The sequence below is a fragment of the Bos indicus x Bos taurus genome, chromosome 3, assembly GCF_003369695.1.
Source record: "Bos indicus x Bos taurus breed Angus x Brahman F1 hybrid chromosome 3, Bos_hybrid_MaternalHap_v2.0, whole genome shotgun sequence".
Classification (NCBI taxonomy): domain Eukaryota; kingdom Metazoa; phylum Chordata; class Mammalia; order Artiodactyla; family Bovidae; genus Bos; species Bos indicus x Bos taurus.
In genome coordinates, this window is record NC_040078.1 from 83606852 (window position 1) to 83669088 (window position 62237).

Below are 62237 nucleotides of genomic sequence, written 5' to 3' on the forward strand. Positions count from 1 at the left end.
CCATGGGATTTTCCAGGCAAGAGTACTGGAGTGGGGTGCCATTGCCTTCTCCAGATGATAGAGGAGGAGAGGCTAAAAAGTATTATAAGGATATTATCAGCTGTTTAGTTTTTAGTAAACATTCTTACCTCTCGCCAAGTCTTAGAGGAAAAACAAATTTACTAACTATCCCCAAGTTAATCTCACAGGACAAGGAGTCTTGAGTTTGTGTGGCTACGTCAATGTAAACATCCCTATTGGAGGATTCTGCACAAGGCTTGTCTCTCAATTTGGTTACTGCAACTAAATGTGTCAGCAGACTCTTATAGCTTGACCTCCACCAGTCCTTCTCCTCTTGTGTCTAGGCAGGAATTGGTAATTATTCTCAGGAATAATAGCACTGGCTCAGAAGCTGACATGAGTTCATGACCACTGTATTAAGTTTCCTGGTACCACAAACTAGATGGCTTAAAACAAAAACATTGTCTCCCAACTCTCCAGGGTAGGTATCTGAAATCAAGGTATAGGCAGGATCACGCTCCCCTTCAAAGGATCTAGGGAAGAATCCTTCTTTGTCTCTTTTAGCTTCTGGTGGTGCCAGAAATACGTGGGGTTTCTTGGAATGTAGATTCATCACTCCAACTTCTGCCTTCTCTTCACATTGCCTCCCCACTGTGTGTGTGCATGTGTCCTCTATTTCGTTTTCTTATAAAGACACCAGTCACTGGATTGGAGGACATTTTATAGAAAACAACCTGCATTACAGGGAGGAAACTGAAATACACATTACTAAGTGAAAGGAGCCAATCTGAAAAAGCTACATACTGTATGATTCCAGTACATGACATGCTTGAAAAGGCAAAGCTGTGGAGAGAGTGAAAGGATCAGTCCTTCAGAGGGACTGGGAAAGAGGGATGACTAGACAGAGCACAGAGGACTTTTAGGACAGTGAAATGATTCCATATGATACAATGGTGGATACAAGTCACACATTTGTCCAGACTCAGAAAGTACAACATGAAGAGTGAGCCCTAGTGTAAACTCTAGACATTGGGTGATAAGATGTATCATGTAAGTTCATGGGTTATAACAACTGTGATTCTGGTGTGGGATGATGAGGTGGAGAGTTTGCTTGTGTAAGGGCTTGGAGTGTGTGGGAATTCTCTGTACTTTTCACTCAACTGGTTGTAAACATAAACTGCTCAAAAAAAAGTTAACTCTTGATTTTTTAAGACTGAGCATAAGACATATTACCTTCGATGCTGAAGTCTAAAACATAGAACACTAGAGACTACAGTAAGTCCCCTACATATGAACCTTAAAGCTGTCAACTTTAAAAGATGCAAATGTGGGTTTGCATGTCCAATCACATGAGTTATTATAGTCCATGAGTCTGGCCTACATTTTCATGTATGTGCATCCCAGCATCTATATTTCAAGCTAGAACTGCAAGAGGGACACTTCATTGAACCCCTTGCTGTGCAACACAAGGAGCTTACTAATGAAGACTTGATGGAGTTGGAGGTGCAGAGAAAGGACGAAAAGAGACAAGAAGAAGAAGTAACTGAAGAACCAGAGATTTGGGATGCAGAAATGGAGAGAGGATTTTATTTCTTTGAGAAGGCACTGTTAGTTTTTGAGGTTGGGACCTGAATTTAGGATGGTATAGGAAGGTTGCAGGAGCTGTTCAGAATGCAAGCCAGCACTATTATAGCATCTATGATGAGAAAAACAGAGCTACTACCCAGATGTCACTGGACATATTTTAAGAAGGTAGATAGAATTGAATCCAGAAAAGAACCAGGACCTGAGACATCAGTTTCACGTGTGAGTGAAATTGCAGCTCTCCCTCAAACTTCTACTTCTCATGATCCTTCAGTGTTTGCTTCTCTCACCTCGTCTCCCTTCTCTAGTAAGTAATTCTGCCTTTTCACTTGATGCCAGTGCCTGTATGCCAGCTGTTGTACTATATACGACTATATTTCTCAAGGTATTGTACTGTAAGATTAAAAAAGTTTTATTTTTGTGTGTTTGCTTTTTTAAATATGTTATTTGTGTGAAAACTATTATAAACCTACTACAGTACAGTAAAAAGCATCTGCCTTCAATCCGGGAGATCCGGGTTTGATCCCTGGGTTGGGAAGATCCCCTGGAGAAAGAAATGGCAACCCACTCCAGTACTCTTGACTGGAAAATTTCATGGGCTGGTGGGAGCCTGGTGGGCTACGGTCCATGGGGTCACAAAGAGTCGGACACGACTGAGCAACTTCACTTTCACAGCTCAGTACTAGATAGCTAATTGTGTTTGTTGGGGATGTAGGCTTACGTTGGACTTTCACACAAACTGCACTTGGGAACTTGCTTTTAGAATAGAACACGTTCATATGGAGGGGACTTACTGTATTACAAAAAGATTGTGATGGGACTTCCCTGGTGGTGCAGTGGATAAGAATCCACCTGCCAGTGTTGGGGGCACGATTTGATCCCTGGTCTAGGAAGATTCCAAGTGCCATGCAGTAACTAAACCCCCATGCCATAATTACTGAGCCTGTGCTATAGAGGCCACAAGCCACAATAATCAAGTCTACACGCTGCAACTACTGAAGCCTATACCGCTGGAGCCTGTACTCTGCAACGAGAAGCCACTGCAATGAAAGCATACGTGCGGCAACAAAGGCCAACTGAAGCTGCAAATAAATAAAGAAACAAAATTATTTTTTAATGACTGTGATGTAAGATTCATATGAACATCTAACACAACATTAATGTCAATGTTAAGGAAAGAATTATACTTAGAATCAAGAAGTTCAAAATTTTCCATTACATATAAACTAAACCAAGAAAAATTAAGATGGCATAAAATTAAAAGATAATGATGTCTATGTTTGGCATTTAAATACTAAACCATATTTATTTAAATTCTAAAAACACTCATCAGCCAAAACCTAAGGGAAAATTGAAAATATTAGATATTAATAATAATAACTGCATCTTGTAAAAGTGGAGAATTGAGGGAAATTTACAGACTTAAAATATTAGAAAATTAGAATAGGTAAAGATTGAGATAAATTGCAAGATAAACAAAATGGACCCAGAAAGTTGACAACATTGAAACTTTTGCTTACATGGACTTACCTGGAAGAAAAGGTACAAATAACAGAGTGAATAGAAAGAGAGTACAGTCACAGATAAATAAAAGGGAATATTATTGAACTTTCCCAATTAAATTTGAAAATTGAGACACAACTTTTATTTTGGTATACCTAGACTCTTCTATAGAACAGAAAAAAGGAAGTATTTCAATATGCTCCAGGAGGCTATTCAATAACAAAGCAGAGGATAATAAGAATAAAAGACATTTCCTCAAACTCCTAAATACATAGAGATGGCACAATCTTAAAGAAAAAAGCAACAAATCAAATTCAAGTTATTTAAACAGATACACCAATATCAACTTGATTTATTCAAGAGCGCAATGAAAGTCACTGTGAAAAAGAAGGGAATGTCCTCAAAAAATTAATTATAGAATTACCATGTGGTCCAGCAATTCCACTTCTGGGTACATACACACAAGGACTAAAAACAGGGATAAAAGTTATTTATTTGTGCAATCATATTCAAAGCAGCATTATTCACAGTCATCAAAAAATGGAACCAATCAAGTGTCCTTCAAAGGATGAGTGGATAAAAAATATGAGAGAGAGATATATACACAAGAGATTATTCAGCTTTGTGCTCAGTTGCTCATTCAAGTCTAACTCTTTGTGGTCCCAAGGACTGTAGTCCACTGAGCTCCTATGTCCAAAAAGTTTTCCAGGCAAGAATACTGGAGTGGGGTGCCATTTCCTACTCCAGGATTCAGCCTTAAAAAGGAAGGAAAATATGATACATGTTACCACATGGATGAACCTCGAAGATATCATTGTAAATGAAATAAGCCAGTCACAAAAAGACCAATATTGTGTGAATCCACTTATATGAGGTACCTAAAATAGTCAAATTCAGAGAGAAACAAAGCAGACAGGTATTGCCAAGGGCTGGGGTAGGGAAGGGAAAGGGAGGGGAATAGAGAAATAGTGTTTAATGAGTAGAGTTTGTGTTTTGAAAGATGGAAAAAATTTGTTGTACTTGAAGCTATCAAGATGACTATGAAGGAGTAACGAGAAATATCCACCAGGTAGGACCTTCAATGGAATTCCAATACTTTAATAACTTTGGGAATAAAGTGCTTTTCTAGGTTAGCAGAGTGAGATACTTATGTGCCCCTAATTTAGATTCTGGCTTAAATGAATCAACTGAAGAAGAGCGGGAAATTTTCAATATAGACTGAGTACTCAATATTATGGAATATGAAATTTATTAGCTGGGACAATCATATTGTGGTTATTTAATAAAACACTCATATTTTAAGATAGATACTGAAGTTTCTAAGGGTGAAATGGCATGGTGTCTGTGATTTGCTTGAAAATATTTCAACAAAAAGAATAACAGTTTAGACAAATGAGGAATACAGTTCTTCTTGAATCTGGGTGATGGATATGAGTTTATACTTTTGTGTGCTTGAAAGTGCTCCTAACATTCAATAAACTGATAAGTCATTAAGAAAAACCACTGAGCTCTGCTAATCAAAACACAGGTTGTTACTGAACCAAAATTGAGTTTGTTTACCCAAATAAGCAAAATCAATCTACTGACAAGGTTGTGGTGAAAGAAAGTACAGCATTTATTTGCAGGGTGCCAAGCAAGAAGAATGGGCAAGTAAATGTTTAAAGGATCTGAACTCCCCAGTGACTTTCAGACAGGAGATTTTTAGATTAAAAATAAGGGTAAGGAGCTTAAGTGTGTGATTATCTCATGGATTCTTCTGATTGATGGGGTTTTAATCAACAAAGTGATATCTGGCATCTTGATCATCATTCTTCCGGTTCCAACTTGTTTGTAACTGCCATACACTGCCAGTGGATTTCATCATGAGATCCTGGTTTCTGGAAAACAACTCAAAGATAGGTTGCATCAGTTTATTATCTATATCCCTTGAAAAGGATCTAGGAATCCTGTGACTCTGTTTTATGGCTAAACATTTATTGCTTGATTGCTTTTCCTTTGTTCCTGCATTTCCTCAATTCTGTAATCATTAACTGCTTGAGTCTGCTCTTTGGAACTCTGCGAAGACCTAAAAAATCTCAACTTTTTTCTACAAACAAGAAGTGGGGACAATAGGAGATTGTATCCAGGAAGACCCTGCAGGGTCCTGCTCAATTTCAGGTCCCTCTGCTCTTTGATACTCCTCATCCTGAGGGGAACAGGGCGACGACCGCTCTGGCTACTTCCTGCTGAACAGGGGCGATGTTAATTCTTCAGAATTAGAGGAGCAAAAGTCTTGGATCCTCTTTGCAAAGAATTCTCGAGTCCCAAGTCTAGCATCGTACTTTGAATTATGAAAACATGATTTCTCTCTTTGACCACTTTGTCATAGCATCTGAACAAATAATTGAAAATTAAGAAACACATTAGAAAGAAGATGATAATCAAATGGAGCCTTGTAAAAGTACCCCAAAAACCCCCTATTTCAGATGTGTTCTGAAATAAGTCCTGATGTGCATCCTTTTTATGTACATCCTATAACCAGGTAGCCTTTTGAAGTATTTTGTTTACTCGGGTTTCAACTTCTCCAGAGGTATTGATGTATACACAGCATGTGGTATTAGCCATTATACACACTCCTCCTTGTTTTGCTAATAAGAAATCATGGACTATTCTATTGCCCGGGAACACTCGAGTCAATGAATTCAAAGGTGTGTGTTGGGCTGCAATACTTTTAGCTGTGTCCTCAGCAATTTGTCCAATTGTGGCAGAGAGGTTATGAATCGTATCTCTATTGACATAAAATCTGGCAGTTGGTGTGAGGTTGCCAAAAGAGCTTTGTCCTATATTGTCTTCATACACTGCCAATATCATTCTTTTATCATGGGAAGGCATCTTTATATATCCCAGTAGGCATGACCCTTCTATTTGCCAGCTGTCTAAGCAGCGATATGCCGTCCCTTCCCTTCTTGGGGTATTCCCTGTGCCACAGACAAAGTAATATCCTGGAGGGGCACAAGTTATACCTCCCAGGGTAGTGAAATCGATACTTTCTTTTTGGGGGAGCACAGACAGTATGTTCTCTAGCCAGGGATCACTACCATTGCAAGCCCTCCATATTCCTGTTACATTATATTGAACTTTTCTGACTCTCTGGCATGAATCAGTGTCATTTTTAGCCCTTTCACATTTGTCACTCGTACATATCAGGGGGTTTTGTTCATCACATTTTTTCAGGAGAAAGTCAAGAGACCGCGGTGGACCAGTCTTAGCTCTTGATCCAGTGAAAACTTCCTCAGACAAGGTGAAACAAGGGGTGTGGGCACTCTTAGGGACTTCGATTAGCCTAACTTTGAATATGAGTCTTGGAGGAGGACAATGATAGTAGGTCGTGGGGTTCGGCACAGTACCAAAATCAGCTACGGGGACTATAAGTGGGATATAGTTTTTTTGGATGTCTTCAGATACCAAATGGCATAACCAACAATTACTTAAGTTCTTACCTGTGGCTATACTCTGAGATAACATAATTAGAGAATTTTCCCTCCAGGAAGCAGCAGACACCAGTGGGATGAGGCAGTAAAGCAAAGCAAGAGCCATCATTATAGCTGGGGCCAAGCTCTTATGTGGGAAAACAGCAATGGCCCTAAACTTTGGTACTAACTGTATTATCACAAGGTTTAAATTAAAATAGAGCAAAAGTTAAATATCTCTTATTATCAATATCACAGCAAATGATAGGCTTGATTGTCTACAATATAATCACAGGTAAAATGATTAGATGAATCCAGAAGCAAAGAAAAAAAGGATAAGCAAATAATAAAACAGAAAAATGCTCCAGCCAATTATAAATGTTATGATAAATGGTCACAAGTCATTCACAACTTATAAAAGATACTTTCTTTGATTTAACTGAAGTCCCACTGTGGACTTGTAGGAAGGCAGACTGTTCAGCTAGCTCTGTGGTTGTCTTTTCTGTAACTGCTGAGGACTGTAGATTTGTAGTTGAGTCAGAAGCAAGCTTCATCCACGTGTATCAGATCCACAACTTGACTTCTATCAATTGAAAAGAAGAGCTAGTTAGCAGTAGAACATAGTAAGGCTTCACCCTCCAAGGCTGGAGTTGGTTCTCTGGTGTATATTCTTCTTCATTATTAGGAGCACTCAGTCTCCAGTTCAAAAACACTGGAAGAGGACATCTATGGGAAACATTATTTATTAGTACCAAATTTAGAAATAGTATTTCACACTTACCCCAGTGTTTACACATATCTTACAGTGTCTAATTTTTTTACCTTTCAATCACATGTCTGACCACTTACCTGCTCAGAATAGAGGAAGACTCTCTCACACAACAAGGCCTCAATTGGAGTCTACTTCTAGGACACATTCTAATTCTAAGCGATGCAACTGGCAACTTAATGCAGGTTAAGTCAGTTTCTTGACAGATTTTAGCCATTGTCTTTTTTAATGTGTGGTTCTGGTTGATCACAGGCTCTAAGATGCATGCAAACTCTTTTATTCCACATATTTTAGATTCTTCCTGAATCATATTAGCAATAAAGACACCTCCAGTATCGCTCTGAATTGAGCTGGGTAGCTCAATTCAGACCGTTACTACTTCTGAAGTGTTTTCAATCCAGCAAGGAAATGTTTCTAAGCAGCCTGTTAAGGTCAGCCATCACTAGTAGGTGGCTATAGTAGTAATTCATGTATAGTAGATATACATGAATTAAAACACTCCTTGATCATTTTCCACTTGCTTCTAGATATATAAGACTTAATACTTATTCTCATGACCTTTCAAGGTTCTCAGTATGTCAGGTTAAATTGGGTCAGGTTTATACTTAGAATCCATGCTGTAACTAAAGGTGTTTTTTGCTGACTGTCTTGGGCAATGCACAACTCCCACCTCCTTTGGCTTGAACACTGTGTCTAGCAGTTTCAAAACTTCCTGGGGGCATGTTTGATTTCCTTTTCTTCAGAAGTGAGCAATCTATCTTTCCAAATTGCCCCGTATGCATTCACAACTGAAAAGGCATATTTCGAGTCAGTATAGATGTTAACTATCTTAACCTCACAGACACAGAAAAGTCAAGTGAGAACAAGAATTTAACATTTTGGGCCAAGCATGTGATGGCAAAGCTTCCATTCCTATGATCTCCTGCAAGGTTATCACTGTGTATCTGCTCTTTCAGTTTCTATGGTCCATGAAACTACTTCCATCTGAGAAGTTCTCAACGTCTACATTTCCCAAGGAATCATTAGTCAGGCCCAAACAGCTGCTCAATAATCGGCAAACAATAATGCATGACCCTGGGCCCAGGGGTCACCCAAAGGGGTGGGGAGCAATGAGACCAGATTCGCAAAGGACACAGGCTTTGGGGTCACATTAGGATTATCAAATAAAATTGACTGATATCCTCTCAAGTGGTCGGAAGTGAGCCAATATCCACCCTTTAGTTCCAACAGCAGCAACACATAGTCGGATGTAAACACCACGGTTGGCTGTTCTGGAGTGAATTCTGCTGCTTGCCACAAATCCAGAGCAGCAGCTATGACACTCAGATACATTGACCAACCCTGGATTATACTATCCAAAGCCTTTGTGAAATAGGATACTGGGCATTTTGTGCTCTCAGATTGTAGGTCAATACCTCCAGTCTCACTACCTGTCTTTTATGTTTAAAGGGATCAAATGACTTTTTCAAATGTGGCAAACCCAGAACAGAGGCGGTCAGTAGTTTTCCCTTCATTGACTGGAAGATTTTTTTCACATTCTCTGCTCCCCCTGAGGGCTTATTGTCAGACTTGTTTTAGGGCCTCATGTAACTGTTTAACTATTAGCTTAAGTCGGGGACTCATGCGCAGCAGAATCTTGCCATTCCAGGAACCGAGGCTACTGTCTTTGATGTTGGACACTGTTACTCTGGCTACTGTCTCCAGACAGTCATGGAGCAATTCCTCTGGCCTTTGGTCAGTTTGATTCCTAGATATTTCACTGAGAGTCGTGAAATCGGGCCTTTTTCCGAGAGAGTTTAGAGCTTCATTTGGCCAGAGAGTTGAGATTGTTGATTGTTTTGATTTTCAGATCTTCCTTACAAATGCAAATAACTCTTGGGATTCAAGACTCAAAGTTATCTAGAAAAAGACCTCTGTTAAGTCTAACAGTAATCTTCAGGTTAAGATAGTTTGAATATAGGTATTGGGGACTACAGTTTGGATGTCTTTCACTATCTGATTTATGGTTCTTATGTCCTGAATGAATCAGTGCTCTTCAATGCGTGGCTTTATAAAGTCAGGATGTGAGTATTATACGGTGAAGGCATGCATGCATGCTGAGTTGCTTTTAGTCATGTCCAGCTCTTTGTGACCTTGTGGACTATAGCCCACCAGGCTCCTCTGTCCATGGGATTCTCTAAGCAAGTATACTCAAGTGGGTTGCTGTGCCCAACACCTGGGGATCTTCCCAACACAGGATTGAACCCATGTCTCTTACATCACCCGCATTGGCAGGCAGATTCTAACCACTACTGACACATAGTGAAGTCACTCAGTCATGTCCGACACTTTGCGACCCCACGGACAGTAGCCAAGCAAGCTCCTCCATCCATGGGATTTTCCAGGCAAGAATACTGGAGTGGGTTGCCATTTCCTTCTCCAGGGGATCTTCCCGACCCAGAGATTGAACCCGGGTCTCCCGCATTGGAGGCAGACGCTTTACCATCTGAGCCACCAGGGAAGGCCCTACTGACACATGGCAAGCCCATAAGTTGACTGAGGGAGGAAAATAAGCAAGTATTTTTAAAATCCAGTTTATCAAAGTCTGCATCCCTGTTTTGCTTGCTCCTTTAAAAGGTATTGCCTTAAGCTCAGAGCCTGAGTGTCCGGTTTCAGTTTCACCTTCACTGCTATGGCCTTCCTTGCTGTACCTGCCCCCTAATCAGCCTATGCTCTCAGGCTTCCCTGGTTCAGGATGTCCTGTCAGGGATGCTAGTGGCTCCATCCCTTGACAGGATGGCTGCCTGCAAGGCGCAAGCTTGTTCTGGTATTCCCTCTATATTCAGTCTTCCAGGAGTGAAAGTCATTTTAGCATAATAAATCTCACCTCAACAATGAGACTGGGCTCTCTGGCATGTATATAAAAGTGTGTTTTAAGTTAAGCACATCAATCTAGGGGCTGCAAAGCAGTTTTGGGAGAGGCATTCTGTAGACTCTGCTTGACATGGCTCTTTTTTGGGGGGTTAACTCGGGTTCAAAACTGAGCTAGTGGCTCCAGTACCAATCAGAAAGTCAGTTGTCTGTTTCCCAAAAAAGGGTTACCTGGCACTCCTGGTGGGAGGTGGGATGGGGCCTTTCTCCTCGAGTGAACTCCCTGGCTTTCCTCACTCTCTCTTGTCTCCAGCATGAAGAATGATTTCTCCTCCTCTTCTGGTTTCTGTTTTTAAGTTGGGACAGATTTTTTTTCCAGTGGCTTTCTTGGCTTTCAATAAGCACTGCTGGGGATGTACTTTAACATGTCCCCTTTAGGGGTCTCTTCTCTGAGGGCTACCCTTCACTCTCTTGGGTCCCTGGAACCTTATCCTCTGCTCAGATTTCTTGTCTCCCCGTTTCTCTGCCCAGTGAGTATCGCTGCCGAAATGGACATCTGCTGCTTCATTTAAAGGGTCTCCTTTTGTTCTTGTATGCCCTCCCGACTGTGAGAAACTGAAAGCAGTTTCTATTACACCAAAAGAGGTATCAGAAGCAGAAAAAGACCTTCTACCTTTTGCACAATTTCTAGATATCTGGGGCACTCTGAGCCACAGGGTCTGGTTAATTCACTTAAAATTCTCCAGATTATTTAGATTCACATCTGTATATTGGTGATATGCCCTGTCCATTCTCTCCCCAAACTCAGGGTTTTTACTGTGGCTGTTTGCACATTCCTTGCACCTTATGAAAACTCCTGTGTTGGTTCTCCTTTTTGGAGCCCTACCATGATGCACTCCTAGTAATGCTCAATGCCAGCTTTATGTTCTAGGTCATTCTCCTCCCAGTCTGGATCTGTGGTGGGAATTGCTTTTGCTGCTGGTGCTGGGAGGAGATTGCCAGAGATAGCAACATGCATTCTACCTGCCTCTTCTCTAGCATTTTCTATTACCATCCTTATCTCTTCCTCAGCCAATGGGGTAGTTAGGAAGCTCTGACCCAGTTTGGACTGTGGGTGGCAAAGATGGAGGAGAATGCATTTTCCATCCTGGTATGGTCATCACAATAGGTTTGTATATTAATGTTCCAATTAAACAAGTCTGAATTTGAAAAGGGAGAGTATATCCGCATGAATCCTGCTGGCTGATCTTGGGCATTTATTCCTCCAGTGAGAATCTGCCTCAGTGTGAATGCCTGGCCTGAACATAAGTGGTTCTCTGACCAATATGGGCGCTCTGTCGGATATAAGAGGGAGACAATTCCTCCTTCCTCAGCTTCTACCTGAGCAGGTGAAGGTGAATTTGTGGCTATGGGATCCACGGCCCCTGCCCCTGCTTCCCCATTCTGCCCACCATACAGAGACAAGTGAGATGGACATCTAGGAGCATTTATTTGTTGAATTAATTCTCCTTCTCTTGATTCCTGAGAATACGGTTAAATTTTTTAAATAGAACTTTTAGTATCTCCCTATTTGAGGACATTTCTTTCTCTGTCATACTTTATGCATGTTACATTTTTCTCTGAACAGGTTTGCTTGATAAAATAATATCAAAGGGTGCACTTAAGAAGCGTCATTCCATTTCTTCCCATTTAACAAAACAGTTCTGGTTGAAAGATCGTGTTATTTAGAGACATACTAGGGGGCAATGTAATCCAGGTCCTAGACTACTGAGGCCAAGCTGTGTTGCAATAGAACACCATTTTTTTTTCTTTTTTCAGAGGTGCTTAAATATTTACCAATTTTGCAAAATATACTCTCAGGGTCTACAACATGGAACAGACCTTTGATTATCCATTTTGAATTGTTCACAGAGAGTGCTGTCAAATGTTAAAGAAGGAAGCAAGTCCACAAACAGAAGGCATCTCTCAGGGTTACAGATTCTTTAGTCCAATACAGAAAACCCTCAAAATCAATGCCCAATCATGGACACAGCCAAGTGGCTAAAAGAAAGAATACCTTTGTGCCATCACCCTTGAGCTCTGCTATTTCACAGAGATGTCACAAGCTAGTGCATTGTTCCATCACCTCGATGTACCAAGGGCCATTGTAATCCAGTTGGTGGCAGAGGCTCGGGGTTGTCCTTGAGACAAAGGTGCTCAGGAGTCTGCGGGACAGACTCTTAGAGCCACTTCTTGCAAGGGGCCAATGTGCCCCAAAGTCATCCAGCTTGGGTGGTGGTCCACAAAAACAGTTGCTCACTTGAACTCATGTTTACTTGCAGCAAAGTCAATCTATTGATTGCAGGTTGTGGTGAAGGCAAAGTACAGTGTTAATTTGCAGGTCATCAAGCAAGGAGTTCAGGCCCTCTGAGCATTCACTGCCTATTCTCCTTGCTTGGTGCCCTGCCCGTAAATGCTGTACTTTCCTTTATCATGACCCACTGTCAGTAGATTGACTGCTGGGCATCAGGTGAATGAACCCAAGTTCAGGTGAGTAACAAAACTGCCCTACATGTCCCACAAATACTATTAAAGCAAATATCAAGGAAAACTGAAAATAAGGACAAAGTTGTACATATAAATGCTTACAAAATTAAAGCACTGACTAATATAGCAGAATCCAAGTCAAAATAAAGAGATGAAACAAAGAAACATTTTCAGTGACTGCAATCCAGAAGTATAAAATATTTTGTGTTCCAAAAAACATGGCTAAGACAAAACCAAGAAAAGACAAAATGCTGAGTTAAAAGTAGAAATTTAAGAGAAAACTGTAACAATAAACAGAGAAGGCAATGGCACCCCACTCCAGTGTTCTTGCCTGGAGAATCCCAGGGACCGGGGAGCCTGGTGGGCTGCCATCCATTGGGTCGCACAGAGTCGGACACGACTGAAGTGACTTAGCAGCATAAGAATAAAAGCAAAACCGAGTAAGAATTTTCCTTAAAGAGAAAAAAATAACCATGTGCAAAATTAAGCATAAAAAGTGAGCCAAGTATAACATCATATAAGAAATGAGTCACCAGTCCAGGTTCAATACAGGATGCTTGGGGCTGGTGCACTGGGATGACCCAGAGGGATGGTACGGGGAGGGGGGTTCAGGATGGGGAACACATGTACGCCCGTGGCAGATTCATGTGGATGTGTGGCAGACCCAATACAATATTGTAAAGTAATTAGCCTCCAATTAAAATAAATAAATTTAAATTTTTTAAAAAAGTGAGACAGTGTGAGGATTTTAAAAGATACATCAGCAAATGTATGGTAATAAAGAAAAAATCCAGATGGAACACATGATATCCTAGCAAGACTTTGCACTTAACTTACTTGCGGTTTTCAGCTTCCCCAGAAATGTAACCTTAGCCAGCTGGATCGGAATTTTCTGATTGGCACTGAAGAGGTTATCTGTTCTATGGGCCCTCTCCATAGCCTGTCCCCAGAGCAAGAAGCTGTCTACATGATGAAGCTGCCATTCTTTTCCCTCAAAAGATGTCCTGGCCGAAAAATAATCTCTTCTTTCCCTAAGGGCTAGTGGAGATACTCCCCAGTTTGACCTTCAAATTGACTGAGTTTTGTTTACACCTCTGCTCACCTTCGGAAGTCCTTGTTCTGGAAGAAGGATGAGTTCTCTGCAGAGCAGGACTTGGTCTCCTGTGCAGCTGTGACTCGGGGCTAGAATTCAAGGAAAGCCATTGATACAGAATTTTAGTATGCAGAGAAGTGGAGAAGGCAATGGCAACCCACTCCAGTACTCTTGCTTGGAAAATCCCATGGGCGGAGGAGCCTTGTAGGCTGCAGTCCATGGGATCGTGAAGAGTTGGACACAACTGAGCGACTTCACTTTCACTTTTCACTTTCCACTTTCATGCATTGGAGAAGGAAATGGCAACCCACTCCAGTGTTCTTGCCTGGAGAATCCCAGGGACAGAGGAACCTGGATGGGCTGCCATATATGGGGTTGCACAGAGTCGGACACGACTGAAGTGACTTAGCAGCAGCAGCAGCAGCAACATGCAGATAAGTACCTCCATTTTGTACTCAGAAAATAAAAATGGTATTTTTCTAGATACGCATTTGCTTAAATTTATATGACTGTAATAGGAAACATGTTTTTCCTTTCGTTTTTAGAAAAAGAGCTCAATTTTCTAATAATGAAGGAAATGTAGAAAGAGTTACTACTTCCAACTCTATCCCCAGTCAGAAAAAAATCTGAAGATATAGGCTGGAGATAAACTTCAGGCCTCATGTCTAGGGAATGGAGGAGAAAGAATCAAAGTCTGGGTTCCCTAAGTTCTGAAGCTCTCGCTTGTACCATTGCCTCCAAAGACACTGTTAATTTCACCTCCTAACCATGTTTTTAAAGCAAATACTTTAGTCCTTCCTCATTTCCTCCTGGTCTTCATTTTCTTCTCTCATGGCACTACTATTTTCATATTCCCAATTTCTTAATAAGAGACACCTAGGAAGATGCCTTTCTCATGGTCCAGTGAGAGACAGAGCAGATATAAAGCTAGAGGAGCCCAGGACAGCATCTGCCCCATGCTCCATAGTTCTGTCAGCCTTACCTGGAGAGGGGTTCCAGCTCTAGGACTCAACCTGGAGCAGAGTGAGGAAAGAGGCTAGAGGGCTGATCCAGCCGACCAGCTGATCCAGGCTGATCTTATATTGTCTCCTCCATCCCCTTGCAGAGTTTTCAAGTCTCTAGGCCCAACCCCTTTTAAATCCCACCCCTTCCCTACCTTATCTCCTGACATCTCATGAACCATGAAGCCACTGCTGACTTCCAATCTTGACTTTCTATCCATAACCACCGAGCTCCACCTTCAGGTCCAATTCTTGGGCATTTCTGGTTCTCCCCCACTCCACAACTGCCAGGATTCCAGGCTTTCAAGAAAAAAAAAAAAAAAAAACGGAAACTGTCCATCTCTTAGTTGTGTCTGATGCTTTATGACCTCATGGACTACACAGCCCACCAGGCTTCTCTGTCCATGGAATTCGGGCAAGAACACTGGAGTGGCTATCCATTCCCTTCTCCTAGGGAATCTTCCTGACCCTAGGATTGAACCTGGGTTTCCTGCATTGCCGCTGGATTCTTTACTGTCTGAGCCACCAGGGAAGACCCCTCAAGGCAATAAAGTCAACACTGATTACCAAATTATTCAGCTACAACCCCAAGAGTCAACCTTGACTTCTCTCTTTTCTTCAATCCCCACATTTAATCATGCTCAAACCCTTGGATTTGTCCACTTCTTTCTCTCTCCATGGTTCTGTTACATGTGACTCTATGCAGCCTTCCTGGGCAGAGTCCTCCTACTATGTATTCTGTTTTAACTCTTCTCTGAGGTCCACAGAAAACAATATGTGATGCATATTTCCAGAACTGTTGTACAGATGCTAAAATCCCCACATAATGGAAGTTATTGACTTTAAAAAATGGACGTGAAAGTTGTGAGTTAAGCTTTATGGGGAGCAAAATGAGGGCTGTAGTCTGGGAGACAGCACCTTAGATAGCTCTGATAAACTGCTCCACAGAGGTAGTGGGGAAGGTCAGCACAGATGTGATTTTGGTAAAAGGGGAGTCCATGCAATCAAGTGCATCATTTTTGTAGAAGTTTTCTGCTAGTCTCGTGAAAGCTTCTAGATATGAGGAGATGCAAGAATTGTGCTCATAAGGCCATCTTCTGAAAATATCTGTCTAAAAACCTGTCAGTTTTTTCCAGAGCACAGAGTGCCTCATTCAGCTCTCCACCCAGAACTCCTTTAATGGAGTGTTGAAAGCCAACAGCTGCAGCAGCACATGATTTAACCCTTGTAGAGGTAGATGGCAAGTATCAATTTGTAGCTGCCAAAATTAACTACTTGAAGACCATGAACACACAACACCCCAGACCTACTGGAGCCAGAGGACTGATAAAGTGATACTGTCCTGTTACCTTACCACCAACAAATCAGAGAATTATAAACAACCTGATTACATTCCTTGTGACCGCCTGCCCCGCCATCCCCCAATATGGCCTTTAGAAGTGCTGCTGCTGCTAAGTTGCTTCAGTCGTGTCTGACTCTGTGCGACCCCAGAGACCGCAGCCCACAAGGCCCCCGTGTCCCTGGGATTCTTCAGGCCAGAGCACTGGAGTGGGTTGCCATTTTCCTAGAAATGCTACCTACTCCAAAAAGAGTGCTTTCCTGAAACCCATCAGGGAGTTCAAGTATTTTGAGCACTAGCTACCTTGGACTCTTGCTTGATGCTCTGCACTTTCCTTCACCACAACCAGGTGTCAGTAAATTGGCTTTATTGCATGCAGGCGAGCAGACCCAAGTTTGGTTCAGTAACAGCTCCAAGTGGTTGTCACAAGGCCCAACAGTAAGGACAGGCAAGCATCATGGCTTGGAGACAGAAAAAACATGGCCAATATTCAGTTCACAAATCACTTGGTTTATTACAAGCAATTAGCCTGCCAGACACATTAGTCAAATTTGGGAATATAGAAAAGGGGGTAAGGAACCTCTCCAAGCAGAAGTCGGGGCAGGAGACATGTCAGCAGGAACAGTGGTCTCCTGTCTGCAGTGGGTCTCCAGGCAAGTGTGAGTGGGAAGTGGGCCTCCACTCCCAGAGCCTCTGGCAGTGTCCTCTGCAGCAGCTCTCAGCAGGTGGAGTCAGGTCCTCAGTGAAGCATCTCATTTTAAGGAATAACATTTACCCCTGGGGAGGGGACCTTGACTCATAAGTTGCTTCTTCTGTTCCAGTGACTTGTGTCACCCATCAAACTTCCCTCAATTTATCCCTCAGTCCTCCAGCCGACTTTTCAAGACAGAAAAAACATGGAATTTCACCCTGGCTACTGAGGCTTAAAACCCTTAACTTAGCTTAAAGTCTTACAAGTTTCACACAAGATAAATAGAAATCATAACACAAAAGAAATTATATCATGACATCATTTATAACTAATATTTGAGAACATTTATATTATTAATGGTACTTATTCTAAGAAGTTCAATTTACATTTTGTTTCACATCTCAATACATCTCAAAAAGAGAGTCAAATTAATTATGGTCAAACATATAATGCCAAAATTGATAAATGCTTAATGTTTGTATATCTGCATTCATTAGCTGTTAATGCTGAGATGGCTTTTTCTTGGTATTTTTTCTGTGATTATACGAACAGTATTGAGTGGTGAGGTACTCATCATGTTGATTTTTAAAAATGCACACAGCCAATTATTTTAATTATAATAATAGACAGGTAGACAGGTAATGCAACTGCCCAATATTTTAGAGGCCAGTAGATTAAGCCTATGAAGTTTAACCAGCATTCAGGGATAAAAAGCCTTCACAAGTTATAGTATGGTGCCAAACTAGAAGCCTAAAGAACAGGTAAAAGTTTAAAGAACAGGTAAAAGTTTAAAGAACAGGTAGAAGGTTAAAGAACAGGTAGAAGGTTAAAGAACAGGTAGAAGCTTAAAGAACAGGTAGAAGGTTAAAGAATAGGTAGAAGGTTAAAGAAAGGTAAAAGAACAGAGCACTAATGAATTGCTCTTTCTAGCAACAGCCATAGTGAATTTTCTACTTCTTTCTTGGTTTTGTACATTCTCAGTTTTGAGTCTGTGCAAGAGCACGAGGGAGGAAAACTAAGGGAAAGACTGTGGAGCCATGGCCCCCCACCCCTATTCTATGGGCCCACCCTATGCTATGGGCCCACCCTATGCTATGGGCCATGCCCCTATGCTATGGGCCCATGCCCCTATGCTATGGCCCCCAAAGAGTTTAAGAGGCTCGGTTTCCAGGATCTCAGGGTCCATACATTAAAAATCTTTTGAGTGCCAGCACCCTGGACTTCTGCTGTTAAGGCACTCATCCATTCAGATTCAGGCTGTACCAGCTGTGCATCCTAATACAGTAAGTTAGGAAACCTCTCTGTGATTCCATTTCTAAAATAAATGAAGCAGGCAAAATAGTCCCTTCCTCATGTTGTTGGCAGAACTTAGAGAAAATTCAGGTAAAATATCCTTCATGATGCTTAGAATTCAGTAATACATGCATATTGCAACAAGTTTGTTATATATGCGAAAGTAAAAAGAATCAAAGATACCTTCAACATTTGATGCATGTTCTTTTGGATTTTTTCCTAGGACTTACGTTGCTTACATAAAATATGAACCTCTTATAACAGTGAACTTTCCTTCATTAGGGATTTTCATGAGACTTCCGTGAAATACAAAAAACAATTGGGGAAGTGTAAGATATAATTCAAGCTTTCCAACAGTGAAGATGAAATCTTATCCAGCAAGTTACTTAAGCTCTTTTTACCTCCATTTTCTATAAAATAAGAAATTCTGAGGTACCTACCTCATACATTGTTGATTAAATGAAGTAAAATATGAAAAAATGCTAGAATAGTGAGATGTAGCTGCTGCTGCTGCTGCTGCTAAGTTGCTTCAGTCGTGTCCGACTCTGTGCGACCCCATAGACGGCAGCCCACCAGGCTCCCCTGTCCCTGGGATTCTCCAGGCAAGAATATTGGAGTGGGTTGCCATTTCCTTCTCCAATGCATAAAAGTGGAAAGTGAAAGTGAAGTTGCTCAGTCGTGTCCGACTCTTTGCGACCCCATGGACAGCAGCCTACCAGGCTCCTCCATCCATGGGATTTTCCAGGCAAGAGTACTGGAGTGGGGTGCCATTGCCTTCTCCAGTGAGATGTAAGTCTCCTATAATTGTTTGCTATTATATTGCTATTATCATTTGTTTAAACTTGGCTGTATTTTTTTCTCAAATAGTTCTCACATATTTTCTTTCTTTCTTTCTTTTTTGGTTAATATTATTCCTGGGTAATGATTATTTTCACCACCATTGTAAATGATATTCCACTCCCTACCCTCAGTCTATGACTGATAAATTAGAAAGCAGTAGCTGACAGCCTGTGGCTAGTAGCTCACAGTCTAGCATCTCCTGGGAAACAGATCTTGTAAACAGATTAATTTTATCACAACAGGTTAATTGAAAAAGTAAAGGCAAGCTTACTGTTAGTGGGTTCTGTGAATGGCAGAGAAGGCTGTCAGCCACACTTGCAGGAGTTGTCTGGGCAAGTTTCTTGGAAGCAGTCACAGGGGGCTTGGTCCTCAAGGTCAAAGCCTTTTGCACCTGTGGTTGGTACTGTGCTCCCATCACTGCTTACCTCCTGTTCAGTGGATGTGCCAAGGAGGTGGGTTCTACCACTGATGCCAGAAGTCAAAGTGGAGGCAAAAGAAGAGAAAAGATTAGAGAGTCTGTTGCATTCATCTCTACCTGCCCTGGGACTAGATACCCTGTTCCTTTGCTTTTCACTCCTGTTGCTCCTAAATTCCACAGAGATTTGCAGCCAACATAGGGCTTTCCTTTGGGGTGTAGCACTGTTTTAGCCCAGAGGACATATCCTAACCTAGTAATCTTTCTCTAGAGGAAGGTGGTTTCTCTGAAGAAAGGATGCCTAATTCCATCCTGTATTAAAAATTCTAGTTCTCATTTCAGAGTGAGGACTCTTTCCTGTATTTGAGATCAAGCTATTTCTTTTGAAAGAGATTTCATTCTGATGATGTGAATCAGGTAATGGAAAACCTGCGCCATCTTCTGGCCATGTGTCTGAGTAGGTGTCTCGAAAAGTTCTTTTAAAAACATTTTTTTTTTTTTTCAGATAAAGCTTTTATTAAGCAACTTTATCTCAGTACGTGAAACAAACTCTTTTAAAATTTTACTTTTCAAAATCACTAGTCAGTCAGTTCAGTCGCTCAGTCATGTCTGCCATCTCATAGACTGCAGCATGCCAGGCTTCTCTATCACCAACTCCCAGAGCTTGCTCAAACTCATGTCCATGGAGTCGGTGATGCCATCCAGCCATCTCATCCTCTGTCATCCCCTTCTCCTCCTGCCTTCAATCTTTCCCAGCATCAGGGTCTTTTCTGAGTCAGTAAAAACATTTTTTAATGAAATATATTTGGTGTATAATATTATATAAGTTACAGGTGTACAGTATAGTGATTAACATTTTTAAAGTTTATACTCCATTTACAGTTCTTTAATATTAAATACAGGTTTCACTTTTCTAGTTGCTAAATCTAAAGTTTTGTGAACTTCAACACGTATTCAGTGAAGACTTACCTGAGTTAGGTGAAAAGTCAGATTCTGATCCCTAAGTGTGCACCTGCCCGCACCAGGATCCTGATCTGATGTAAGCTGTTCACAGACAACACTCTTGAGAAACAGTAAAAATAACGGGTCAAACGTCAACATGTAAATGATTATGGATTTTTAAAAATCATTTTATGATGAAAGAAGAGACCACTTTTTTGGGAATTCCCTGGTTATCCAGTGGTTATGACTTAGTGTTGACACCGCCGTGGGCCTGGGTTTGGTCCCTGCTGGGGACTAAGATCCCACAAGTTGCATTGCATGGCGAAACAAAAAATCAAACAATAAAAACACACTTTTTTATTAAAATGCATAAGTTTGGAAAGTACAGGAACATTAAAGATGGAAATTAAAATCACATATAACACCAGATAAAAGTATCACTTTATAATTCAATTTTTGTTCCATTTAATTTTGTGTCTGCAACCAAAATTCCTTTGAAAATATGGTTTGAACTAACTGCATCATTTTCCGCTGGTGACTTTGTGCCGCATCATGCTTAACTGTTCCCACTTGGGTTATGGAAGATCTTTAGGCTGGTTTCTCTGTTAGAAATCATAGTATAGTATTTGTATGCCCATCCTTTACATTAATCTTTGTGTACAACTTTGATTACTTATTTAGGGTACACTAAACCTAGGGTACACCACGGGCTTCCCTGGTGGCTCAGACGGTAAAGTGTCTGCCTGCACTGCAGGAGACCTGGGTTCGATCCCTGGGTTGGGAAGATCCCCTTGAGAAGGAAATGGCAACCCACTCCACTACTCTTACCTGGAAAATTCCGTGGACTGAGGAGCCTGGTAGGCTACAGTCCACGGGGTCGCAGAGTCGGACACGACTGATGACTTCACTTCACTTTCTTAGGGTACACTAGGAAAGACTGTGGTACAGATTGATTCTTGATAATATCGTCAGCTCATTGTTTCCAGGTTTAATGTATTAGGCAGAATGTCAGAAACATGGAATTGCGTAAATGAAAGGAGTCAATTCCTGTACAAACACAGCAATTTTTAATTAGAATCATAAAGCCCGTCCTTCCAAATGTTTATGGAATTTTGCAGTCCAAGAGCTCTTTTTCCTCTCCATGCCTCTTTTTACTTGTGTTCTTTGTTTTCCCTTTTTCTTTTCCACAATGTAAAAAAACATCTCGCTTTTTGATTGTTATTCATTATAAGCCTAATTTTAATGAAGAGGTTTAGTAACAGGAGAGTATAGTTTCCCTGGTGGCTCGAACAGTAAAGAATCCACCTGCAATGTGGGAGATCTGGATTCGATCCCTGGGTTGGGAAGATCCCCTGGAGGAGAGCATGCCAACCCACTCAGAATTCTTGCCTGAAGAATCCCCATGGACAGAGGAGCCTGGCAAGCTACAGTCCATTGGGCCACAAAGTGTCCGACACAACTGAGCAACTAAGCATACATATAGTGAGAAAAAGATACACATTTTTCATAATTGAATGCTATATACTATACCAAGTTAAGTTCAATTTTACTGAGTGCTTAATTGACCAGGCACCGTGTAAGACTTCTTGAATATGAAGTGAACAATAATCTAATTCCTGACCTAGAGAATGACATAGGGTATGAAAATAATTACAAAAAGAAGTGATGCATGCACTATTAAAGCAATGAACAAGGTACAGATATAGCAATAATAGTTAATTTTACTGTCAACTCTTTTAATTATTCTGTTATCTTGTGTGTGTTAAGTTGCTTCAGTCATGTTCGACTCTTTGCAACCCTATGGACCATAGACCCTCCAGTTTCCTCTGTACGTTGATGGAATCCTCTAGCCAAGAATACTGAAGTGAATTGCCATGCTCTCCTCCAGAGGATCTTCCTGACCCAGGGATTGAACCCACATCTCTTAGATTTCCTGCATTGGTTCTTTACCACTAGAGCCTATGTTATCTTATAAAGTAGTTATTATTATTATCATCATCATTATTGCCTTCCCAACTTTACAGATGAGAACACTAGGCAGAGGAACTTGCTCAAAATTTTAAGAGCCAGGATATGAATCTAGATGCTCCTTTTCTAGAGTCCATACATATAACCACTAAAGAGTAATGTCTCTCTGTAACAGGATAGTGTATCTAGGGAAGGGCAATTTTTAATTCATATTGGACCTGTTTCTGTGCATTTATCCTTTATCTTGCCCCTTTTGTTACTGTAGGCATACATAATGACCTGCCTCAGGGAGATAGCCTGACCCTGCCCACGTGTGAAGGGCTGTATGGAAGTGAAACGCATTCCACTACCTGAAACTTGCCACTTTAGGAGACATTTGGAAGAATGAGATGGTTTTTTTACTTTGTTTCTTCACCTTCCTCCCCATCTCTGACCTGTAAAAGAATCTGGCATCCAGGCCCCTACAAGATGGTTATTTTGAGGCGCTAGACTGACATCTTTTCCATCTGTCGGCTCCCTGAGTGACGTCCCTTGTCTCAACATCTTATCTCAGATTTACTGGCCGGTTGTTCATGAGCAGAGCAAGCTTGGACTCAGTAACAAAGGAAGGATGATAACTCTGGAAGATCAAGAATTATTTTTAAAATTAATATTTTCAACTAATATTAATTGAGCAACTACTACTTGGCAAGCAATGTGCAAAGAGCTGGGTGGATATACAGTCCTGAAAAAGATAGTCATGGTTCCTGTCTTCACCAAGTTTGTGTCCACTTAAAGAAAGAGGCACAACATGAGAGTTTTGAGTTGCAGTTTTATTCTGGGACCTTACTGAGGACTATAGCCTGAGAAGAGTTCCTCATACAGAGCTGAGAAATTGCTCCAAAGAGGAAGGGGGAGAAGTCAGTATAAATACAGTTTGGGATAGAAACACATGCGGTCAAGCATATATCTCAACAACAGGTCACTGCCAGTTGTGCTGGACAGTATCTCAGTAAATGATTTTAGTGCCTTTGTAAGCTTGGAAAGGTACAAGAGTCCATAAAAATTTTATTAAAATGTTTATATATATATATATATATATACATGTTATATTTGCCTGGAGAATCTCATGGACAGAGAAGCCTGGTGGGCTACAGTCCATAGGGTCACAAAGAATTGGACGTGACTGAAGCAACTTAGCACACACACACACACGTGCACGTGTGCGTGCGCACGCACACACACACACACATATAAATATTTTAACTTTCTACAGTCTTGTTTCCAAAGCTCAGGGTGCCTCATTCTGTTCTTCAGCCTGAATTCCTCTCAGGGCACACTGCTGGTCACTGACTGCAGTGGCTAATGATTTTATCTTTGTAGAAATAGAGAGTGGGCAACGTTCTTTGTTTTACACTACACAATCTAGTGGGAGAGCCGTACAGTAAACCCACAAAAACACAAATGAATACACAATTGCCTAAGTGTACTGAAGACAAAGAGGATCTTCCCTGGTAGCTCAGTGATAAAGAATCCGCCTGCAATGCAGGAGATGCAGGAGACATGGCTTTGATCTCCAGGTCAAGAAGATCCCCTGGAGGAGGGCATGACAACTGACTCCAGTAGTCTTGCCTGGAGAATCCCATGGACAGAGGAGCCTAGCAGGCCACAATCCATAGGGTTACAAAGAGTCAGACATGACTGAAGCGATTGAGTAAGCATGCACACACTAAAGACAAGGAGCTAAGGATTAATATAAAAATAATAATACCAGGATAAGGAGATTATGCTGGTGTCATGAATAACCCATGTGAGGAGACACAACATCTGGAATTAAAGAAAGATGAGGAGTTAGTCAGGCACAAAAATGAGAAGAAGACTTTGAATGTAGGTTATGAGTCAGGAGCTTGGGTCAAGAGGGACTGAAAGAGTGGTTCCAACAGCAGGGGAAATGCTGATGAGAACAGATCATTCTAGGCCACATTCAAAGAAGCTGAATTTATCCTAAAGTCAATGAAGGGTTTGAAGCAGGGGTGGGGAAGAAGTTACAAAGGCCTAAGAACATTTCAAACAGTTATTCAATTCAATGCAGTATGAATTGAAGGTTGAAAGACTGAAAACTGAAAGAGCAATTAGAAGTAGCTCCAGGCAGGAAATGATGGTGCCCTGGACCAGGCTGGTGGTTCTGGAGACAGAGCATTCCTGCAAGAATGGGGAAGCTGGGCTGGGCAGGGCCCACTCTGCACTGACATATCTCTCTACCTGGAAATTCGTTCTAAAATTTCCACAATCCCAGGGGCCCAAATATGCATGATTTTAATCTATGAATTTGTTCTTTCTCAAAAATCTCTCACACAAAAATATTCCTTTTATACAAAAAGTAAAGACATCAAAGTTGAGTGAACCTCGAGTTGGCAACTCAAAAGCTTGAGTTCTTTTGTGATTCAGACACCAGGAGATTGATGCCACTTGGGTGAGTCATGGAACCCCCCTGGGCCCCAGTTTCATCGTCTCTAAAAATGGAAATCATCATATAACTTATCTCCTTGGGGTGCTAGGCAAGGAATAGCTGAAGAAAGTCTTGGAATCCAATTTATAATCCATGAAGACTGTCTTACAGAAATAGCACAGCCAATGTCATAACAACTCCGTGACTCATACATAAGAGAGGCTCAAAGTCCCAGAGCAGGACACTGATGTGCGACGGTGTTGCTCAAAGAAGGGAGCAAAGAGTGATCTAAAATGCTTTAAGTGGGTTTACTTTGATTTCAAAGCATATTTTAAGAGCAGAATCCCACAGTACTAATGTTCTAGCTTAGTGTTTCTCAAACTTTGATGTACATACAAATCACCTGGAGATCTTGTCGGAAGATTCAGTCCGTCTAGGAGGGAAGGGGGCTGGAGAGTCTGTTAGAACTTTCTAACCAGGTCTCAGGGGACGCTGACACTGCTGGGCCACACCACATCTGGAGCAGCAAGACTGTGGCCTATCCTGACTACTTATATGTTAAAATGCTGCTTCTCTGTCTTCGTTTCCAAGTTTCCATGCATTTCTCTGGTTTCAGCTCTAGGGAATTTGTAATGTGGGTCTTCTGTTGTGGTTCTGCAGAGGGCAGTAGGCAACGTGTCCCATGCCTATTTAGAGTCTGTTTCCACGTCTTGTTGGGTGGCAGCTTGTATTTGATCACATTTTTAAAAGTTATCTCATTGGAGTCCAGCTGTTAAATACAGCTTATTTACCATAGAAAGTGAAAATGTTTGTTGCTCAGTCATGTACAACTTTTTGCAAGTCCCACAGGCTATAGCCTCTGTCCATGGAATTCTCCAGGCAGGAATACTGGAGTAGGTTGCCATTCCTTTCTTCAGGGGATCTTCCCAACCCAGAGATTGAACCTGGGTCTCCCACATTTCAGGCAGATTCTTTACCATCTGAGCCACCAGGGAAGCCCCATTTACCCTAGAAGCAAATGGTTTTCCTAGAACTTGAAGCAGTTGAGTCATTATCAAAAATACTTTGTCCACCCTTTCTGAGATTTTAAATAAGTTTCTTTTCATCTTGAGTCAGGAACATGAATGTATGATCTCAGCCCTTATAACCATGCCATTCCATTGGAATGTCTGAGCCCAGAACATGGTGAGATGAACAAGAACAGCCTGCCTCCCTACACTGTCACTGCCCTAGAACTCACTTCACAAGTACCTGCTGAGCCTGACCAGATGCCTGACATTGTTTCCAGTACTGGCTTTTCAGTGTCTAGGGTTACCATGATCTCAATTCCAGGCTGACCAGACATTTAACCATGGTTCCACTGATTAATACATTTGTCAAGTGCCTGACAGCACAGTTTCCAAGCAGCATAAATCAGGCTTCCTGGAGACAGGCATTAAGCACAGGGTGGGGAGAGATTTACAGGTATTTCAGCTTCCCTCCCTGCCTTCAGACCTTGAAATCTGCTGTAGGACAACAAAACACACTTGCTAATAGGAAAGAATAAGACCAGATAGCACAGTTCATTCCACAGATATTTCTAGAGCACCCATTGTGTGCAGTTGCTGGGCTTGAACTAGAGACATCACAGCGATACAGTTCAGACAGCCATTTCACCTACTAGGGGAAACAGAACGGTTAGCAAGAAGCAGGAGACACAGGTTCGATCCCTGGGTTGGTAAGATCCCCTGGAAGAAGGCATGGCAACCCACTCCAGTATTCTTGGCTGGAAAATCCCATGGGCAGAGGAGCCTGGTGGATAGGGTCACAAAGAGTAGGACATGACTGAAGCCACCGAGTCTGCACTTACACATGCATAAGCATGCAAAAGAGTTTGCTCAGGCATTCCAGTAAGAACAGCAGGCATAAAGACGTGGAGAGTGAAAGAGCATGGCCCACTCTTTCAGAGTCATTTCAGGAGGACTTGGGTTTAGGTTGCACAGGACAAGTGACAGGAGAGGAGATTTGAGAAGGTTAGCAGACACATCTCACTTGTACATCTCCCTCACAGCTTGATACAGCCACGTAACTAAGCTCCTGCTAATAAGATGTGAGTGAAGCAGTGTGTATGTGTGCAAACTCTAACTCCTGCATTTAAAGAAGGAAAATGCATTCCTCCCTACCCACTGGCTAGAATGTGATAGTGATAAATTTTGATCCATGATTAGGCCAACAGCCTAGGGATCATCTGGGGCTTCCCTGGTGGCTCAGAGGTTAAAGTGTGCCTGGAATGCGAGAGACCCGGTTCAATCCCTGGGTCAGGAAGATCCCATGGAGAAGGAAATGGCAACCCACTCCAGTACTCTTGCCTGGAGAATCCCATGGAGGGAGGAGCCTGGTGGGCTACAGTCCATGGGGTCGCAAAGAGTCGGACACAACTGAGTGACTTCACTTTCACTTTCTAGGGATCATAGAATAACAAGTCAGATACAGTTTAGGCCCTCAACATTGGAAAGCCACTGAATCTGCTCCTGACTGTTTATTCCCCATTTGATATGTGAACAAGAAATAATTCTTTAGCTTGCTTACTCCATTGCACATTTGGGATCTCTGTTATAGGAGGAACTGGAAAAATGCACTCAGAATCCCATGGCAGTCTCAACAGTCTAAAGCTGAGGTTATACCAAGTGGGAGAAAATAGTTGCAAATGACGTGACCGCCCAGGGCTTAATTTCCAAAATATACAAACAGCTTATACAAGTCAATAACAAAAAACCCCAGATCCCTTCTGAAAAATGGGCAGAAGACCTAAATAGATATTTCTCCAATGAAGACATACAGAAGGCTAATAGGCATGTGAATGAATGTTCATCATCACTAATTATTAGAGAAATGCAAATCAAAACTACAATAGGTACCACCTCACACTGGTCAGTACGGTCATCATTAAAAAATCTACAAATAACAAATGCTGGCGAGAGTATGGAGAAAGGGGAGCTCCCCTACACTGTTGATGGGAATGTAAATTGGTACAGCCACTATGGAGAACAATATGGAGGTTCCTCAAAAAACTAAGAATATAATTGGCGTATTATGTAGCAATCCCACTTATGGGAGTTTACCCAGACAAAATTATAATTTGCAAAGGTACACCCACCCTTTGTTCATTAGCAACACTATTTACAATAGGCAAGACATGGAAACAACCTAAATGTACATTGACAGATGAACAAATAAAGAAAATGTGGTGTACATATATATATACACACACACACATATATGTGTATATATAGAAACACTGGTCAGCAATAAAAAGAATGGAATAATGCCATTTGCAGCAACATGGATTGACCTAGAGTTTATCACTCTAAGCAAAGAAAGTCAGAAATAGAAAAATACCATATGATATCACTTACATGTGGGATCTAAAATATGACACAAAGGAGCTTATCAATGAAACAGAAACACCATATGATAACACTTTTATGTGGAATCTAAAATATTACACAAATGAACTTATCTATGAAACAGAAACAGACTCATAGACATAGAGAATAGATATGTGGTTGCAAGGTGGTGGGGGAGGAAAGGACTGAGAGTTTGCAATTAGCATATCAGATCAGATCAGATCAGTCGCTCAGTCATGTCCGACTCTTTGCAACCCCATGAATCACAGCACGCCAGGCCTCCCTGTCCATCACCAACTCCTGGAGTTCACTCAGACTCACATCCATCGAGTTGGTGATGCCATCCAGCCATCTCATCCTCTGTCGTCCCCTTCTCCTCCTGCCCCCAATCCCTCCCAGCATCAGAGTCTTGTCCAATGAGTCAACTCTTCGCATGAGGTGGCCAAAGTACTGGAGTTTCAGCTTTAGCATCATTCCTTCCAAAGAAATCCCAGGGCTGATCTCCTTCAGAATGGACTGGTTGGATCTCCTGGCAGTCCAAGGGACTCTCAAGAGTCTTCTCCAACACCACACTTCAAAAGCATCAATTCTTCGGCGCTCAGCCTTCTTCACAGTCCAACTCTCACATCCATACATGACCACAGGAAAAACCATAGCCGTGACTAGACGAACCTTTGTTGGCAAAGTAATGTCTCTGCTTTTGAACGTGCTATATAGTTTCATCATAACCTTCCTTCCAAGGAGTAAGCGTCTTTTAATTTCATGGCTGCAGTCACCATCTGCAGTGATTCTAGAGCCCAAAAATATAAAATCTGACACTGTTTCCACTGTTTCCCCAGCTATTTCCCATGAAGTGATGGGACCAGATGCCATGATCTTCATTTTCTGAATGTTGAGCTTTAAGCCAACTTTTTCACTTTCCACTTTCATACAAACTATTATTTATAGGATTTTAGGCATTACTTTACTAGCGTGTGAGATGAGTGCAATTGTTCAGTAGTTTGAGCATTCTTTGGCATTGCCTTTCTTTGGGATTGGAATGAAAACTGACCTTTTCCAGTCCTGTGGCCACTGCTGAGTTTTCCAAATTTACTGGCATATTGAGGGCAGCACTTTCACAGCAACATCTTTTAGGATTTGGAATAGCTCAACTGGAATTCTATCACCTCCACTAGCTTTGTTCGTAGTGATGCTTTCTAAGGCCCACTTGACTTCACATTCCAGAATGTCTGGCTCTAGGTCAGTGATCACACCATCGTGATTATCTGGGTCGTGAAGATCTTTTTTGTACAGTTCTTCTGTGTATTCTTGCCATCTCTTCTTAATATCTTCTGCTTCTGTTAGGTCCATACCATTTCTGTCCTTTATCGAGCCCATCTTTGCATGAAATGTTCCTTTGGTATCTCTGATTTTCTTGAAGAGATTCCTAGTCTTTGCCATTCTGTTGTTTTCCTCTATTTCTTTGCATTGATCGCTGAAGAAGGCTTTCTTATCTCTTCTTGCTATTCTTTGGAACTCTGCATTCAGATGTTTATATCTTTCCTTTTCTCCTTTGCTTTTCACTTCTCTTCTTTTCACAGCTATTTGTAAGGCCTCCTCAGACAGCCACTTTGCTTTTTTGCATTTCTTTTCCATGGGGATGGTCTTGATCCCTGTCTCCTGTACAATGTCATGAACCTCATTCCATAGCTCATCAGGCACTCTATCTATCAGATCTAGGCCCTTAAATCTATTTCTCACTTCCATTGTATAATTATAAGGGATTTGATTTAGGTCATACCTGAGTGGTCTAGTGGTTTTCCCTACTTTCTTCAATTTAAGTCTGAATTTGGCAATAAGGAGTTCATGATCTGAGCCACAGTCAGCTCCTGGTCTTGTTTTTGCTGACTATATAGAGCTTCTCCATCTTTGGCTGCAAAGAATATAATCAATCTGATTTCGGTATTGACCATCTGGTGATGTCCATGTATAGAGTCTTCTCTTGTGTTGTTGGAAGAGGGTGTTTGTTATGACCAGTGCATTTTCTTGGCAAAACTCTATTAGTCTTTGCCCTGCTTCATTCCATATTCCAAGGCCAAATTTGCCTGTTACTCCAGGTCTTTCTTGACTTCCCACTTTTGCATTCCAGTCTCCTATAATGAAAAGGACATCTTTTTTGGGTGTTAGTTCTAAAAGGTCTTGTAGGTCTTCATAGAACCGTTCAACTTCAGCTTTTTCAGCATTACTGAAAAAGCAATTGCACTCATCTCACACGCTAGTAAAGTAATGCTTAAAATTCTCCAAGCCAGGCTTCAGCAATATGTGAACCGTGAACTTCCAGATGTTCAAGCTGGTTTTAGAAAAGGCAGAGGAACCAGAGAACAAATTGCCAACATCCACTGGATCATGGAAAAGGCAAGAGAGTTCCAGAAAAACATCTATTTCTGCTTTATTGACTATGCCAAAGCCTTTGACTGTGTGGATCACAAGAAACTGTGGAAAATTCTGAAAGAGATGGGAATACCAGACCACCTGATCTGCCTCTTGAGAAATTTGTATGCAGGTCAGGAAGCAATAGTTAGAACTGGACATGGAACAACAGACTGGTTCCAAATAGGAAAAGGAGTCCGTCAAGGCTGTATATTGTCACCCTGTGTCAGACTTTATTTTTCTGTGCTCCAAAATCACTACAGATGGTGACTGCAGCCATGAAATTAAAAGACACTTACTCCTTGGAAGGAAAGTTATGACCAACCTAGATAGCATATTCAAAAGCAGAGACATTCTTTGCCAACAAAGGTTCATCTGTAGCCTACCAGGCTTCTCCGTCCATGGGATTTTCCAGGCAAGAGTACTGGAGTGGGGTGCCATTGCCTTCTCCGCTGGCCCCATTACTTTATGGCAAATAGAAGGGGAAAAACTGGAAGTAGTGACAGATTTCCTCTTCTTGGGCTCTAAAATCATTGTGGACGGTGACTGCAGCCATGAAATCAGAAGACCATTGTTTCTCAGCAGGAAAACTACAACAAATCCAGGCAGTGTGTTGAAAAGCAGAGACATTGCTCTGCTGACAAAGGTCCATGTAGTCAAGGCTATAGTCTTCCAGGTGGTCACATGCAGTTGTGAGAGCTGGACTGTAAAGAAGGCAGAGCACCAAAGAATCAGTGCCTTCCAACTGTGGTGCTGGAGAAGACTCTAGAGAGTCCCTTGGACAGCAAGGAGAACAAACCAGTTAATCTTAAGGGAAATCAACCCTGAATACTCATTGGAAGGACTGATGCTAAAGCTGAAGCTCCAGTATTTTGGTCAGCTGATGCAAACATTGGAAAACTCCTTAATGCTGGGGAAAGCTGAGAGCAGGAATAGAAGAGAGAAACAGAGGAGGAGATGGTTGGATGGCATCACTGATTCAATGGACATGAGTTTGAGTAAACTCAAGGAGATAGTAAAGGACAGGATAGCCTGATGTGCTTCAGTCCATGGTGTCACAAGGTGTCAGACATGACTATATGACTGAACAACAACAATTTCAGAGAGTAATGAGTGAGAGGATTGTCTCACATTTTGGGAGGAGTGGGGATTTTCAAGAATTGGGCCACCGCCCATAGTTTGGCTTTGATGATTGACCTCCAAACTGTCATAGTGTGTGGGTGTGTCATTTAACTTGCTGATATGTTATGATGAGCATCTACTGAGGCTCAAGGTCTAGTGGAAGTTGACACAGCCATCTTGGACTTATTTTGTTGTTGCTGTTATTCAGTCATTCAGTTGCTCAGTTGTGTCTGATTCTTTGCAACCCTATGGACTGCAGATGCCAGGCTTCCCTGTCCTTGTCTCTCTCCCAGAGATTGCTCAAACTCATGTCCATTGAGTCGATGATACCATCCAACCATCTCATTCTCTGTCATCCCCTTCTCCTCCTGCCCTCAGTCTTTCCTAGCATCAGGGACTTTTCCAATGAGTTGGTTCTTCAAATTAGGTGGCCAAAGTATTGGAGCTTCAGCATCAGTCCTTCCAATGAACACCCAGGACTGATCTCCTTTAGGATGGACTGGTTGGATCTCCTTGCAGTCCAAGGGACTCTCAAGAGTCTTCTCCAACACCACAGTTCAAAAGCATCAATTCTTCGGTGCTCAGCTTTCTCTATAGTCCAACTTTCACATCCATAATGACTACTGGAAAAATCATAACTTTGACTAGACAGATCCTTGTCAGCAAAGTGGTGCCTCTGCTTTCTAATATGCTGTCTGGATTTATCATAGCTTTCCTTCCAAGAAGCAAATGTCTTTTAATTTCATGGCTGCAATCACTATCTGCAGTGATTTTGGAGCCCAAGAAAATAAAGGACTTATTTGGTTCTAATCAGTTTGTGTCTTGTCCTCAGGCTATGTCATTCTTTTAAAGTTTGTGCCCTGTCCTCTATGTGCCTGTTTCAAAGTGACTTAAAGCTAACTACATTAAGAATAAGTGCTCAGTCCTGTCCAACTCTTTATGACCCTACGGACTGTAGCCTGTCAGGCTCCTCTGTCTTTGGGATTTTCCAGGCAAGAATACTGGAGTGGATTGAACCCACATCTCCTATGTCTCCTGCATTGGCAGACAGATTCTTTACCACTGAGTCACCTGGGACTTCCCTGGTGGCTCAGACGGTAAAGTGTCTGTCTAGGATGCAGGAGATCTGGGTTGGATCCCTGGGTTGGGAAGATCCCTTGGAGAAGGAAATGTCAATCCACTCCAATATTCTTGCCTGGAAAATCCCATGGACAGAGGAGCCTGGTGGGCTACAGTCCATGGGGTCGCAAGAGTCAGACACCTTAGCGACTAAACCACCACCACCAGAGGAGAAAAAAGATGTAATGGGTAGAAAGGTGAGCCCACATCCCCAGTTCTTTAGTTCTGCAAGTGAAATGGGAATCCAAGTTCTTATTCACGGACCCCAAGAATGGAATCGATGAACACACAAACACTCACAGTAGCAAGAGAACAGGATATATTAGAGAGGAGGAAAGTACAAAGCTCTCAGCAAAGACACAGAGAGTGAGTAAAGAGTCCCCCCAAAGGCAGGGATTACAGCAGTTTTATATCTTTACCATTATTAATCTGTACATTTTTGGTTGGTTCCTGTTCTTAAATCACTATTTCTAACCAGTCAGTTTAAAGATCAAGATACTTAACATCTTTATGGCTTCTCTTGATTCTCAGATTAAGTCACCACCCTTTTTCATGCCCCCTGGCCATTTTACACTGGACCAGATGTATGGGCTTAAGATTAATGATCATCAGTTATTGTTTTTTTTCCTTCAAACATATGGAAGAGAAGCTGATTACTGCCCTTCCCTGGATCTGCGTGCTAATAATTTATCAGACCAAAGACTGCTGCTGCTGCTAAGTTGCTTCAGTTGTGTCCGACTCTGTGCGACCCAAGAGACAGCAGCCCACTAGGCTCCTCTGTCCCTGGGATTCTCCAGGCAAGAACACTGGAGTGGGTTGCCATTTCCTTCTCCAATGCATGAAAGTGAAAAGGGAAAGTGAAGTCGCTCAGTCATATCCAACTCTTAGCGACCCCGTGGACTGCAGCCTACCAGGCTCCTCTGTCCATGGGATTTTCCAGGCAAGAGTACTGGAGTGGGGTGCCATTGCCTTCTCCGCAGTCCAAAGACACATTACAGGAATTCAAGATAAAGGATATAGTTTTTGGATAATGGAGCAAGATGTTTACTGAAAAAAGATGGAGATCTCAGAGTTCTACACTGACTGCCTAGCAATTTCTACCTCATAAGAAGAAATGAGATAACAAGCACTTAAATAAATAAAATTAAAAGCATAGACTACAAGCAGATAAATGAATGCAGTGTTGTGATCCCATCAGCAAGCTAAATGACACACTCATAGGCACCACGATAGTTCCAAGGCCAACCATCAAAGACCAAAAAGTGGGCAGTGACCCAATTCTTGGAAATCTCCATCCCTTCTCCAAAACAGTTGGAATAAACCTCTCACTCATTAGTCTATGATATTACCCAGCCCATGAAAACTAATCACTCACATATCTTGGGACCTCTCACCTTCTGAGATGGCTCACACTCTGTGGAGTGTATTTCTCCCATGGCCACTCTCAAAGTCTGTGACAAGTCACATTCTGCCTATGAAACATGTATCTCTCCAAATAAACCTGCTTTCACTTTACTATGGTTTGCTCTTGAACTTTTTGTGTGTGAAGCCAAGTATCCACAACTGGCAGCCTATTTCAGAGACTTGCCTGAGACCTAGGATGTGACCATCTTCTCTCATTGTATCCTTCTTAATGAAACAAACTAAAAACAGGAGCTGCATCTGAAGTTATCAAGGTTACTATGAGGAATCACAGGAGCACCTAAGAAGAACTAAAGAACCTCTTGATAAAAGAGAAAGAGAATGAAAAGGCTGAGTTAAAACTCAACATTCAAAAAATGAAGATCATGGTGTCTGGTCCCATCATTTCATGGCAAATAGATGGGGGAAAAAAAGGAAACAGTGACTTTATTTTCTTGCTCCAAAATCACTGCAGGCGGTGACTGCAGCCATGAAATTTAAAAATGCTTCCTCCTTTAAAGAAAAGCCACGACAAACCTAGACAGCATATTAAAAAGCAGAGACATTACTTTTGCAAAGGTCTGTCTAGTCAAAGCTATGGTTTGTCCAGTCAGGTCAGATCAGATCAGTCGCTCAGTCGTGTCCAACTCTTTGTGACCCCATGAATCGCAGCACGCCAGGCCTCCCTGTCCAACACCAACTCCCGGAGTTCACTGAGACTCACGTCCTTCAAGTTGGTGATGCCATCCAGCCATCTCATCCTCTGTCGTCCCCTTCTCCTCCTGCCCCCAATCCCTCCCAGCATCAGAGTCTTTTCCAATGAGTCAACTCTTCGCATGAGGTGGCCAAAGTACTGGAGTTTCAGCTTTAGCATCATTCCTTCCAAAGAAATCCCAGGGCTGATCTCCTTCAGAATGGACTGGTTGGATCTCCTTGCAGTCCAAGGGACTCTCAAGAGTCTTCTCCAACACCACACTTCAAAAGCATCAGTTCTTCGGCCAGTAGTCATGTACAGATGTGAGAGTTCAACCATAAGGAAGGCTGAGCATGGAAGAATTGATGCTTTTGAACTGTGGTGCTGGAGAAGACTCTTGAGAGTTCGTTGCACTGCAAGGAAATCAAACTAGGCAATTCTAAAGGAAATCAACCCTGAATATTCTTTGGAAGGGTTGATGCTGAAACTCCAATACTTTGACCACCTGATGCAAAGAGCTAACTCATTGGAAGAGACCCTGATGTTGGGAAAGATTGAAGGCGGGAGGAGAAGGGGACAACAGAGGATGAGATTGTTGGATGGCATCACCGACTCAGTGGACATGAGTTTGAGCAAACTCTGGGAGATAGAGAAGGACAGAGAAGTCTGGTGCATTGCAGTCCATGAGGTCACACAGAGTCAGACATGACTGAGTGAATGAATAACAATGAGGAAGCAACCAGAAAAATCCACCAGATAGAATTTTCAACAGTGCTTCAGTGTTTCAATGACTGGGGGAATGAGAAGTTGTACTAGTTTAGCAGATGGAGAGAATTGTGTGCCCTTTATTTTGATCCTAGTTGAAAAAACTAATTGTAGAAGGGCAGGAAATTTGGAATATGGACTGCGTATTCAATATTAGAGAATATGAAATTATTAACTGGGACAAAAATGTTGGATTTTTTAAAAGAAAACACCCATATATTTTTAGAGACAGATACTGAAGTTTTTAAGGGTGAAATGGCATGATGTCTGGAATTTACTTTCATGCATTGGAGAAGGAAATGGCAACCCACTCCAGTGTTCTTGCTTGGCGAATCCCAGGGACGGGGAAGCCTGGTGGGCTGTTGGGGGTTGCACAGAGTCAGACACGACTGAAGTGACTTAGCAGCAGCAGCAGCATTTTAGAAAAAAGAGCAGAAATAGATGAGAAAAATGAAGAATATATTTGTTCTGAATCTGGCTAATAGATATGAGTGTTTATTCTTTTTTATGCTTGAAAGTGCTCCAAGTCATTAAGGAAAACCACTGAACTCTCCCAACAGAAACACAGGTTATCACTGAATCAAACTTGAGTTTGCTTACCCAAATGAGCAAAGTCAATCTACTGACATAGGGTTGTGGTAAAGTAAAGTACAACATTTATTTGCAGGATGCCAAGCAGGAGAATGGGCAACTAATGCTTAGAGGACCTGAACTCCTCAATGGCTTTCAGGCAAGAGTTTTTAAAAACTAAAATTAAGAGTAAGGGTATTAAGCACATGATTAGCTCATGGATTCTTCTGATTGGTTGGGTGTTAAGCAACAAAGTGATATCTAGCATCTTGATCATCATTCTTCTGGCTCCAACTTGTTTGGGTCACCTTGGCTGAGGTCAACAGGTTTCATCATGTGGTATTGGTTCTGTAAAACAACTCAAAGACATGTTGCATCAGATTGTTATCTATATGCCTTGAGGAAGAACTAGGAGTCTTGTTGACTCTGTTTTATGGTTAAATTTTTTTAGCTTGATTGCTTTTCCTTTATTTCTACATTTACTCATTTTTGTAATCATCAACTCCTTGAGTCGATTCTTTAGAACTCTGGGAAGACTTAAAAATCTCAAGTTTTTTCTACAGACAAGAAGTAGGGACAAGAGAGGATTGTACCCAGGAAGATCCTACAGGGTTCTGTTCAGTTTCAGGTCCCTCTGCTCTTTGATATTCCTCCATCCAGAGGGGAACAGGGGTGACAACCACTCTGGCTACTTCCTGCTGAACAAGGGCGACGTTGATTCTCTAGGATTAGAGGAGCAAAAGTCTTGGACCTTCTTCTCAAAGAATTCTCGAGTCCCAGGCCTAGTGTCAGCATTTTGCACCATGAAAACACGATCTCTCTCTTTGACCACTTTGTCATACCATCTGAACAAATATTTGAAAATTAATAAACCTATTACAAAGAGGATGATGATCAACGGAACTTTGTAACAGTACTCAAAAGAGTCCCCCTATTCCAGGTGGCAACCAGGAAAATAAGTTTGGTATGTATCTTCTTTATGTACATCCTATAACTAGGTAGCCTTTTGAATTATTCTGTTTATTCAGATTTCAACTTCTCCAGAGATATTGATGTATGTACAGCATGTGGTATGAGCCACTGCACATACTTTTCCTTGTTTTGCCAATAGGAAATCACAGGCTATTCTACTATCTAGGGCCACATGAGTTCAAAGATATTTGTTGGGCTGCAATACTTTAAGCTGTGTCCTCAGCAATTTGGCAGATTTCCCAATTGTGGTAGCTAGATTATGAATCATATCTCTATTGATATAAACTCTGGCAGTTGGTGTGAGGTTGCCAAAAATACTTTGTCCTATATTGTCCTAATACCCTGATGATATCTCTCTTCTAAGACACATGTTTGAGTTAGAGAGGGAAGTAATGCTCTTAAGGCTGTGCACAGAAAAAGGGATCCTCAAATGTCCCAGAAGGCATGACCCTTCCATTTGCCAGCTGTCTAAACAGCGATGTGCCCATCCCCATGTAGGTGAGTCACTCCCTGCGCCACAGACAAAGATATATCCTGGAGCGGAGCAAGTTATACCTCCCGGGGTGGTGTCATCGATTCTTTCATTTTGGGGGAGTTCAGAGATTATGTTATCAAGCCAGGGATGAGAGCCACTGCAAGCCTTCCACAGTCCATTTACATGATACCCAACTTGTTTGGCTCTCTGACACAAATTAGTGTCATTTTTAGACTTTACACATTTGTCAATTGTACATTTCAGGGGATTTTGTTCATCACATTTTTTCAGAAAAAATTTGAGGGACCGAGGGGGACCAGTAGTAACTTTTCCTCCGATGGAAATTACCTCAGACAGGTTGAAACAAGGGACTGGAATATTGTGACGTCCCTTGGTTAGCTGAACTTGCCATGTGACACTTGAAGGAGGATGATTATAGAAGGTAATGGGACTCGGAACAGTATCAAAATCCGTTACAGGAACCACCGATGGGATATATTGTTCATGGATGGTTTGAGATTTCAAATGACACTTCACACAATCATTTAAATTCCTACCTCTTGCTATGTTCTGAGATAACCTAACTTCCTTCCAGGAAGTGGCAGACACCAGTGGAATGAGACAGTAAAGAAAAGCAAGAGCCATCATTATAGTTGGGGCCAACAGCTTGTATGGAAAAACAGCACTGGTGCTCAATTTTGGTACTAACCCTATTATCACAAGGCTTAAACTAAAATAAAGGAAGGTTTAAGTATCTCCTATTATCAATATCATAACAAATTACAGATTTGCTTGACTATGATATAATCACAGGTAAAATGATTAGATAAAGTGGTAAACAAAAGGATAAAAGCAAGTAATAAACCAGAAAAATGCTCCAGTCAATTATAAATGTTGTAATGGATGGCCACTAGTCATTCACTAGTTACCTAAGATACTTTCTCTGTTTTTAACTGAAGCCCTAGTCCAGACTTGCAGCAAGGAGTACTGGCTTCAGTCAGCTTTTTTGTTGTCTTTTCTGTAACTTCTGAGGGCTATGAATTTGTTGCTGGGTCAGAAGCCAGTTTCACCCGTATGCAATGGATCCACGGTTTGATTCCTGTCAATTTAACAGAAGAGTGAGTTAGTAGTAGAACCTAAGTCCTCACCCACCAGGGCTGAATTTGGCTGGAGGGGGACATTTGTGGGAAACATCACTTTACTAGTAGCAAATTTTAGGAATAGCATTTAAAACTAACCCCAGCATACGCACATATCTTACAGTGTCTAGTTCTTTAACCTTTTAATCACATGTCTGATCATATAACTGCTCAGAATAGAGCATACAGTGTTTCATAAGGACTCAGTTGGAGTGCACTTCTAGGACCCACTCTAATTCTAAGCAATGCAAGCAGTAACACTCTTTCCCAGGTTAAGTTAATTCTTGACAGATTTTAGCTATCTTCCTTTTTAAAGTATGTTTCTAGTTGATCGTAGCCTCCAAAATACATGCAAATTCCATTTGTTCCACATTCTTCAGATACCTACTGATTCACATTAGCAATTAAGCCGAGAGTGCCAGACTGTGACGGCATAGGAACCGCTGAGAGGAGCTACCCCGCGTCCGAGGTCATGGGGGAGCGGCCGAAAGGAGATACCCCACGCCCTTAAGCCCAAGGCCAGGGGTGGCGGCTGGGAGGAGCAACCCCACACCGTGGCTGCGCGGGCACAGGAGGGCCTAGAGCAGCTATCCCACGTTGAAGGTCAGGAAGGGCGGCGGTGAGGAGATACCCCTTGTCCAAGGTAAGGAGCATTGGGCTGTGCTTTGCTGGAGCAGCCGTGAAGAGATACCCCACGCCCAAGGTAAGAGAAACCCAAGTACGATGGTAAGTGTTGCAAGAGGGCATCAGAGGGCAAACACACTGAAACCATACTCACAGAAAACTAGTCAATCTAATCACACTAGGACCACAGCCTTGTCTAACTCAATGAAACTAAGCCATGCCCGTGGGGCCACCCAAGATGGGCGGGTCATGGTGGAGAGATCTGACAGAATGTGGTCCACTGGAGAAGGGAATGGCAAACCACTTCAGTATTCGTGCCTTGAGAACCCCATGAACAGTATGAAAAGGCAAAATGATAGGATACTGAAAGAGAAATTCCCCAGGTCAGTAGGTGCCCAATATGCTACTGGAGATCAGTGGAGAAATAACTCCAGAAAGAATGAAGGCATGGAGCCAAAGCAAAAACAATACCCAGCTGTGGATGTGACTGGTGATAGAAGCAAGGTCCGATGAGGTAAAGAGCAATATTGCATAGGAACCTGGAATGTCAGGTCCATGAATCAAGGCAAATTGGAAGTGGTCAAACAAGAGATGGCAAGAGTGAATGTCAACATTCTAGGAATCAGCGAACTGAAATGGACTGGAATGGGTGAATTTAACTCAGATGACCATTATATCTACTACTGAGGGCAGGAATCCCTCAGAAGAAATGGAGTAGCCATCATGGTCAACAAAAGAGTCCGAAATGCAGTACTTGGATGCAAACTCAAAAACGACAGAATGATCTCTGTTCGTTACCAAGGCAAACCATTCAATATCACAGTAATCCAAGTCTATGCCCCAACCAGTAATGCTGAAGAAGCTGAAGTTGAACGGTTCTATGAAGACCTACAAGACCTTTTAGAACTAACACCCAAAAAAGATGTCCTTTTCATTATAGGAGACTGGAATGCAAAAGTGGGAAGTCAAGAAACACCTGGAGTAATAGGCAAATTTGGCCTTGGAATATGGAATGAAGCAGGGCAAAGACAGAGTTTTGCCAAGAAAATGCACTGGTCATAACAAACACCCTCTTCCAACAACACAAGAGAAGACTTTATACATGGACATCACCAGATGGTCAACACCGAAATCAGATTGATTATATTCTTTGCAGCCAAGGATGGAGAAGCTCTATACAGTCAGCAAAAACAAGACCAGGAGCTGACTGTGGCTCAGACCATGAACTCCTTATTGCCAAATTCAGACTTAAATTGAAGAAAGTAGGGAAAACCACTAGACCACTCAGGTATGACCTAAATCAAATCCCTTATGATTATACAATGGAAGTGAGAAATAGATTTAAGGGCCTAGATCTGATAGATAGAGTGCCTGATGAACTGTGGAATGAGGTTCGTGACATTGTACAGGAGACAGGGATCAAGACCATCCCCATGGAAAAGAAATGCAAAAAAGCAAAATGGTTGTCTGGGGAGGCCTTACAAATAGCTGTGAAAAGAAAAGAAGTGAAAAGCAAAGGAGAAAAGGAAAGATATAAACATCTGAATGCAGAGTTCCAAAGAATAGCAAGAAGAGATAAGAAAGCCTTCTTCAGCGATCAATGCAAAGAAATAGAGGAAAACAACAGAATGGGAAAGACTAGAGATCTCTTCAAGAAAATCAGAGATACCAAAGGAACATTTCATGCAAAGATGGGCTCGATAAAGGACAGAAATGGTATGGACCTAACAGAAGCAGAAGATATTAAGAAGAGATGGCAAGAATACACAGAAGAACTGTACAAAAAAGATCTTCACGACCCAGATAATCACGATGGTGTGATCACTGACCTAGAGCCAGACATTCTGGAATGTGAAGTCAAGTGGGCCTTAGAAAGCATCACTATGAACAAAGCTAGTGGAAGTGATGGAATTCCAGTTGAGCTATTCCAAATCCTAAAAGATGATGCTGTGAAAGTGCTGCACTCAATATGCCAGCAAATTTGGAAAACTCAGCAGTGGCCACAGGACTGGAAAAGGTCAGTTTTCATTCCAATCCCAAAGAAAGGCAATGCCAAAGAATGCTCAAACTACCTCACAATTGCATACATCTCACACGCTAGTAAAGTAATGCTTAAAATTCTCCAAGCCAGGTTTCAGCAATATGTGAACCGTGAATTTCCTGATGTTCAAGCTGGTTTTAGAAAAGGCAGAGGAACCAGAGATCAAATTGCCAACATCCACTGGATCATGGAAAAAACAAGAGAGTTCCAGAAAAACATCTATTTCTGCTTTATTGACTATGCCAAAGCCTTTGACTGTGTGGATCACAAGAAGCTGTAGAAAATTCTGAAAAAGATGGGAATACAGACCAGCTGATCTGCCTCTTGAGAAATTTGTATGCAGGTCAGGAAGCAACAGTTAGAACTGGACATGGAACAACAGACTGGTTCCAAATAGGAAAAGGAGTTTGTCAAGGCTGTATATTGTCACCCTGTTTATTTAACTTCTATGCAGAGTACATCATGAGAAACGCTGGACTGGAAGAAACGCAGCTGGAATCAAGATTGCTGGGAGAAATATCAATCACCTCAGATATGCAGACGACACCACCCTTATGGCAGAAAGTGAAGAGGAACTCAAAAGCCTCTTGATGAAAGTGAAATTGGAAAGTGAAAAAGTTGGCTTAAAGCTCAACATTCAGAAAACTAAGGATCATGGCATCTGGGCCCATCACTTCATGGGAAATAGATAGGAAACAGTGGAAACAGTGTCAGACTTAATTTTTCTGGACTCCAAAATCACTACAGATGGTGACTGCAGCCATGAAATTAAAAGACGCTTACTCCTTGGAAGGAAGGTTATGACCAACCTAGATAGCATATTGAAAAGCAGAGACATTACTTTGCCAACAAAGGTTCATCTAGTCAAGGCTATGGTTTTTCCTGTGGTCATGTATGGATGTGAGAGTTGGACTGTGAAGAAGGCTGAGCGCCGAAGAATTGATGCTTTTGAAGTGTGGTGTTGGAGAAAACTCTTGAGAGTCTCTTGGCCTGCAAGGAGATCCAAGCAGTCCATTCTGAAGGATATCAGCCCTGGGATTTCTTTGGAAGGAATGATGCTAAAGCTGAAACTCCAGTACTTTGACCACCTCATGTGAAGAGTTGACTTATTGGAAAAGACTCTGAGGCTGGGAGGGATTGGGGGCAAGAGGAGAAGGGGATGACAGAGGATGAGATGGCTGGATGGCATCACTGACTTGATGGATGTGAGTTTGAGTGAACTCCGGGAGTTGGTGATGGACAGGGAGTCCTGGCGTGCTGCGATTCATGGGGTTGCAAAGAGTCGGACACGACTGAGCGACTGATCTGATCTGATCTGATCTGATTATTGCTCTGAATTAATTCAGCTCAGTAACCCAAATCTAGGAATTATCTCATAGAGCAAGACCTTTACTACTTCTGAAACTTTTTCAATCCAGCAAGAGAATCATTCTAAGCAGACTGTAAAGGTGTCTGCCATCACTAGTAAGTAAAGTTTCCTTTTACTTTAGGCATGATTGTAAAGTCTACTTGCCAATCTTTCTCAAGCACTTCCCTCTAGCTTGGACTCTGTGCAGGATGGGGGAGTCCTCATCTTGAAATTATTTTTAGTGCAAAGCATACACTTTTGTAGTACTCTTTGAATTGTCCTTGCATATTTGGTCTTTCAATGTAGTCCTGTATCCACTGGATGCCTATAATGGGGACTCATGTATATTGCTCCAATTACTTTCTCCATTAGATAGTCATGAATTAAAACCACTCCTTGGTCATTTATCATTTGATCCTAAATAGGTAAGGTAATATCCCCATTCTCTTGGTATTTCGAGGTTCTCAGGTGAGTGGGTAAGTGTGTTAGCTGCTCAGTTGTGTCCAACTCTTTGTTGACCCCATCCACTAGGCTTCTCTGTCCACAGAATTCTCCAGGCAAGAATATTGGAGTGGGTAGCCATTCCTTTCTCCAGGGGATCTTCCTGACCCAGGGATCAAACCTGGGTCTCCTGCATTTCAGGCAGATTCTTTACTGTCTGAGCCACTAGGGTATGTGGGGCTAAATTAACAGGGCTATAACCAAAGGTGCTTTGTCCTGAACCTGTTCTAGCAGCTTGGTCAGCTATGTTGTTCCTTTTCAAAACAAAATTGTCAAATCTCAGATGTCTTGGGCAACGAGCAAATTGCCACCTCCTTTGGCTTGAGCACTGTGGACAGAGGAGCATGGTGGACTACAGTCCACGGGGTCACAAAGAGTCGGACACGACTGAGCGACTTCGCTTTCACTTTGGCTTGAGCACTGTGTATAGCAGGTTCAAAACTTCTTTGGTATGTTTGATTTCTTTTCTTTCAAAAGTGAGCAATCTAGCTTTCCAAATTACCCTACGTATGTTTACAACTGAAAAGGCATATTTCGAGTCAGTATAGATGTTGACTTTTTTACCTTCACTGAGATGTAAAGGTCAAGGAAGGGCAATAATTTTAGCTTTGGGGGCAAAGATACATGATGACAAAGCTTCCACGCCTAGGATTTCCTGCAAGGTTACCACTGCATATCTGATCTTTCAGTTTTGGTGGTCTATGAGGTTACTTCCATCTGGGAACATCTCCAGGTTTGGATCTCCAAAGAGAATTATAATCAGATCCAAGCACCTGCTCAATGATATGCCAATAATCATGTGCCTCTGGGCCACCCAAAGGGGTTGGGAGCAGGGTGGCTGGGTTCAAGGAGGACACAGTCTTTGGGGTCACATTAGAATTATCAAGTAAAATTACCTGATATCCTCCCAAGTGGTCTAAAGTGAGACAATATCCACTCTTTTGTTCAACAGTGGCAACACACAGTGGGATGTACACACCATGGTCGGCTTCCTGGAGTGAATTCCTCTGCTTCCTGCAACAGATCCAGACTAGCAGCTATGACTCTCAAATACATCTGGATTGTACTGTCCAAAGCCTTTGTGAAATAGTATACTGGGCATTTTGTTGACTGTGGGTCAATACCTCCAGTCTCACTGTGCTGTACTTAGTCGCTCAGTCATGTCTGACTCTTTGTGAACCCATGAACTGTAGCCCACCAGGCTCCTCTGACCACTGGGATTCTCCAGGCAAGAATACTGGAGTGGTTGCCATGCCCTCCTCCAGGGAATCTTCCCAACCCAGGGGTCTGACCCAGATCTCCTGCATTGAAGGTGAATTCTTTACCATCTGAGCCACCAGGGAAACCCAAGAATACTGGAGTGGGTAGCCTATCCCTTCTCCAGGGGATCTTCCAGACCCAGGATTCAAACCAGGGTCTCCAGCATTCCAGGCAGATTTTGTACAAGCTGAGCTACCAGGGAAGCCCCTCCAGTCTCACTACCTGTCTTTCATGTATAAAAAACCAAATGACTTTTTCAAACCTGGCAAACACAGAACAGGAGCAGTCCATAGTTATTTTCTTCATTGTTAGGAAAGTCTCTTGACATTCTCCAGTTCCCACTAAGGCATTATTGTGAGTCCCTTTTAGGGTCTCATACAACTGTTTAACTATTAGCTTAAGCTGGAGGATCCAAGTGCAGCAGAACCCTGCCATTCCAGGAACCGATGCAACTGCCTTTGGTGGTGGTCACCACACCCTGGCTACTGTCTCTTGGCAGTCCTGGAGCCAATTCCTTTGGCCTTTTCTCAGTTTGGATCCCAAACTGAGACATTTGGGAAATTTGGGCCTTTTTCCAAGAGATTTTATAGACTCATTTGGCCAGACAGTTCAAAGTAGTCCCAGTGTTTTCACTTGGGTTCTTTGTATTGCCAGCTGTGAAGGGATCATCCACATATCTGAGCAGAGCTCCCTCCTGTAGCTGGAGCTCCCTTATATCTTTAGCTAGCACTTTCCCACGGAGAAGGCAATGGCACCCCACTCCAGTACTTTTGCCTAGAAAATCCCATGGATGGAGGAGCCTGTTGGGCTGCAGAGTCAGACATGACTGAAGCGATGCAGCAGCAGCAGCAGCAGCAGCAGCACTTTCCCGAACACTGTGAAGGTGTTCTTAAGTTCTTGCAATACTGCCCAGCAGTATTGCTGCTTGCTTTGGTTTCTAGATCTTCCCAACAAATACAAATAACTCTTGGGATTCAGGACTCAAAATAACATACAAAAAAGACCTCTGCTAAGCCTAATGACGGAGAAGGCAATGGCACCCCACTCCAGTACTCTTGCTTGGAAAATCCCATGAACGGGGGAGCCTGTTAGGCTGCAGTCCATGGGGTCGCTAAGAGTCGGACACGACTGAGCGACTTCACTTTCACTTTTCACTTTCATGCATTGGAGAAGGAAATGGCAGCCCACTCCAGTGTTCTTGCCTGGAGAATCCCAGGGACGAGGAAGCCTGGTGGGCTGCCGTCTATGGGGTTGCACAGAGTCGGACAAGACTGAAGTGACTTAGCATAAGCCTAATGAAAGTTTCCAGATAAGATGATCAGAAGAATATAGGGATTTGGGACTACAGGGTGAATATCTTTCACTATCTGATTTATGGCTCTTATGTCCTGAACAAACCAGTAAGTAGTTCTCAGTGCCAGGCTTCTTAAAGGCAGGATGGGAGTATTATATAGTGACTGAGGGAGTCCAATAAGCAAGTATTTCAAAATGCCAATCCAGCTTTGGACTGGATCCCTGTTTTGCTTGGTCCTTTAAGGGATATTGCCTTAAGTTCAGAGCCTAAGTGTCCAGCTTCAGTTTCACCTTAACTGCTATGGCCATCCAGACTCTTCCTGCCCACCTATCACCCCATGCTCCCAGGCATCCCTGCTGCAAGATGTCTTCAGGGACACTGGTGGTGACTTCTCCATCCCTTGACAGGAGGGCTAGCTGCAAGGCACAAGCTTGTTCCAGTGGTTCCAGTATTTCAGGAGTGCAAGTCACGTTAGCATTTAATTTAGTTAAAAAGTCTTGCCCCAGCAATGCAACTGGGCACTCTGGCATGTATTAAAAAAGCTGTGTTTTAGATTAGGAGCCTCAATCTGACAGTCTAGGGATTGCAAAAACAGTTTTTGGAGAGGCTTTCTAGATAATCCTCTTGCCAAAGCACTTTTCTGGATTAACTCTATGGGTCCAACTCCTTGCGAATCCAGTGTTCAAAACAGAGCAAGTGGCTCCAGTACCAGTCAGAAAGACAATCTATTTCCCACAACAGGGTTACCCAGAGCTCCTGGTGGGAGACTATTTCCCCAAGCAGAGTCCCCTCAGAGAATCCTCGGTCACTCTCTCTTGTTTCCAGCATGAACAATGCTGTCTCCTCCTCTTCCAGTTTCCTTTGTAAACTGAGGCAGACTTTCTTTCAGTTGCCTTCTTGTCTTAGTATAGGGACTGCTGCCAACCCACTTTTACATGTCCCATTAGTGGGCTTTTTCTGTGGGCCACCGTTCACTCTCTTGGTTCTCTGGGTCTTACTCTCTGCTCAGATTTTTGTCTCTCCTTTCTCCACTGAGTGTCACTGCCGAAAGGGACTTTTGCTGCTTCATTTCATGGGTCTCTTTTTCATCTTATATTCCCTCCCAACTATAAAACACTGAAAGCAGTTTCTATCAAATGAGATAACGACAGGCCAAAAAGTCCTTATGTTTTCTGCAACTGGGGCACTCTAAGTCACAAAGTCCAACTAACTAATTTGAAATTCTCTGGATTATCTGGATCCACATCTGCATATTGGCGATATGCCCTGTACATTCTCTTCCAAAACCTCAGGGGTTTTCCTGGGGCTCTTTGCACACTCCTTGCACCTTATGAAAGCTCCAATATTGGTTCTCCCTTTTGGAGCCCTATCATGATGCACTCCTTGTAATGCTCAACTCCAACTTTATCGCCTAGGTCACTCTCCTCCCAGTCTGGATCTATGATGGGAATTGCTTTTGCTGCTGGTGCTGCAATGGGTTTGCCAGGGGCAACAACCTCTTCTGTAGCCTTTTCTATTGGGTTCACAAAAAGTTTGTTCAGGGTTTTCCATAACATTGTACAGAAAAACACGTATGAATTTTTTAGTCAACACAATATTTCCATCCTCTTCTCTTCCTCAGCCAACAGAGTGGTTAGCAAACTTTGATATCAGCCCAATAGGGTTGGCAAAGATGAAAGAGAATGAATTTTCCATCCTGGTAGGGTCATGCCAGTAGGTTGGCATATTATTTTTGCAATTCAACATGTCTGAGGTTGAAAAGGGAGAGTGGATCCATATGAATCCTGCTGGATGATCTTGGGCATTTATTCCTCCAATGTGAATCTGCCTCAGTGGGAATCACCCTGAATGAACATTAGTGGTTTCTTGACCAAAATGGAAGCTCTGTTGGGTATGAGAGGAAGACAACCCCTCCTTCCTCAGCTCCTGCCAGGGCAGGTGAGAATGAATTGGCTACTGTGGGATCTATGGCTCCAGCCCCTGCTTCCGCATTTTGCCCACCATACAGAGGCAGTTGTGATGGATATCTAGGAGAATTTATTTGCTGAATTAATTCCCCATCTCTTGATTCCTGAGAATAGGGTAAACCTTTTAAAATCTCTTTATTGGAGGAAATTTCTTTCTGTATCATAATTCCATGCATGCTACATTTTTATCTAAATAGGCTCTCTTTGAATCAATAGCATAAGGGCTGTACATAAGAAGCATCCTCCCATTTTCCTCCCCTTTCACAAAATAGTTCTGGTTCAAAGACAGTGTTATAATTTAAAGAGCCATTAGGGAGCAGTGTTCTCCAGATCTTAAGATGTCCTGAGGCTAAACAGTGTTAACATGGAATACCATTTTTTCTCCTTTTCCGAGGTGCTTAACTAAAAATCTTCCAGTTCTGCAAAATATACCCTAAGGGGCTACAAGATGGAGCAGAGCTCTGATTACCCATCTTTGTGGTTCACAGCTGGTACTATCAAACGTCAAGGAAGCAAGCAAGCACACAAACACAAGGCATCTCTCAGGGTTACAGATTCCTTAGTCCAATACAGAAAATCCCCCAAATCAATATCCCACCACAGACAGAGCCAAGTGGCAAAATGAACACCCTGGTGTCATCATACATGAGCCCTTCTACTAAGCAGAAATGTCTCAACTAAGTGCCTTGTTTCCTTCACCATGAAAGCACCAAGGGCCATCGACCCCCAGTTGGTGGCAGATGCTCTGGGTTGTCCCTGAGACAAAGGTGTTCAGGAAGCTGCTGGACAGAATCTTAGAGCCCTCTCCTGCCAGGAGCCAATGTGCCGCAAAGATACCCAGTTGGGGTGGTGGTCTTTTCATGGTCACCAAAATTGTTACATAATTGAACTTAGGTTCACTTGCAGCAAATTCAGTCTATTGACACCACGTTTTGGTGAAGCAAAAGCACAGTGTTAATTTTCAGGCCACCAAGCAAGGAGTTCAGGTCCTTTGATCATTAGCTACCTATTCTTCTTGCTTGGTGCCCTGCAAATAGATGCTGCACTTTCCTTATGACCCAGTGGCAGTAGATTGGCTGCTGTGCATCAGGTGAGTGAAATCAAGTTCAGTTCAGCAGCAAGACTGCTCTATATGTCCTACAAATAGTATTAAAGCAAACTACCAAAGAAAACTGGAAATAAGGGCAAAATTGTACATATAAATGCTGACAAAATTAAAGCATGAAGAAGGTAACACTGACCAATTAAGCATAATTCAGGTCAAAAGTATGAAATGAAGCAAAGAAAAATTTTCAGTTATGGTAATCCACAAATATAAATATCTTTGTACCCTAAATAACATGGCTAAATCAAAACCAAGAAAAGAAAAGACAAAAGGCTGAGATAAAAGTAGAAATTTAAAAGAAAACTGTTAAGAATAAAATCAAAACACAAGTAAGCATTTTCCTTAAAGAGAAAAAATTACAGTGTACAAAATTAAGCATGAAAAAGGACCCGATGGGAGGATATTAAAAGATAAATTTGCAAATGTATGATAATTAAAAAAAAAAAACAAATGAAGTAAATGATATTGTGGCAAAACTTTAAAATAATCAAATAGTGATCCAAAAGGTAAAAAACACATAATCCTCATCAGATGAATATAAAGAAAAATTAATACAATGTTCAAGATTTTAAAAAGGTTCCATGTGCAGAACAGTCCATTTAACACTACAGAACAGACAACTGTTATTAAAGAGTTGTAAACTGCAAAAAAGCTAAAACAGGAAAGTACTTCACAAAAGAGAGAATAACAAATTCTAAACCACCACAAAAATCCTTCATGTTTCTTATAATAAAATTTTGTGTAAATTGATAAACTAAATTTAAAAAAAAAGAGAATTGAAAGCAATGTGTACTAAACATGATAAGTTGCCCAAGCCCAGAAGTTGAGGGTATAATGTAAAAAAATGGGATCACTATTACCTATCTGAACTGGGAATAGTTATGACTTTTTAGGAACTTGGAACACCTAATAAAATCAAAAAGAAATAATAACATATACTCTCCCTTGAAAAGCTACCCCAGGAGTGAAATCACCAGGACTTAACAAAATGTTCAGTCCTGGGTTTTTCATGACAAAGACTCAGAAAATAATGCCCTTTAATAAGAGAAGGGTTGAGCCAAAGAAGCTCAGTGCCCACTGAGAAGTCAGAGTGGCTACTAGACACTACACCAGAGATGCAATGCACTGGTTAAGGATGTCCTGGCTACGTTAGAGGAAAAAACAAGCTGTGGGTAACGTGGCTAGTATGAACCCATTTTTGTAAATAGATATAAAACCATAGAAATTTGAATAGACAGTAAATAGATTAAAATATGCTCAATTTTATTAGTCAGGGGAATGCTAACAAAACTGGTTCCACGGTTGGAGAAAACTGATGATGGCCAGTGCTGGGCCAAATATCCCTCCTCCCCACCTTCAAAGGAGCTGCAGGAACTGTTTTCGGGTAATTAAAATGTGAAAAGTACACAGTAATGCCAAACTCTGGGTGGTCATGAAGAATGGGGTGGGAATGTGATCTGTTCTGTCTCTAGCTAAAAGGAAGTCCACAAAACTGCCGGCCAACTCAGGGGGAAAAAAAGCACACTAAGCACAGGCTGCCCGTTCTGAAAAGTTAATTCAGCATGGAGGAAATGCAAGTAGACAACAAACATATGAAATGATGGCAGTCGCAAGCCAAGAAAATGCAAATCAAAACAAGCTGTTTTCCATCCCTGATTAAGGGGGAATTGGTGTGTGGTGGTGCAGTCTAGCAGGAAGGCCAGGTGAGTCTGAAACTGAAGACTGCGAAACAGAGCCAAATTCAATCTATAATTCGCTCTATTTATTGTATACAATCACGCAGGCACCGTAAGTTAGTCATATAAGTAAGAAAGAGTGGCGCCTCTCCCACTCCATCCCAGGAAATAAGTCTCAGGACTAGTGTGAGCAGGAAGTCACAGAGCCTCCACCTGCATGGGCTCAGTCCCCAGACAAGAGCCTTCTAGTTGCTCAGTTCAGTGGTCTCATTTTAAGGAGTAATAGGGAGTACCAGTTAAGCCCCAAGGGGTCTTGTCTCCATCAGTTGCTCCTGTTCTGATGAAGTCAAATCTTGGCCCTTAGCAAACAAATTCCTTACCCATATTAACACTCAATATGTCACATTTAAATATTCATAGTCTAATATCAGACGTTTAAAAGCAATCTTCGTGGAGGCTCATATTGGCCACTGTTACTCCATTTTGAACTACTTAACATAGCGTATTGTCACATAAGATGAGTAGAAATAGAATGATTAAATGTCACATTGAAACAGTTATGCCCCCCGCACCACCACCCCCCCTCCCATATCTTTGGTGTGTATATTGCTAAATGTTTCTAGTCTTTCTTGTTTCCTGTCTCCAGAGTTCACCCTCCTGTTGCATATTGTTAGAGCAAGTTCCTTAGAACATAAATCAGCACTCATTACTGCATGGATTAAAAGCTTCTTGAGTCTTTCTGTGCTAAACCCCTTTTGATGGCACTCCAAGCCTGACTTGAACCTTGCCAAGTTTGCTCCAGACTCGGTGTTTAAACCTTGCTGTCCATATTGATTTAGGGGTTCTGAACCCAGAGTGGATAGAATTTTAAGGTGTCTAGAATCTCCAGCAGGAAAGACTGGAGTTTTCATTCATATCTGAGTGGATTTTAGCATGATACAGTTATCAAAATAATAATTTGAGATACAGAATATGTGAGCTTCTTAACCTATTATTTAACAAGATTGGCAGATCTGAACTATTTTAGAATTTTGACAAAGTATAAGACTGTGTTTCATAATACCTGCAAAACTGTAACACGAAGTGAAAAAAAGCTATGATTTCTAGTGGTGACAAAGTCATGGTTCTGCTAATAATATCAAACCACCAAAGCTCCAGGTTAAGGATCCCCACCCTAAACTCATTCCTCATCAGTCCAAAAGGTCAGTTTCCCTGATTCACTAAAATATGTGTGCTCCCACACCCCCTCCACTTCTCCATTTACCAAGACACTCAACTATCAAGCCTTAGCTGCTGCTAAAGAAAAACCACAAGCCCAAAATGACATCACTTATGCTAAAGCCCAGACACCAATCCCAGGCTCCACACTTGACTTACTTGCAGTTTTCACCTTTCCGAGAAATGTAATCTTAGCTAACGGGATTGGAATTTTCTGATTGGCACCAAGGAGATAATCTGTCCTGTGGGCCTTCTCCACAGCCTGCACCCAGAGGAAGAAGTTGTCTACATGATGAAACTGCCATTCTTTTCCCTCAAAAGATGTCCTGGCCTAAAACTAATCTTTTCTTTCCCTACGGGCTCTCTGCCCCACCCTTCTTCTTATCAAAAACCTTCCATTTGTGGAAAGTCTGTGAGCTAGTCCCTTCTAGTTGCTAGAGGGGATGTTCCCCAAATTGACCTTCAAATTGACTGAATTATGTTTTTTACCACTGCTCAGCCACAGAGGTCCTTGTCCTGGAAGGAGGATGAGTTTTCTGCACAGCAGAACTTGGTCTCCTGTGCAGCTGTGTCTCAGGGCCTAGAATTCAAGCAAAGCACATGACATATTAGTAGAATTCAAAGCTTAAGGTTTAGTAGTAGAAAAGCAACCCATTTTGTACTCAGGGGGAAAAACAAGAAGTTACTTTTCTAGTTATGTGTGTGCTTAAATTTATATGATCATAAGGAGGAGCCTGGTGGGCTGCAGTCCATGGGGTTGCTAAGAGTCAGACACCACTGAGCGACTTCACTTTCACTTTTCACTTTCATGCATTGGAGAAGGAAATGGCAGCCCACTCCAGTGTTCTTGCCTGGAGAATCCCAGGGACGGGGGAGCCTGGTGGGCTGCCGTCTATGGGGTTGCACAGAGTCAGACATGACTGAAGCGACTTAGCAGCAGCAGCAGCAACAGTAAATGTTATTCCTTTTGCTGTTAGAAAAAGAACTTAATCAATCTTCTAACAATGAAGGAAATGTAGAAAAAGTGACTACTTCCAAATCTATCCCCAGTCAGAAATACTCTGAAGAAATAGATTGAGGATATAGTTCTAGTCCCTCTAGTCGAGGGACTAGAGACAGAATCAAAAGTGTGCGTCCCCTAAGCTCCAAAGCTCTCACTTACACCATTGCCTTCAAAGACACTGTCAATTTCACCTCCCAACCATGTTTTTAAAACAAATACTTTAGTTCTTCCTCATTTCCTCCTGGTCTTCATTTTCTCCTCTTGAGGCACTACTATTTTAATATCCCCAATTTCAGAGTAATGGAGGCCTAGGAAGGTGCCTTTCTCATGAGCCAGTGAGAGACAGAGTAAGTCTTAAAGTTAGGGGGCCAGGACAGCACCCGCCCCATGCCCCACACTTCTACCAGCCTTACCTGGAGAGGGGCTCCAGCCCTAGGACATAGCCCTTAGCAGAGTGAGGAAGGAGGCTAGAGGGCTGACCCAGTCTTTTGTTGGCTCCTCCCTCCCCTTGCAGAGTTTGCAAATCTCTAGAATTGATCCCTTTTCAATCCCACCCCTCTGCTGCCTCTCAGGATATCTCATGCAGCCCAGAAGTCACTGCTGATTTCCAATCCATAACCACGGAGTTCCACCTCCAGCTCTGATTCTCGGGCACCTGTGTGCTCCACCCCTACCCTACTGCCAGGATTCCAGCCTCTCAAGGAGATAAAGGCACCACTCATTGCTAAAGTTATTGCCACGACCCCAGAAGTCAACCTTGACTTCCCTCTTTTCTTCAATCTCCACATTTAATCATTCTCAACCCCCTGGAATGTCTGCTGCTTTTTCTCTCCATGGCTCTGTAATCACACTGGACTCTATGCAGCCTTCCTGGGACAGAGCCCTCCCCATCCTCTGCTTCAGTTCCTCTCTGAGCACCTAGACAACAGCATGTGCTGCACATTTCCTGAGCTGTTTCACAGATGCTGAAACCTCTGCCAAACAGAAGAAATTAACTACTTGATGACCATGAGCACATAGCCCCCAGATCTACTGGAGCCTGAGGATTGATAAAGTGACACTGTCCTGTTATCTCACCATCAGTCAACCAGAAACTTGTGCCCAAGTTGATCACATACCCTGGGACTCCACACCCTTACCTGGGCTTTGAAAATGCTTTCCAAAAAAAAAAAAAAAAGGCTTTCTAGAAACCCATCAGGGAGTTCAAGTATTTTGGGCACTAGCTACCTTGGGCTCCTTGCTTGGAGCTCTATACTTTTCTTTACCACAACCCAGTGTCAGTAAATTGGCTTTACTGTATGCAGGCAAGCAGACCCAAGTTTGGTTCAGTGAAAGTTCCCAGTGTTTGTCACAGGGCCCAGCAGTAAGTACAGGCACACATCATGGCTTGGAGATAAATAAAACATGGCCGATATTCAGTTCACAAATCACTTGGTTTATTGCAAGCAACTAGCATGCAAGACATGTTAGTCGAGGTTGGGAATAAAGAAAAGAGGGTAAGGAACCTCTCCAAGGAGAAGTCTGGGCAGGAGACATATCAGCAGGAGCACTGGTCTCCTGTCTGCAGTGGGTCTCCAGACAAGTGTGAGTGGGAAGTGGGCCTCCACTCCCAGAGCCTCTGGCAGTGTCCTCTGCAGCAGCTCTCAGCAGGTGGAGTCAGGTCCTCATGAAGCATCTCATTTTAAGGAATAACATTTACCCCTGGGGAGGGGACCTTGACTCATCAGTTGCTTCTCCTGTTCCAGTGACTTGTGTCACCCATCTGACTTCTCTTAGCCTATCCCTCTAAGACAGCTTCAGTCCTCCAGCCAACTTTTCAAGACAAAAAATATGGAAGTTCACCCTGGCCACTGAGGCTTACAATCTTTAACACAGCTTACAGTCCTACAAGTTTCACACAAGAAGAGTAGGAATCACAAAACAAAAGAACTCACATTATAACATCATTTATAACTCATATTTGAGAATATTTATAATATTAATGTTACTTAACCTCAAAAGTTCAGTTTATATTGTTTTACACCTCAAAAAGAGACAGTTGATTAATTATGGCCAACATTATAATGCCAAAAACTTATAAATGCTTAATGCTCACATGTCTGCATTCAGTTTTCGTTGCAAAGTCCCTTGGCTGTAAGAAAGAATATTTGGAAAAAACAAAAGAATTTTTTATACATCAGTTCCATTGATAAAAATTAGCTCTTGATGTTGAGGTGCTTTCTTCTTGGTATTTCTTCTGTGATTGTATGAATGGAGTTGTGTGGTGTGGTCCTTATCATGTAAATTTAAAATGAATAAATAAAAGCACACAGCCAATTATTACAAAGAGGTAGATAGATATTGCAACTACCCAGTATTTCTGAGGCCGGTAGGTTAAGCCTATGAATTTTAGCCAGCCTTCAGGAATAAAAGCCTACACAAGATACAATATGAAGCCAAACTGGAAGTTTAAAAAGAGAACAGCACATTTATGAATTGCTCTTTCCAGCAACAGCCATGGTGAATTTCTTACAATTTTCTCTGTAACTTTGCACATTCTCAGTTTTGAGTCTGCACAAGAGCATGAAGGAGGAAGAGTTGAGGAAAAGATCATAGCACCACAGCCCCTCAGCCCACACACTGTTGCTCTTGAATTTTAAAAGCCTTGGTTTCCAGGACCTCAGCTTCCACATGTATCTAAAGCTGATATGCCATAGAAGATGACTGAGGTATGACCTTCCCCTATCTCTTTCTCAATCTTACTCTTCCCTCTTTATGAAATGATCACTAGATTCAGTATGGGGCATTTCCTCCTGATATAAAAATCTGGTTGAGACTGCCTGCTTCTCAGTAGGAATTCCTAACATGCCCAGCTTAGAGGCTTCCACAAGAAATATTGAAAGAAGAGGTACTTCATCTCATCCAGGCAACAAGCATCTCCATCCCATCCATCCATTCACTCATCCATTCATCCATCTGTTTACTCATCCATCTACCCACACATCCAGTCATACATACATCCCTTCGTGTATCCACTCATCCTTCCCTCTCTCCCTCCAAATCTGTCTCTATTGGACTGAGAATCAGAAGTAAGATCAGATCAGATCAGATCAGTCACTCAGTCGTGTCCGACTCTTTGCGACCCCATGAATCGCAGCACGCCAGGCCTCCCTGTCCATCACCAACTCCCAGAGTTCACTCAGACTCACGTCCATCGAGTCAGTGATGCCATTCAGCCATCTCATCCTCTGTCGTTCCCTTCTCCTCCTGCCCCCAATCCCTCCCAGCATCAGAGTCTTTTCCAATGAGTCAACTCTTCGCATGAGGTGGCCAAAGTACTGGAGTTTCAGCTTTAGCATCATTCCTTCCAAAGGAATCCCAGGGCTGATCTCCTTCAGAATGGACTGCTTGGATCTCCTTGCAGGCCAAGAGACTCTCAAGAGTTTTCTCCAACACCACACTTCAAAAGCATCAATTCTTCAGCACTCAGCCTTCTTCACAGTCCAACTCTCACATCCATACACGACCACAGGAAGAACCATAGCCTTGACTAGATGAACCTTTGTTGGCAAAGTAATGTCTCTGCTTTTGAATATGCTATCTAGGTTGGTCATAACTTTCCTTCCAAGGAGTAAGCATCTTTTAATTTCATGGCTGCAGTCACCATCTGCAGTGATTTTGGAGCACAGAAAAATAAAGTCTGACACTGTTTCCACTGTTTCCCCATCTATTTGCCATGAAGTGGTGGCACCGGATGCCATGATCTTTGTTTTCTGAATGTTGAGCTTTAAGCCAACTTTTTCACTCTCTACTTTCACTTTCATCAAGAGGCTTTTGAGTTCCTCTTCACTTTCTGCCATAAGGGTGGTGTTATCTGCATATCTGAGGTTATTGATATTTCTCCCGGTAATCTTGATTCTAGCTTGTGTTTCTTCCACTCCAGCATTTCTCATGATGTGCTCTGCATATAAGTTAAATAAACAGGGTGACAATATACAGCCTTGACCAACTCCTTACCAATTCCTTTTCCTACTTGGAACCATCTGTTGTTCCATGTCCAGATCTAACTGTTGCTTCCTGACCTGCATACAAATTTGTCAAGAGGCAGATCAGGTGGTCTGGTATTCCCATCTCTTGAAGAATTTTCCACAGTTTCTTGTGATCCACACAGTCAAAGGCTTTGGCATAGTCAATAAAGCAGAAATAGATGTTTTTCTGGAACTCTCTTGCTTTTTCTGTGATCTAGCGGATATTGGCAATTTGATCTCTGGTTCCTCTGCCTTTTCTAAGATACATGTCCCTAAGATGAACATGAACACTATTATTTGAACTAAAATGTGAAGTCTAAGTTTCCTCATAGAAAGTATGATTTGTCCTTAGTAGTCCAGTGGTTGGGAGTGTGCCTGCCAGTTCAGGGCACATGGGTTCGATCCCTGGTCTGGGGGCATACCTACTGAACCTGAAGCTCTAGAGCCCGTGAGCCAAGCCACAACTGCTGAGACCACAGTGCTGCAACTGTGTGTCCAGTTGCTGAAGCTGTGGGTCCAGAGCCTGTGCTCCACAAGAGAAGCCACCGCAATGTGAAGCCCATGCAAAGAAGATAGAGAAACTCTGCAAGCAGCAACGAAGACTCAGTGAAGCCAAAATAAATAATTAATTTTTTTTTTAATTAAGAAAATAGAAAGTATGATTTATCAGATGGGATTGGCATTACCAATTTGGTTATAAGAATACTTTCCATAATCCAGATGAACTAAACCCGTTTTCAACAAAAACACACTTAAGGTATGTTCAGAACATAAAAAAAAGAAAACACTAGGAAAAATATATCCTTCGAAACTATTTAAACCCAGAAATCCCACTGCTGGGCATACACACCGAGGAAACCAAAATTGAAAGAGACACGTGTACCCCAATGTTCATCGCAGCACTGTTTATAATAGTCAGGACATGGAAGCAACCTAGATGTCCATCAGCAGATGAATGGATAAGAAAGCTGTGGTACATATACACAATGAAGCATTACTCAGCCATTAAAAAGAATACATTTGAATTAGTTCTAATGAGGTGGATGAAACTGGAGCCTATTATACAGAGTGAAGTAAGCCAGAAAGAAAAACACCAATACAGTATACTAACACATATATATGGAATTTAGAAAGATGGTAATGATAACCCTTTATGTGAGACAGCAAGAGAGACACAGATGAATAGAACAGTCTTTTGGACTCTATGGGAGAGGGTGGGATGATTTGGGAGAGTGGCATTGAAACATGTATAATATCATATATGAAACGAATCGCCAGTCCAGGTTTGATGCATGATACAGGATGCTTGGGGCTGGTGCACTGGGATGACCCAGGGGGATGGTACGGGGAGGGAGGGGGGAGGGAGGTGGGAGGGGGTTCAGGATGGGGAACACGTGTGTACCCGTGGCAGATTCACGTTGATGTATGGCAAAACCAATACAATATTGTAAAGCAATTAGCCTCCAATTAAAATAAATAAATTTATAATAAAAAAATAAAAAATAAACTTATGATTCAAAAATTTTAGATGTGAACGTAAAAACACGTTTTGTGAGAAATATAAGCAAAAGGTATTTGAAAACCACTGCCCCTTAGGTCCCTACTTGGTCCAGAATGATCCTAGGGAAATCACTTTGGAAATAGTGGATGAGCTAACCAGAGGTTTTGAGCAAATAGGCTGAGCCTTGCACTGGGCTTCTTGCCTGGCACCAGTTCATCCTTGAGTCTTACCAGCTCTTCAGCCTTGTCTGGACTGGCAGCATAGAAGATTTTGCCTGTTTCCAGCTTATCAAGTTGGCACCTCTGGCACCTGCCAGGATACACTAGGCCCCAAAGGGAGAGTCATTCCTGGACTTGCAGCACCAGAATATTGAAATGAAGTCCAGGTTGGATTTGGAGCTAAGACGTATTCTGCTTGGGATGCCCTTCCTCACCCTAATCCTACCCACTCTGCTAGGTTAATCAACTGATTGGTCAGTTAGTGTGTACACACTATGCGCAAGCACTGTTCTGTGATGACCATCTGCTCCTCTAAGAGGAAGCCTTGTTTGACCCTTTAGCCTGAATTAGGAACCCTTCTGAGTCCCACACCCTGGGACTTCTGCTTTTAAGACACTCATCCATCCAGATTTAGGCTGTTGAGTTGAAACCACCACTTTATCAGCTGTGTGACCTAAAGTAGTTAGCAGATCTCTCTGTGCTTCCATTTCTAAAATCTATGAAGGCAAAATAGTACCTACCTCATGGTATTGGGAGAACTTGAGATAATTCAGGTAAAATGTCTTTCCCAATGCTTAAAATTCAGCAATACATGCACATTGCAACATGATTGTTAAATGCCTGAAAGTATAAAGAATCAAAGGCAACTTCAACACGGGATGAACTTTCTTTAGAATTTTTTCAAGGACTTATGCACTTACATAAAATATGAACCTTTTACAACAGTGAATCTTCCTTGTTCTGGGGTTTGAGTTAAATATTTTAAAACCAATTGGGGAAGATATATAAATATATACCTTTCCAGCAAGGAAGATAAAATCTCATCCTACAAGTTACTTTTTATACCTTTGTTTCCTGTAAAATGAGAAGTACTGTGGCACCAGTCTCATGGATTGTTGACTAAATGAAGCAAAATATGCAAAAATGCTTAGAATGGTGCTATGGTAAGTCATTTGGCTCAGTGGGTAAAGAATTAGCCTGCAATGTAGAAGACACAGGAGAAGCAGGTTCAGTCCCTGGGTCGGGAAGATCTCCTGGAGAAGCAAATGGCAACCCACTCCAGTATTCTTGCCTAAAAATCTAATGGACAGAGGAGCTTGGTGGGCTACAGTTCAAAGGGTCACAAAGAGTCAGACACAACTGAGTGACTAAGGAAGAAGAGGATGGTAAACCATTTACTATTAATATTGCTGTTATAATTTGTTCAAAATTTTGGCATCCCTTTTTCTCATATAGATCTTACACATTTTCTTTTCTTTTGGTTAATATTATCCCTGAGTAGTAATTATATTTACTGCCATTACGAATGATTTTCTCCCCAGTCTACGGCTGATAGGTAGGAAAGCAGTACTTAATAGCCTACGGCTGGCAGCTCATACTCTAGTATCTCCGAGAAACACAGATCTTATAAATAGATCGTTTTTAACACAACATGCTAATTGAAAAGATAAGGGCAAGCAAAAGTTCTATGAATGGTAAAAAATGCTGTCAGTCACACTTGCAGGGGAGGTCTGGGCAAGTTTCTTGGAAGAGTTTCCTGGAAGCGGTCATAGGGGGCTGCTTCTTCAGGGACAAGGCATTTTGCACCTGATGTTGGTGCTGTGTTCCCATTAACTACTTAACTCCTGTTCACCGGAGGTGCCAAGATGGTGGGCTCTGATGCCAGGACTCAACGTGGAGGCAAAAGAAGAGCACAGTTTAGAGAGTCTGTTACATCATCTCTACCTGCCTAGGCCTGGAGACTCTGTCCCTTTTTTTTCATTCCTGCTGTTCCTAAATTCCACAGACTCACCCTATCCTAACAACTGGCCTTGACTTTGAAGCTAAGATAAAACAAGGGATTGGTTAGAGCTTTCCTTTGGAGTGAGGTACTGTTCTGGGCCATATCATAACCTACTACTCTTTCTGTAAACTGTTTATGGACTACACTTCTAGAGGAGAGTAGTCCTATGAAAAAGGATGCCTAATCCCATCCCATATTAAAGATTCTAATTTCTCATTTCAGGATGAGGACGCTCACTTGGATTTATGTAATGAGATCAAGCAATTTATTTTGAACAAGATTTCATTCTGATGACATGGATCAGGGAAACGGAAAACCTGCTCCATCTTCTGGCCATGTGTGTGTGTAACTTTTTTAGACTATTCTTTTAAAAAACTTTTTATATGGAAATATAGTTGATGTACAATGCTATGTAAGCTACAAGTGTACGATATAGTGATTCACAATTTCTTAAGGTTGTACTCCAATTATAATTCTTTAATATCAAGCGCAGGTTTTTCTCTTCTTTTCTAGTTGCTAAATCTGAAGCTTTGTGAACTTTAACATGTGTTCAGTGAAGACTCACCTGTGTAATTAGATGAAAAGGCAGATTTTGATTCCTAAGTGTGTGCATGCCTGCACCAGAATACTGATGGAAACTGTTTATGGACTACACTCTTGAGAAACAGTAAAAATAATGTGATGAACGCCAAATTATAAAATGAATAATGGGTGTTTAAAATCATTTCATGGTTGAAAAAGAGACAAACTTTTGGAAATTCCCTGGTGGTCCAGTGGCTAGGACTCAGCACTTTCCCTGCTGAGTGGCCAGGGTTTGAACCCTGGTTCACCTGGTTGGGGAACTAAGATCCCGCAAGCTATATGGCATCACAAAGTAAAAACAGAAGCACTTTTTCATAAAGCATAAAAGTTTAGAAAGTACAAATATATTAGAGATGAAACTATGGAGCTTAAAATCACATATAATCCCAAATAAAAACCATTTTATAATCTTATTTTGGTGCCTTTTAATTTTGTGTCCCCAGTACAAAAATTTCTTTGAAAATGTGCTTTGAACTAGCTGCAACATTTGCCATTGAGCTATGTCATGTTCAATTGTCCCCACTTAGGTTATGCAAGACCTTTAGGTTGTTTTCACTGTTAGAAATCATAGTATGGTATTTGTATGACCATCCATTTACATTAATCTTTGTGTACAACTTTGATTATTCCTTTAGGGTACACTAGAAAAGATTATGGTACGGATTGATTCGTGATAATATTACTGGCTCACTGTTGCCTGATTTAACACATTTTAGGCAGAATGTCCAAAAACATGGAATTGCATAGATGAAAGGAGTCAATTTCTCTACAAACATGATAATCTCTAATTAGAATCATAAAATCTATCCTTCTAAATGTTTAATAGAATTTTGCAACCCAAGAGTTCTTTCCTCTCCATGTATACTTTTTACTTGTGTTCTTTGTTTTCCTTTTTTCTTCCTTGCAGGTTAAAACAAACAAAAAAATCTTGCATTTTGATGATTTACTATTCATTGTTAGTCTAATTTTAATGAAGAGTTTCAATAATAGGAGAGTTATAACTGAATGGGATGTAATATACCTTGTTAACTTTATTGAATGCCGACTTGATCAGGCACTGTTTGAGACTTCATGAGTAGGAAGTAAGCAACAATCTAATTCATGACCTAGACAATGGCATAGGTATGAAAATAATGATAAAAAAGAAGTGATGCTTGCACTAATAAAGCAATGCACAAGATACAGATATAGTAATAATAGTTCATTTTTACTATGGGCCAACCACTGGTGCTTGTACATCTATGTCAATTCATGTAATCATCCTATGTTATGCTGTCCTATAAGGTAGGTATTAGTCCATGGAAACACTAAAGCAATGTAACTTTGCCCAGAGTTCTAAGAGCCAGGATGTGAATCTAGGTGTTCC

General features: G+C 41.9%; 1 protein-coding gene and 1 long non-coding RNA gene across 3 annotated transcripts; both read right to left on the bottom strand.

The window, feature by feature from the left end:
• Positions 1-4678: 4678 nt before the first annotated feature.
• LOC113889792 (endogenous retrovirus group V member 2 Env polyprotein-like) lies at positions 4679-14860 on the bottom strand. 2 transcript variants are annotated; one of them, XM_027537063.1, is made up of 4 exons: positions 14757-14860; positions 13784-13863; positions 10387-10501; positions 4679-7119 (listed from the first exon to the last, which is right to left on the bottom strand). In XM_027537063.1, exon 4 carries the CDS (start codon positions 6664-6666, stop codon positions 5599-5601), a length of 1068 nt encoding a protein of 355 aa, XP_027392864.1. In that variant the 5' UTR covers positions 6667-7119; positions 10387-10501; positions 13784-13863; positions 14757-14860; the 3' UTR covers positions 4679-5598. The 2 variants fall into 2 exon arrangements, with proteins under 2 accessions (XP_027392864.1, XP_027392863.1); XM_027537062.1 differs by lacking the exon at positions 10387-10501.
• A 21360-nt stretch (positions 14861-36220) lies between these two features.
• On the bottom strand, positions 36221-53937 carry LOC113889793. The gene is made up of 3 exons (XR_003510344.1): positions 53194-53937; positions 52267-52357; positions 36221-38703 (listed from the first exon to the last, which is right to left on the bottom strand). It is a non-coding gene; the product is annotated as an uncharacterized LOC113889793 (long non-coding RNA).
• Positions 53938-62237: the final 8300 nt, after the last annotated feature.

What these genes read in the sequence shown, in the direction of transcription:
- LOC113889792 (XM_027537062.1), bottom strand. Translation starts at nt 6,666, where the DNA reads ATGATGGCTCTTGCTTTGCTTTACTGCCTCATCCCACTGGTGTCTGCT.